The following is a 60,948-nucleotide window of genomic DNA, read 5'->3' on the forward strand; positions in this document are numbered from 1 at the left end:
GGTTTCTCAGTCTCTGGCTCTGCTGAGAATCAGGGGTTTCTTGACATAGCACCGTTCCCCCATACAGCTGCCAATCACACTGAGCACATTTTCTGGTACATATTAATATCCCTGAAGTGACTATGTGTCTTACAATCAGTAGCTTGTCCTTGTCCTTGAGCCCTTAGATTCGCTGGAATTTATTAGCGCTGGTCTTTGCCAGGCTCTTTCAATGCAAATATAGTTATCTGTTCTTTTATCCTACGATGTTCAAATGCGTATGAGCTGCTGTCTTAGCTCTATACCCACAGGCTTTGCATGCAAGCTTCTTTCTGTTGAACTAGGGCAAGAACTAAAATTCTAGTTATTCAGCCACTTGAAAGAAAGATAAGCAGGAAGAAGACACCGCCCATATGCAGTGGAAGCCTTCTAGCAAAGCGACTGTCATTTCCCTGAGCTGTTCGGGCTCATTGGTCACTAAATGAAACCCTTCTGAAGCCCCGCGCCAGATAAGTCCTGCAGCATCACCCACAGACATCACTCCAGCTTAGAATCTCTTACTTCTTAATTAGCCATTAGCCAAGGACCCGGAGCCAGCCTCAATCGCTCTTGAATTTCCTCTTCACTGAGGAGAAGAAACTGGAGTCCAGAGAGAGATTGCAAATGGTACAGATCATTCACCAAGACACAGATTCCAGCCCCAGGAATTTCTGATATGCACCCACCTGGGGTCCTCCCAGGCTGCGTCTGTGAGCAGTGGGATACGCTGCCTGAGGAGTGAAGGGAGAGTCTATAAGATGGAGGAAAGCACCCGGAAAACAAAATGACAGTCTCCCTCTCTCCTTAACTGCTTTAATGATATTCCTGAGCCCCTGTGGCACATACACTCCAAGGTTATTCCTAGTAAGTCCCAGGTGTGTATTTCCTCTCCCCTCAAATATAAACCTATGACAGGCTTCCAACATGGTGGTACACAAAGTCCCTGGTTAAGTTATAGAATATGGGGCTGGGGAGAGGGCTTAGTTGGCAAAGTGTTTGTCATGCAAACATGAAGACCTGAATTCAGTTCCCCGGCACCCACATAAAAGGCTAAACATTGTCACACACACCTGTAGCCCCAGCACGGGGGAGAAGGAGACAGGAGGCTCGCTGGAACTTTCTTGCCAGGCAGTCTAGCCAAATCAGTTCATCGACAGACCCTGTTTTAAAAATAGGACCCCAATGGAAGAGTTGGAGGAAGGACTAAAGCGGCTGAAGGGGATCGCAACCCCCTAGGAAAAACAACAGTATCAATTAATTGGACCCCACAGAGCTCCCAGGGACTAAACCACCCAACAAAGATGTAGCAAAGGATGGCCTTATCTGGCATCAGTGGGAGGGGAGGCCCTTCTTCCTGTAGAGGCTTGATGCCGGAGAGAAGGGGGATGCTAGAGGGGTGAGGTGGTAGTGGGTGGGTGAGTAGGTGAGCACCCTCTTAGAGGCAAAGGAGAGAGGGAGGGGGGTTTATGAAGAGACCAGGAAGGGGGATAACATTGGAAATGTAAACAAATAAAATGATTCACACACACACATTACAGAATGATTTAGGAAGACTTAGCATCAGCCTCAGGCCTCCACACACACATACACACGCACATGCACACAAGCACACATGTACATATACAAAAGTTACATTACATCGGGCTCTATCTAATTTAACAGGCTAGAGAGAGAAGCCCTCTGCACCCTGAAGAAGCAAACTGCCATGTGTGAATTGTTGATGGAAGGAGAATCATGTGGCTTGGGGTTGCCTAGAGACACTGAAAGCTGCCTCCTGCCAGCAGCAGACTAACAAATTGTGAGTCTCGGGTCGGAAATAAAGTCTGCCAAAGGCTCACGTGAGCTGGGGTTGGATACAAACCCAGAGGAGCCTCCAGGTTCGACCCAGCACAGACTCCTGCAGGAAGCGGCTAGAAAACAAAACTTGTAAGATGAAGGCATGTTGTTTTCGGTGCCTGAGGTGTCAGGTGTGCAGCAAGAGAAAACAAGTGTCTCCCTTCTTCTCCTTCACCTCCTCTTCCTGTCACTATCTGCAAACCCTCATTCACAAATATTAAATAGATATATGGAAGGGTGGGTACAGAGACAAAGACAGAAATAAGAGTCTACTCTGTTCAATGCTCTGGACTAAATTTCAAAGATACAGCAAGGATTAAAATAAATAGTGTCTTGGGGATAGAGAGACACTTCCACAGTTAAGAGAATTGATTGCTTTTCTGGAAAATCCAGATAACATCTCTAGAACCCACATGGAGGCTCACAGTTCTCCCCAGTTCCAGCAGATCTGGAACCTTCTCTGGGACTCTGTGTTCACTGTATACGTGTGGTGGTACACATACACATATACAGGCACACATGCGTACACATAAAATAAAACCAAATCTTTTTTGAAAGAGAACACTACTGGGTGGTGATAGTGTATGCCTTTACTCCTAGCTCCCAGGAGTCAGAGGCAGGGGGATCACTGAAGGTCTACAAAGTGAGTTCCAGGACTGCCAGGGCTACACAGAGAAACCTTGTGTAGAAAAAAGCAAAAGGGGGTGGGCTGGAGAGATGGCTCAGAGGTTAGGAGCACTGGCTGCTCTTGCAGAGGACCCAAGATTGGTTCATGGCACCCATGCAGTGGCCCACAGCTGTCTATAACTACTGTTCCAGGTGATCTGATGCCCTCTTCTGACCTCCCATGGGGTGCACACAAATACAAGTTAAATAGACAGACTGCTGGCAGAACATTCATACAGCAAAAATGAATAAAGAAAAAAATTTTAATCATAAAAGATAATACTTCCTTCTTGGAATTTTCTCTTTAACAGAGAAATGCACACAGTGAGAATACAAACAACTATTTGATAATAGGTAATATGGGAAGTGAAAACAAAAATGTGATTTAATAAATATTCATGTAATGAATATTCATTAATAAATAATTCATTAATAAATATTCAAAGTAATCTAATTCATGCTGAAAAGTGCATGACCCAAAGATTATTCGTTTACCCAGGGGTAAATGAACTAATGAATGAATGATAAACTGTTGTGCAAATAGGAAGATTTCAGTGGGCTGGAAAAATAAGCACCTGCTAGTGGTCGGACTCTCATTCAACGGGGACATTTTTACCACAAATCTCACTGTAGTGGTCTGAATGAGAAGTATATCCAGGGGCTCATGGACTTGAGAAATGTACCCAATGAGCCCTTACACAAGAGCACTTGGACCCCAGTTGGTGGCGCTGTTTGAGGAGGTTTAAAAGGGATGGTTTCACTGGAGGAAATAGTCACTGGAAGTGGGTTTTTTTGGGTTTTTGTCTCTTTGTTTGTTTATTATCATCATCTTTAATCTTTTTTTTTTTTTTTTTACAATCCAGTCCTTATCCCCCTCCTAATCCGCCCTCTGACTGTTCCTCATCCCATTCCTCCTCTCCCCTATCTCCAAAAGGATGCCCCACCCCACCCCACCCCACCAGGCCTCCCCACTCCCTGGGGCCTCAAGTCTCTCAAGGGTTTAGTGCATATTCTCTCTCTGAGACCAGACCAGGTAGTCCTCTGCTGTGTATGTGTCAGGGACCTCATATCAGCTAGTGTATGCTGCCTGGTTGGTGGCTCAGTGTCTGAGATCTCAGGGAGGTGGGGAGCAGGGCAAGTTAGTTGAGGTTGCTGGTCTTCTTATGGGGTTGCCCCAATTCTCCCAACCCTCCCAAGTCACTGTGCTTATATTTGAGGATGTGAGCAGCCATCCTAGCCTCCAGGCCTGCCCGCCTCCATGATGTACACTATCCCTCAGGAACCCAATACCCAAATAAACTCTTTCTTCCTTAAGACACCTCGGTCTGGTGCTTTATTAACTCAGACACCTTCTACAATTCCCACAAAGACCAGTGCTTCCCCACCTCCCACTTCCTCTCTCTCAGCTCTACACAGTATTAAAGAATCCGGGAGATAAATTACAGAAGAAATGTCTAGAAGAATTTTAGGTTAGTGCTAACGGGAAACTAAACCAATGTGCTAACAGGAAACTCTATCAGTGGACATGAATTATAGATTACAGTTGACTATGGAAAAAAATAGCTTTACTTGGAGTTTGCTCAAAATGGAATGAGTTGTCTAAGAAACTTGTTTCAGGAGGAATTCAATCAGAGACTATCTGCCTTCCTCTTAAAGTTGTTAAGGGTCATTTCTACTGAGGCTATAAATGGGTCCTTTAAGGCCATTAAAAAGAGTTTAATAATGTGATTGGAGCTAGAATGTAAAAAGCAAACAAATAATTTATAAACCCTCTGTCTCTGGGCTCAGTTCAAAGGACAGAACTCACCCCATCTATTCAAGTAAGCTACTTTACAACATTAGGGGACTGACAGAAACTTTCCAAACTTGACAGCAGGTATCAGCTGAGGGAGCCTCTGACAGATGGAGAGGAAGCTGAGGAGTTAGGAAGCTGTCAGTATACCTGCTGGCTCCAGGATTAGACTCTGACATGCATAATGCAGCCTGTGCCTCCTCTTGTCTAACCTGCCTCACCAGTCTCATGGAGGGTGGGGTGGGGAGGGGGGCAGGGTTTGCCATGATGGTAGACACCCATAATCCCAGAACTTGTGAAATTAAATGAAGCAGGAAGGTCAGGGGTTCCAGGAAAGTACCCCACTACATAATGACTTTAAGGCTAGCCTGGGCTAGAGGAGACTCTTTCTCAAGAAGACAGAAAGAGAAAAGAGGAGATACAGGAGATATTTGCTTCCAGTTGTGTCTCTGTGTATGTGCACACACGGAGACAGTGATGTTGGGGTTACAGGACCTCCAGCTCATCTAAACCATCTCAGTGTGTCACCCTAAGTTCAACTTCTTCTGCAGCCCACAAACGCTTGACCTTCACATGTTATCTCTTGTCTATGAGCTCCATCTATGTTGTAATGACCACTCCTACATACACCAGAATCTGAGGCTGATTTTGATTGCATCACCTCCATAGCAACAGAGATATCAGATTATTCTAGGACAGAAGAAACATTAATTCTCTGACTGGGCCTCCAAATGAAAATTCCAAAATCCAAGTCGTTTGTCAACTCTTCATATGTCATGGTAGGCAGCCAGCACATCTCTGTGGCTTTGTATGACATTCCACCGCACTCTCTGTGATAGGTGTGGTTTTATAGGCACGTTACTCCAGATGACCTTGGGATTTAAGTATCTTTCTCTCTCCCTTCCATGATCTGCCAGGAGCCCACCTATTACTTACCACTGACTGGCACATCCTACTTAAGTTATCAGATCCTGGAGGCTTCAGACTAAGCCAAGTCATCAAGCTGCCCAGGAGTCCCTCCCCTGAATGACTATCTAGGACCAGTTTCTACCTTTTTCTAGGTTTAGAGAATGCCACAGAACTCAGGTTAGTAGCTTTTAGTCTAAAATTTATCTAGAGGCATTATCAAATGACTTAAAAGGCAGTACAGTCGTTGAACTGTCCCGCAGGAATGCCTGAGAGGACAGTGTAGAACTTGCCCATCTAGCCCACTAGGATCAGGACATCCTCAGGGAGGCTGAAGCCTACACAATACAACATGTTATGATTTAGGTGCTTATGTAATTTAAACTTTTTATGTTAAAAATTAATCCCAGGACCAGGTGGTAGTGGCCCACACCTTTAATTCAATTCAAGCACTTGGGAGGCAGAGGCAGTGGAGTCTTTGTGAGTTTAAAGCCTTCCTGATCTACAGAGCAAGTCCCAGGACAGCCAGGGCTACATAGAGAAACTCTGTCTTGAAAAGAAAAATTAATCCCAGGGCTGGTGCTGTGCTCAGCAGTGAAGACCACACACTGTTCTTCAAAGAGCCTGAGTTCCTCTCCCAAAATCCGTGTCCCTCAACAGCTCACTACTACCTGTCACTCCAGGTCCAGGACTCTGATGCCATCTTCTGGCTGAAAGTTTACATCCAAATGTTAGAAGAGAAAAGAGAGAGAGAGAGAGAGAGAGAGAGAGAGAGAGAGAGAGAGAGAGAGAGAGAGAGAAAGAAGAAGAAGAAGAAGAAGAAGAAGAAGAAGAAGAAGAAGAAGAAGAAGAAGAAGAAGAAGAAGAAGAAGAAGAAGAGAGAGAGAGAGAGGGAGGGAGGGAGGGAGGGAGGGAGGGAGGGAGGGAGGGAGGAAGGAAGGAAGGAAGGAAGGAAGGAAGGAAGGAAGGAAGGAAGGAAGGAAGGAAGAAACTGGTCTGGCATAAGCTTTTGAAACCTCAAAGTCCATAACCAGTGATACAGGCCACACCTTCTAATCCTGCTCAAGCAATTCTACCAACTGGGGACTGAGGATTCAAGCATGAGCCTAGAGGGACCACTGTAGTAGTATATTATTTAATAAATCCTTCCGTGGGTTCCACACTACCTGCCCCAGTGTTCTGCACTCCTGAATGAAAGACATACATTGTCTTTATGTTTTGATATGTCTTAATCAACTCAATGGCTGGGCCACTTCCTAATCATCATGAGGCTAATCCACCTCCCACCAATAATCTCGAGTTATCACTTACTATAGCTTATATTCCATCTTGGCTACCTTGAACCTCGTCAGGCAGCCCTCTTGGGCAGCTTTCTCCCGGCTCCTACATGGCATCTATGCTCTCTGCTGTGCACCCTCTCAGGCAGGCATCTCCTTTCCTCCACCTCTCTCAGCATGGCAGATCTCCTTCCCTCCTTCCTCTCTGTCCCTAGCTGGGCAATTGTAAAAGTCCCACCTCTGTCTGTCTTGTCCAGCCATTGGGCATTCTCAATGAAACTCCCATACCATGTAATTTACTGTAAGAATTCCTTCCCTCACTCAGCAGAACCCCACTCAGCCCCAGATAAAGGCATCATACATGCACCTGTAAGGTCCAGGAAAGCATGGGACGTTTATTCAGTGAAGATCCCCTAATTTGAACAAAGTTGGTGGTGCATGGCATCATCCCAGTACTGGCTGAGTCAGGAGAATAGCAAGTGTAAGACCAGCCTGACCTATATAATAAAACCCTGTCTTAAGACAAAAGGAGTCCAGGAGATGGCTCAGTGGTTAAGAGCACTTGCTGCTCTTGCAGTAGACCTGAGTTTAGTTCCCAGAATTTATATGAAGTGGCTTATAATAACCATAACTCCAGCTCCAGGGGATCCATTTGATGATACAGGGTTTAGGTAAGGTAATGAGCAGAGAGTAACCCAAGGAGTTCTAATCCTGGGTAGGCAAATAGATATTCCTTGTCTTGATCATTGGACCTGAGCAACAAATCTGTAGTCAATTACAGGTACATTCCTGAAGTGGAGAGCATTGTAGGACAAGAAGCAGAGTTAATAGCGTGATAAATCAACGTCAAATCATGCTCAAGTTCTGGGGCAACAACAACAAAGAAAAAGTTTATGAATAAATAGAAGAAGAAGTAAATTGGAGTTGGAGACATAAAAAGACACAGCCCAGAAGGCACAGGAGAGGCTGAAGAAGTCATTTTCTCTGTACCTTCTGGCTTCAGTCTCCCTGTTTCCAAGCCATTTTTCTGAAGTAATTGCCTGAGAATTGAAACATCCTCGCCTGGCAGAAGGGTGACTCATGAGACTGAAGGAAGTGATCAAACTTGGAAGATCCAACGCTCAGAGTTATGCAATTCTCAAGGTCCCTCCCCAAGGTTATATGAGCAGTCAGCAATTGCTGTACAAGAGGTGACTAGCCAGTAGATCTTCCAGCTTGCTGGGCAGAGAACTCCACCACACTGAAGACACTGAAGACAGCCTTTTGCTGGTGCAATTCTCCCACGTTCCTGTAAGTAGGCCCTCATCCATGCCCCAGGAAACTCAGTTTCACTAAGCTAGACTTTGATGGACTCCTTCCTGTGGTCCACCATCAGTGTGCTATCTGAGGTGAACAGAAGACATTTGTCCCTGTCTCCCCAGGAAAAGACACACAAATGCCATACATCCTTCAAAACTGAAAATCAAAGGACAGTCTTCCTAATATTTAACACTATCAGAACTCTTAGCTTAAGAAGTTATCTGCTCCTAAAAGAAAGAGACTCTGGGAAGGGTGAAACTAGAAAATGTTGATTATGTAAAATCAGAAGTAATGAACTCAAATCCCATATCACACTGCTTCCTTGCATACTTAAGCAACTGCTTTCCCCTCTACTGACTCTACTTTCTTGTCTCTGAAATGGGAAGAGTATCTGTTCCATTCATTTCCTAAAGGAGCTCATGAGATCTCAAATTTAAAAGATGTTTTTAAGTTAACATTTTTACTGAGATAAAGTATGAGACACACATACAGCAAACACTCAGCAAGTACCCTGAGCTTGGTGGTAATAACCGGAGAAGACTGGTCCACAGATGGAGACCCTGAGTCAGTGCCTGCAGTTGGTAGGAAGGATGCAGAAAGCAGAGTGAACATGCATCTGAGAAATCCATTTGAGTGACACCTACTTAGCCCCAAGCTGCTCTCTCATGAGTGCTCCAGACCAGCAGTACCCACATCATCTGGGAACTTGATTAAAAAAAAAAAAAGTAGATGATTTGCCTCAAAACTACAATATTAGTCATCTACTGCTAGGTAAAAATTTACTCCCTAAACTGGGTACCCTAAAGTGTTTTAATCTCATAGCTGCCACGAGATGGTATATTCGTTATTGCTCTGTTGCTGTGAAGAGACACCATGACCAAGACAACTCTTATTTTTTAAAAAAAGGAATTAAGTTGGGACTAGTTTACAGTTTCAGGGAATTAGTATGCTAAACACTATCTGCAGAGATCTGTGGAGCTCTGGCCCAGCAGGAGTGGTCAAAAAGTTGCACTTTCTGAAGGGGAGATAAGAGTCAGATCAAGGCAGCCACTGTTGCTCTGGAATGGGGAAAAGCTACTCACAAGCTGATGGGCAGGACACTAAGCAGAGCTGGCAGGGGCGCTCGGCTAGCCACTGAGAGTTGAGCTAGGAGCCAGGGTCTGGAAGTGACCTCAGTAGACTTGAGCAGCTCCCAGCAGTGAAAGCTTCAATAGAGCACTCTCTTCCCCAAAATATGTTATAGTTCTTATATGACAGATGCTCTCAGATAATCTCTGATGAAGAGACTCTCACAACTTTATTCCTTGTGGACAGGGTCTTTTATACATTTTGGGGTGGGTTGGGGTCTGTCTTAGTCAGGATTTCTATTCCTGCACAAACATCATGACCAAGAAGCAAGTTGGGGAGGAAAGGGTTTATTCGGCTTACACTTCCATATTGCTGTTCGTCACCAAAGGAAGTCAGGACTGGAACTCAGACAGGTCAGGGAGCAGGAGCTGATACAGAAGGCCATGGAGGGATGTTCTTTACTGGCTTGCTCCCCTGGCTTGCTCAGCCTGCTCTCTTATAGAACCCAAGACTACCAGTCCAGAGATGGCACCACCCACAAGGGGCCTTTCCCCCTTGATCACTAATTGAGAAAATGCCTTACAGTTGGATCTCATGGAGGCATCTCCTCAACTGAAACTCCTTTCTCTGTGATAACTCCAGCTGTGTCAAGTTGACACAAAATTAGCCAGTACAGGGTCTAAAAGCAGACGCTTTTTATTGGCTTTGGGGGCACTGCCCCTATGTAACTGATTGTCACTGTCCTCTCCATGGGGTGACATGGTCACGTGACAGGGACCTGGTCAGGAGTAGGTGAAATGCCCACCGTCCTCAGGTCTGAGGGTACCAGGTTTCTGAACTCACTTACAAAGTTTCCTGGCACAGTTCACTGCCCACATCAGTTCATTGACACCATGGCGGGAAGCAGACTGGCATAGTGCTGGAGCAGTAGCTAAGAGCTTTACATCCTGACCCACAGGCAGAAGGTAGAGAGAGACTAGACCTGATGTGAGCTTTGGAAACCTCAAAGCTCCTTCCAGTGACACACCTCCTCCAAGTCCACACTTCCTAATCCTGTCCAAACAGTTCATCAAATGGGGACTAAGCATGCACATATATAAGCCCATGGAGGCAATTTTCATTCAAACCACCACAGGTGGGAAACTAGGCTTGACTTTACAGGATGCCCACAGTTCAGCTTCTACAATGCAGCAGCCACGGGATTTACTAGGACAAAGTTCATTAGCATGGCTGATGGCAGGCCACCTTTCTTTGCCAGCTTTAGAGGAGGGGCCTCTCTATAGAGTAACTCACAACAGACAGATGGCTTTCTTCAAAGAAACAGCATCAGAATCATGATCTTTGTCACTTGCCTTGAAAGTGGCATTCAACCACTTTTACCATGTTCTATCCATTAACAGTAAGCCACTAGGTTCCACCCACACTCAAGGGCATGAGCACCAGAAGGAATGATCAGAGAGGCCATTACAGGAGCTGCCTGCCAGACCTACTGAATCAAAAACTCATCAGTGGGGCTCAGACATCTGTTATAACAAGGTCTCCGAGTGACTGGTGCATAGTAAATTTAAAATCCACTAGACTATAAAGTAAGTACAAGGTTCTCTGTAGATTTCCCCATAGAATCCTTCCTCAGTGGGTAAAATGTTTTATTCCCGCAATCATACATTGGGGAACAAATGCATCCTAATGTCGAGACCCCCAGTGCAGACATAGAGAGTACTTAGAGAACTTACATTTGAGTTTATCAGCATCGGGTAGCACTGCTGAGTGGTTGGCATTCAGCTGCTACTGTGCTTGAGTATTTTTTAAAATATCACTCGTTTAGCCTTCCCAAGAACCCAGTGAGGAACATTCCATTCTTCTCATTAGATGAATATGAATTTTATTGGTTAATTTTAGTGGTCAACTTGTCACAATCCAGAATCACTTTGAAAGAGAGTCTCAGTGAGGGGATCTGTATATCAAATTGTCCAGGGACATGTTGATAGAGAGGACATGTTGATCATATGAATCGAGGTGAGAAGACCTGCCCACTGTGGGTGGCACCAATCCCTATGAAGAGGATCTTATTCAGTTCTTATCTGAACTGTATAAGAGTGGAGAGATTGAGCTAAGCACAAGCATGCATGCATTATTTTCTTGCTCTCTATTACTAATTGTGGATATGATATATGTGCCAGCTAGTTTTATGTCAACTTGATACAAGCTAGAGCCATCAGAGAGGAGAGAGCTTCAGTTGAGAAAATTCCTCCACAAAATTGGGCTGTAGTCAAGTCTACATTTTTTTAATTGATGGGGGAGGGCTCAGCTCACTATGGGTGGTGCCAGGCCTGGGCTGGTTCTATAAGACAGCAGGCTGAACAAGGTAGTAAACGATACTCCTCCATGGCCTCTACATCAGCTCCTGCCTACAGGTTCCTGCCCTGTTTGATTTCCTGTCCTGACTTCCTTCAGTGATGAACAATTATGTGGAAGCATGGGTCTTTCCTCCTGGGCTGGAGAGATGGCTCAGTGATTTAAGAGCACTTGATGCTGTTCTAGAGGACCTGAGTTTGGTCCCTAGAACCCCTATCAGGTGGCTCACAACCACTTGTAACTCCAACACCAGCAATTCTGACACCCTTCTGAGTACCTTAATACATGCATTCACAGAGAGAGACACATATGCAAATACTAGAGTGCATCTTTAAAAAACAAAATAATCTCAAATAAAACTGCAGGAAAAAATTCTTTATAAATAAATAAATAAATAAATAAATAAATCTGTATCCTTTTCTTCCCAAGCTGACCACGGTGTTTCATCACATACAGAAAATGGTTCCAGGAGTTGGATTTTGATGTTACTTTTAGGAGGATTGTAGAAGGATTTTAGAAATTTGGGCTTAAAAAGGCTGTTGTGTATTCAAAGCTGTTCTGTGGGAGCTTGGAAGATAGTGGCAGGATCGGTGTAGATGATGCAGGCCTGGCTTAGAAAGTTCAGGGGAAGTTTAAAGCCTCTATGGGGACCCTTCTCAATTTTGAGTTAAAACTCTCTGGTTGTGGTCATCTGGGACTAAACAGTCAGCTTTAATTAACAAGAGACCTAGCACCACAGAAGTGAAACCTTTGGAACAATCAATACTGGTCAGCTGGAGCTGAGAAGTTATAGTGGCTGAGAACATCATCACTAAAATGAAATCTTCTGGGAGGGATTTCTGCAAAGTCAATACACAGAAGCCATGTTACAGAGTCAGCCAAGGATGTACCTCATGCTGGCAGCTGAACTGGGCCACACGTAAGAACCCCCCAGGGAGTCCCAGTTTTGGAAGCATGCAGGGGTCACAATGAGCAGCTGAGGCCTGGCACTGTGAGGCATCAGGAGTGGCCATTGGTGAAGGTGCAGCATCACCAGCAGTTGAAGCCCGTCATGGAGAATATTGGAGGCTTAACCACAGTGAAAAGAGCTATTCATGAGAGTAGAGCCCAGTTGCAGCAGAAGACCCCAGAATGTTGGAGATGTGAGTAACATAGGATGAGCACCAAGGATAATAGCAGCTCTGTGGTGGAGCAGGCCTGAGCCTAGAAGAGAAGTTGTGTGTCTTGCAGAGGGCAGAGCCTGAGAAGTGACCTGGGCCCTTTGAAGGAGTCCAGAAGATTGTGAGTGAATCACAGATATTACATCTGAGTGATTTATACTGTTGAAATTTGGTTTTGCTTTGATGATTGGGACTGTGCCCTGGCTCCTCCATCTAGAAATAAGAAACAGAAAGATTTTAACTTAACTTTTGTTGTATAGGAGTCCACAGCTGAGAGCCTTTTGATTTTAAGAGTTTGATTTTTTTTTTTCTTTTAGAGACTGAACTTTAAAATGCAGAAGACTGTGGGACTCCCTAAGTCTGTAAAATGTTTTCTATTATGATGTTTATATCACTGTGTGACCTTGGGGATGGACAAGCAAGGAAAGGCTGCAGCTGAGCAGAGATACGTTTGTGTGTCCAGTTGACAAGGGGTTGTTGGTTGTGCTGGCTAGTTTTATGATCATCTCCCTCAAGCTCCTGCCCTAGTGACGGAACGGCTATGGTGGACTGCAACCTGGAACTGTGAGAAAAAGAAACGCTTTCTCCTTTAAGTCTCTTTGTCAGGGTATTTATAATAGCAATAGAAATGGATCTAAGACAAGGTGTTGTGGCTTGGGGGCTGAGTGACTTATCCAGGGTCGTACATGTGTAATGTGGTCAGGAATCATGCTGAGCATCCAGGTCTGACGAAAAATTAATGTGTGCTAGAATCCTATACCCAAAGGAGCAAGGCAAGATAAAATGACACTTTACTATGATGGTATTTCTTTCCTGAACACAGCAAATAGCCAAGTCCTAAATCATACCAGCCAGAGCAGCTGGGGACCTTGAAAGTCCTACCTGATCTTCAGACAACAGCAAGAATCCAGAGGATCAAAGACAAAAACTCCAGGCCCCCAAAATCCCATTTCGTCTTTGGTAGTTTCCAAACCACAGGGTCGTTTTAAAATTATTGTTTCTATTTCTGTGAAGGGCAAAAAAACGGACCCTACCTTGGAAGTAAAATGTGTCTGCTCGGATTTGACACAGAAAACTCCAACAAGTCCCAGTATAAAGAGATTCCAATTTCTTCTCCAACGTGTAAAACTGAGTTCTCCAGCCTGATTTATTTCACCAGAGCAATGAAAACCTAATTCATGCAGTTGTGTAAAACTTGAGAGTGAATAGGTGGCAAGTCATGGTGTGTACCGTGTGCTCCAGGTGCTCCACACACTAGAAGTGTGTAATCGGCTGGGCATGGTGGTGCACACCTTTAATCCCAGCACTTGGGAGGCAGAGGCAGGCAGATTTCTGAGTTCGAGGCCAGCCTGGTCTACAGAGTGAGTTCCAGGACAGCCAGGGCTACACAGAGAAACCCTGTCTTGAAAAACCAAAAAGAAGAAGAAGAAGAAGAAGAAAAAGAAGAAGAAGAAGAAGAAGAAGAAGAAGAAGAAGAAGAAGAAGAAGAAGAAGAAGAAGAAGAAGAAGAAGAAGAAGAAGAAGTGTGTAAGCACAGGCAGTAGCATTCACAGTCAGCAACAAGCAATTCCACCAACCCACTGGCAATTAATATCTCAACAGAATTAGAGAGTGCTTTTGAAAGACATTTATCATGTTCCTGACACAAATAATAAAGATTCATAGTCCCCGACAAGAGCAAGACTGTGTAATAAAAGAAACAATAATGATTAAGATAAATAAAGAAGCAAAAAAAATACCATAATTCAATATGGTTTTTCATTAAGTGTTCTAGAAGCATCTATTCACTAATCACTGAAGACTTGATGTGCCAGGTACTGAGTCTGCAATGCCAACACATGCAAAGTGAACTCTTTTCTGTGTCTTTCACGTCCTAAATAGCCTGCAAACAGATTATTAAACAAATATGCAAAAAAAAACCTCTACACCAAATAACTGATAATTTCTAGCATAGGAATGAGCTGATAACTATGCTAAAAGAGATTTGATAAGGTCATGGAAGGACTTTGAATGAGAAGATAAACCAAAAGAATAGCTTAAAGGGGGGTGGAGGTTAAGTGAAAGACTCGGCAGTTAAGAGCACAGGCTGTTCTTTCAGATAACATGGCTAGATTTTTTTTCCAAGTACCCACATGATGGCTCACAACCATCTGTAACTTCAGGTCCATGGAATCTGATGCCCTCTTCTGACCTCTCCAGGCACTGCACACATGTGTTGTATGTATCTACATGTAAGCAAAACACCCATACACATTAAAAAAAAAAAAAAAACAAACAAAAAAACCACTTGTCTAAAAGAACTGCAGGGACAAAAATGGAGAAGAGACGGAGGGAAGGGAGGTTCAGTGACTGGCCCCAATTGGGATCCAGCTCAAGGGAAGGCTCCAAGGTCTGACACTATTACTGATGCTATGGTGTGCTTACGGATAGGGGCATAGCATGGCTGCCCTCTGAGAACCCCAACAAGCATCTGAAAGAGTAAGATGCAGATACTTATACCCAACCAAAGGACAGAAGCTGGGGGGCCCCTGTGGTTGAATTAGGGGAAACCTGGAAGAAGCTGAGGAGGAGGGTGACCCCATAGTTAGACCAGCAGTCTCAACCTGGACCCCTGAGATCTCTCAGACACTGAGCCACCAACCAGGCAGCACACACCAGCTGATATGAAGCCCCTGACACATATATAGCAGAGGACTGCCTGGTCTGGCCTCAGTGAGAGAAGATGCACCTAACCCTTGAGAGACTTGAGGACCCAGGGAGTGGGGAGGTCTGGTGGCGTGGGATGGGGTGGGTTTGAGGACATCCTCTTGGAGACAGGTTTTGGGGTGGGGAGGAATGGGATGAGGAACAGTCGGAGGGCAGAGTGGGAGGGGGATAATGACTGGACTGTAAAAAAAGATTAAAGAGTAATAATTAAAAACTAGCTAAGGAGTTCCTCAGACTCCATGGCCCACGGTGAACAGAGGGCGGACATGCCATGTGTTTTAGCGGTAGGAAAAGGCTGGTGTTCTACCAAAGCCCAAAGGAAGATGAGTGAGCTATATGAGTGATGTGGAGTGAAAGGGGAGGGGGGAGTGTGGGAAATACACAGGTAAGGGTTTCTAGACCCGAAGCTTGAAACACATCGATCAAAACAGGACTCTTGGAAATAAAAGAAAGATTTTGATGGTACCCTCCCACAGCAGGGCCAAGCTTCATGAGACCGGAAGCTTATGATGTTGTAGAGAAAAGAGCACAGGATAGAAGATATTAAGTTACTGGGAGTGCCTGAGAGCCTTGAAGGAGCAAATAGGAGACCTTACAGCTTAAGCTCGGTCGGCTTCTTGTTAAGTGTGGTGGTTTGAATAAGCTTGGCCCAGGGAGTGGCACTATTAGGAGGTGTGGCTGTGATGGAGTAGGTGTGGCCTTGCTGGAGAAAGTGTGGCACTGTGGGGTTGGACAATGAGACCCTCATCCTAACCACCTGGGAACCAGTCTTCTCCTAGTGGCCTTCAGATGAAGGTGCAGAACTCTCAGCTCCTCCTGCACCATGCCTGCCTGGAAGCTGCCATGCTCCCACCTGGATGATAATGGACTGAACCTCTGAACCTGTAAGCCAGCCCCAATTAAATGTTGTCCTTATAGAGTTGTTTTGGTTATGGTGTCTCTTCATAGCAATGAAACCCTAACAAAGACAATAAGCTGCCGCAGACCCTCTGGGTCCCTGTGTCTGCATGGAACGGGTCTCTCGATGCGGGTGGGCAAAGCGTGGATGAATGACAAACAGACACACACAGGAGAGATTGTGTGGAATCTGAGTGTAATTTTTGAATCAAGCATCAGACTTTTTATGCAGAGGACAATAAGGAAGTTGGGTGACATATTCGAAAGGTACAATTGAGGTAACCGGAATCTTACATAAAACAGAGGAATGCAAACACAAAAGGTCTAACAGGAACCACCTGGGATAGAATTCATTGATAACAGCTGGGATCAACAAGGGCTCCACCTAAGATTCACTAATCTTAGAAGCCAGGGTCAAGGGCTTCGCGCCCTTGCCATAGTTCCTTTTTTAGTCTCTTGTATAGTCCACCTTCCCCTTAGGCCATTGTAAATACATGTGTATGGGTGTAACTCTGCTATAGTTCTAAGTATCTATTCTGGTTTCTCCTTTGGTCTGAAACTTCCTTCTTCCTTAGTGATGGTAAATTCCTGTGTAAGGGAGTGACTTAGCTTTTACAATCTTACTGAATTCCAAGCCCATGATCTTGCTCAAGGACTGTTGGAACACTGGCGGAAGGCTTTAGCCATATCAGAATTCAATTTTAAAAAGCACTTATAATAGGAAAATACTGAAAGAGAGCACGTGGATCCATACACTAGACTAACGCGGGAATGGAGAATTGGGAGAACGCCAGACTCCAGGAGGAGAGCTTCCATGAAACTCTTTTTGCCTCATGAGCAGCTTTTAGGCCTCCCTGCCTGACAAACTGACTCAACCGGAGCGCCGTGGCAATAAGCTAACATAGCTACTTCTGTCCCAATCTTTTTATTTCCTCTGACTTGAGTTTTAGAACTTTTCACAGAGCTGTCTAATTAAGATTCCTCTGTCTCTTCTACACACCCCCATGCAGACCACAAGGCACAGAACACTGTAATGTGGGTAATCATGATAAGGTGATCACTTAGCAAATGTATGGACTTATTTTCTAGACTAATTCTCAAATTGCTAAAAATTTCATTAAATTTCCAGTGCCCTTGGTAAGCTATGGAATGATCTAAAAGGTGCATAGACCAAGTATATAGTTGCCTATTAGGCAGATACAATATTGGTTTCATGAAATGACTATCTCTTATTTACTTGCCTTGCTGTGTTTAAGTAGGAGGAGGCTTTAAGGCCCCTCTAATAGTCAAGGCTAATGATCTGGTCACCATAACAACCTCCCAGAGAGTATGATCTATAAAACACAAGTATTTCAGAGAATTCCCAAGACAGCTGTGTAAAGGAAATGGTTGAGTCTGTGAGCATTATCTTAAATATCCTCCTGCTGATGCATCATTTAAGAATGTATATGTGTCTATATGTATATAATCTCCAAAGATATGCACATACCATATGCTAGACACCATAGCCACACATTGTATCTGTTTCTCTATGTAATAGGGTCTACAGTTAGCAAGTAGCCTATTCCTGCAAATGGAGAGAGAGAGACTGTGAGGGAGGGGAGAAGGGAGCATGGCCTCTGCAAGAGGGTTTCTCCCAGTGTGCAGTGGGTCTTTACAAACATAGGAAACTGAGGGTGGGTTTGGCTATGGTAATAAAGGCTGGGGTCCTAGGAGCTAAGTGTGAGTGACAGCTGCCACGAAGTACCTGGAGTAACTAATAACTCTGAGAGAAGAAAACAAATGTAGGGTCAGCCCCCATTTCTTTTTAAGACTTCTATGTGCATGTGTGTGTGCATGCCCTGTGTGTGTGTAGGTGCCTGCATTGGCCAAAAGAGGGCATCAGATCTGCTGGCATTGAAACCAGCAGTGATTAGAAGCAGCCCAACATGAGCACTGGAAATCAAACACGGGTCTTCTGCAAGATCAGTAAGTGCTCTTAAGGGAGTAAGGCAATCTCCCCAGCCCTTCATTTCTTTCCAAAGAAAACACTCTTTGAGAGGGAGATGCATCCTCACAAAAAATCACTATCTTCTGTGAAGAAGAAGAAGAGAGTAGGCTAACATGATCTGAGGATAGATGTTCAGCAGATTAACCTTGGTTGTCCCTCCACGGGAGTGAGCTGAAGAGGTCACAGGTATATATAAATTAGGCTGAACTTGGAGTACTCATGTCTGCTTTCCCCTTTTCTCCTTCCCTAGGGTCTGAACGTTTTGGGGAGGGGGGACAGCAGCAGGGTCTGCTTGGTGACCTCCAAGAAGTGTCTGCATCAGAATGATGCATTGTGGCTTTACCCAGGACAGCCCTAACCAGCCTTGTCCCCGTTGCCTGAGTTACAGTCAAGGTTTCCAGAACCTCTGGTGATTCCTTCCACTGTGAATTAACTTTATGGGATATAATTTCCTAGTGTGAGGTGTTTTTTTTTTTTAAGTCTTTAATAAAATGTTCTAGTGTGACCTGTTTTTGTGACTACTCCAACAGTTTTTGGTTTATGACTGGAGGTGACCAGAGACCCTATACCCTTATGTGTCACCTCCTCCCTATAAGATAAAACAGAAATATAAGGTAATTTGGACTGTATTAGGGACATAAAGAATAGAGGAACCCATACCTTAGAGACATCATCAAAATGAAGAATGCAAAAGGAAATGATTTTTCTGGGGTTTGGCTTCTTATTTTTGAACTTTGTACATAAAACAATTCCTTTGAGTCTGCCAAGTGGAGTCTAAAAAGGGCCATATTCCTTTAATATTTATCAAACTTGATGGGAGTGTACGGCGTGACTCTAGGAGCCACACAGACATAAAATGCATGCTGTGCCCTTCAGTAATGAACAGTCTGCTTGTGGAGCACAAGGCAGTTATAGGAAAGATAAATGGTAAGGCCAGGCAAACTCCAGAGCTACAGATATTTCGAGCACAGGAGGTCAAATGCAGAGCACTCTCCCTAAAAGCTTTGGGGCAGGCAGGTGACATGCAGAGTACAATTGAAAAGTAGATGTGACTTAGGCCTGTGAGAAGATGAGTTTTTCAGCAGGGGTGTACTCAAGGGGAGGAGGGCGCATGTGTGGTTTATCTCAGGGCTTCATCTCAAGCAAGTAACTTGTGATGGGGGGGGACACGGTCAGCCAAACCACCGGTTCACCTTCACTACCTGCCTAGAATTTCACACAGCACCAACCCACCTACATGGCAGAGAGACCCTCAACTCCCCATGACAAAAGTAATATTCTCAAATATTGAAACATGAATTCCAGTGCGGACCTCCCTTCCCACATCAGAATGCTAATGAGCTAAAAAGTTATGAAAGCTTAGACTCGTTGATTTGAAATATAAAAGTCACAACCCTTCAAACTGCCCAAAGTTTCATTAGGTTATAGCAGCAGCCTAACCAGGCTTTGGTTCACTAGCAATTTCAAATCTCCATCCAAATCGAACAGAGCTAATGTCAGAGATGCCAAAACTATAGAGCTTTGATGAAATCCCCCCCTTTCTGCATGTGTGCATGTGTATGTGTATGTGTACGTGTGGTGTGTATGTGCATGTGGTGTGTGTGTATGTGCAGGTGCGCATGTGTATAAAACCACAAGTCAACCTTGGATGTTGCTTTTCAAGAGCTGTTCCCCTTGTTTTCTTCAGACAGCTCTCTAACTTGGCCAGGAACTCATCCATCAGGCTAAGCTGGCTGGCTAGGGAGCCCTGGGGACCCACATGTTCCCCCTTCCCCAGTGTACACACCATGCCCACCCAGCTTTTTGGCTTGGATTCTGGCTATCAGACTCAGGTCCTCACGTTTGCACAGCAAACGCTTTCCCAGCCGAGCTGTGGTCTCCTTAGCAGGGTTCCTTGTAAGGTGAGAATGAGTGTGGGGGTCTTTCCTAAATCTGCCATGACCCCCAGTGCTGAATTGACCATGTAAGTCATCTGTGCTCGCCTCATTAGAGAGAAGAGCTGTTTTCTGAGTCATGTGTTCCCATGCTGCCCCAAGCTGGACTCTATCTCATGACCAGTGAGCTCGCTCTGGCTGCGCTCTGCTCTCAGGACCAACTTACCCAACTTGTAGAATATGGGAAATTTCAAGAGGGTGGGTTCTCTGTATGCTTCACATATTTGAATAACTTGTCTGTGGCCCATGACATTGCCAAGAATGCTGGCTATTTAAGCCCCTCCCTTCACATTTGCTCCCCTTCTTCGTGACATGCTCATGTGACTTCCTTGTCCCCTATGCCAAGTGAGGCATGGGAGAAGTGAGCTCAGGTCAAACTTCAGTCTTTCTGCCAACCCAACTATGAGTTTAGACTTCAGCTCCTTGGATCTTAGCTGAGACGTGAGGCTAGGACAATCTTCAGATCGCTCTTCTACCAACAGGGACAAAAACATCTCAGAACGACAACAGGAGACTTGTTTCCATGGCCAGTGTTACCCAGGTGTGAGCTTCAGGGAACAGTCCCACTCTGCCTCTGAGTCCAAGAAAAAAAGAGGTCCCTTTCTGGAGAAACCAGCCTGGAAGTGGCCTGGAACTCCGGTCACCACCAGAACTCAGAGAATCAATAAAGGATGAACTCTGAAGCCATTGAATTGGCCCAACATCCTGTCCCGCCCCTCTGTCAACCCCCTACTCCTCTAAAAAGCAAATGTCTACCACGGACTTCCCGGGAGCCACTAGGTATTGCTCCAAACATAGCCTGTAGCCTGTCTCTGCTGATGTGTAAGACATAATTTCCCCCCCAAAGTGACCAGCTGCTACCCTAGACAAATATGACTCAGAGAGTGAAATTCTAAGTTTCTCGTTGGTCATCTGGACCCATTCTCTATCTTTGCTGTGATTCTGTGTCCCTGAGAGACGGTCCTATGCATGGCATCAAATGGGCCTGTACATTCTCTGCTTTCTGTCCGGTTCAGCCATCAGGACATGAGAGGAGGGTGGGTTAGTCAGGGGATGCATCCCCCTCCCTCCATGTCAGGGTTTGGCCTGGGCAGTGATTGTGTTCCTCCGTGTAGGCCACCAATCCTTCCTGTAATCTCACACATAGCACTGGCCTCACCAGCTTCACAAACAGCTTGTATCCGTTGTCAATTAAGATCTGAAGGTGGTAAAAGCTTCTCACGGTGGCTGACTTGAGGGTCTTATTTAAGTATTAAGACACCATTGGTATTAAGACACCACTGTCCACCTACCATGACAACTCAGGATGCTTACAAACTAAAAGGAGGGGCTCCCAAAGCAAAGGTCAAAGGACAACCAACATTCAAATATGTGAGAGATAAAGTCCTAATTAATGGCCTACGCAGGAGAGAGAGTTCTAATAGGAGATTCACAACCAAGTGAGAACACAGGATTCCAAGTAAACAAACACAACCATAAAGTCAAAGGCCCTCCAAGGGACCATCCACAGGGAACCGTTCTCGTCTTTCTAAGTGGCCAGGATGAAATGACAGGGAAGGGTATAGGGACACATTAAACTCTCTGGTTCCCAGGTACAGCTCATCCTCTTCAAGAGCTCAGTGTTAAATAAAAATTCCTCAGAGAAGACTTGTAGCCAAGCACTGTAACCTGGGAGCCCAGAATCACCAGACCCAAAGCAGGAGACCAGAAGTTCAAGATGGGCATTGCTGGTTAAACTTTTACTCCACATGTACTCATTTCCATCCCTCCCAAACCTCTCAGAGCACTGAAACAGTCTCATGTAGCCCAGAATACATAGCTGAGAATCATCTCAAACTCTCTCCTCCAATTCCCAAGGGGCTAGCCTGGCAGGAAGTCTATTTGTTCCCCAGCCTTCTCGTTTCCTGAGAGAAAAGTCAAGTTCTCTCTGGCATCTCAGGACTAATGCTGAAGCAGCAGGAGTGTGGCACACTCCATCTCCACGGGGACTGAGGCTCTTTGTCCTATCTACCCTTGTGTCCTTGAGGTAGTCCTCTCTACTAGTTGGCTGATCCTAAGCTGTTTTATAACAAAACTATGCTCCTACGTACTGTGGTTTCCGAGTTGGGTCACCCCAGCAAATTAGTCTGAAGGGAGTTACAGAACTCTCCAACCTAAAACCATGCCAAGTGTGGGCAGTATGGCGATGCCAGGATTTGTGGCTGGCTTGTGAACTGGGAGCACTTTGTGAGATGACACCCCTTACCTGTGGGGTCTCTAGTTAACACAGGCAGGTGAGATGAGAACTGGACCAAAGTCTGGGACACAGCAGTCAGTGCTGGGGAGCTTATGTGAAGATGTGACTCTAGAGGGAGAGGTCAGGGAAGCAGGACAAGAGTCCCACCTATGAGTAACACCAGAATGCATGAGACTCCTGGGACAGTGACTACTTAAGACATTTCCAAAGGCTATTGATGTGTTTCATCTTCACGACCAGGATCCCCTGAGGAGCTGGGACTAAGATACAGTAAGTACTGCGGCAGACTGTTCAGAAAAAATAAAAAGGGAGGGGGGTGGGATTTTCCGAGCTGGCAGCAGCTGGAGTAGTGAGACTGCAGCGAGCTACTCACACTGGGAGTTTGGGCTGAGGAGGAGAGGCCTGAATGCCAGTCTGCTATGAGAGATGCACTGTGGTAAACCTGGAGGGCAAAGTTCCCTGGCCAGAACTTCTCTGTGACTGTGGTGTGACCCGAGCTGTCACCCTGAGCACATCTGTTGTTTCTCTTGGCAAATCTACTGCACAGCAGTGTCAAGAATGAGTTGTGGCAGAGGCCTGCCCACTGCCTTCAGATGTGGGCAGGCAGGTACCACAACCATGAGCAAGTATGTGGTGGGGAGACAGGAGAGGAAGAGAAACAGAATGGTTTTGTGCACTGTGAAGAGAGGCAGAACTGGAGATGCAATGGCAGTGATGTGAGAGGCCCCTGCTGTCCTGGCCCATGCTGATGCTGAGGACCATGTCTGGGGTCATGTCCCTACTGCAGTAGGGGTCTGTATTGATGTCCATAGCTGTCTCTACTTCAGTGGGGGGTCTGTATTGATGTCCATAGCCCATGCTATCATCAAAGGTCATGTAGATGTCTGTGACCTGAGCTGCCACCTGAAGCCATGTTGATGTCAAAAGGGCCATGCTGAGCTTGAGCTGGGCCCATCGCTTGCCTGGGCAGTACAGGAGAGCTGGTCCAGGCAGCATGGTCGAGGGAGAGCTGGCCCCCATGGCATGGGCATGGGAGAGCTGGCTGGCTGAATAGCTCAGCTACTGCCCAGGCTCAGATCCACCCCTAACACTGACTCCATCTATGAGCTGGAGGGGCCAGGCCTACAGAAGAAAACCACAGGATCTCTATGACTTAGGGCAACAGCAGGATATCCCAGAGGAGTCTTGGTGAGGGGCCAGTATTGATGGTGTAGCGGAAGCCAGAGGCCTTGACCAAGACCAACAACTCACTACCACGAACATTTGCAGGTAAAGTTATTTGGGCAAAAGGCAATAGTTTCCAGTGCCATGACAATGAACGATTATGTGATGGAGAGGCAGGAAAAGCACAGGTGCAGGTTACACACAGCAGAACTGGAGAACTGACTGCTGTGACGGGTGCCAGAAGGCCTTGATAGATAGAGGAGCAGGTTGCTGCCCAGAGATCAGCAAGATGGTTTGTTATTTTATTTTATTGGGGGGGGGGGGGGAGCAGACATTAGAAGAGTGGAGGGCAGATATGGAAGGACTGGGATATCAGTGGGACTAGGGTGCATGGTGTGAAATTCCCAAAGGATTAATAATAATAATAAAAAAAATAGTGTTAAAAAAATGAGTTGTAGGAGCCGTAGGCAGCTCCCTCCCGACTGCCTATAACTCCAGCTCCAGGTGATCCGATGCCCTTTTCTGCCCTCTGGGGGCATCTGCACTCTCATGCACAAACCCACACACAAACAACACACATACACATAAAAATATATCTTTAACAATGAAAAAAAAAGGTGAGTTGTACAAAATTCAAGAAGGGACTGTGTTCTATTTAGGGATAGAGACAGCCCCTGGGAGATGAGATATATAGCCGGATGTGCCAATAGTAAGAGCAGAACTGTAACACCAGGCCAGGCATGGAAACCATGAGGAACCAAAATCAGTCCAGGGGGATGGAGAGATGGCTCAATGGTTAAGAGCACTGACTGCTCTTCCAGAGGACTTGAGTTCAATTCCCAGCAACCACATGGTGGCTCACAACCATCTGTAATGGGCGCTAATGCCTTCTTCTGGGATGTCAGCGTCAGCATACTCATACATTAAATAATCAAACAATTTTTTTAAGGTCAATCTTGGCTGCTATCTCATGCTATTTACAATCATCAATTTAAGGGTGATGTGAGCTAAATGTGTAGGCTCTTAAATGATAAGGTTTGTGAGAAAACAAGACTAGTACTGTCTTACATAAACGGGAGGCAGAAGACAGTACTCAGGATGAAATGCAGTACAAAACAAAAAAAGAAGAGAAAAAGAAAAAGATTCTTGCTCTTTATTTAAAAACCTCAGCCCATTAAAAACATACCGTTAAGATTGTGTGTCCTAGCTACTGCTTGTAATCCCAGAACTCATAGCATTGAGGCAGGAGGTCTGCCACTAGTTCAATACCAGCCTAGGCTATATGGTAAGTTTCAGGCCCTGCCTGGGCTACAGAGCAAACCTGTTTCGGCCTAGACTGTGTCATCTCTGATAGCCAGTGTCCTGTGGGATGAGTTGCTGTCCCTGTTCAAGGTGATGAAATGCGTGCATAAAGGAATGGTCCTGAACTCCCAAGCTGTTCACAGCCCATCCACGAGGTCTGGGCAGACTCCCACAGTCTCCCTAGGCTCTCCGTGCCCTCAGCAGCAGCCCAGGCAGTCACGAGACCTCAGATCATTGTTCCCTTGTCTCCTAGACACAGCAAACTCAGCATTCCTTCTCACCCTTGTACAACCAGCTCTACCCCCAGGGGCTCGGCTTCCCTTTCCACACCTGAGGTGTGCTGTCCAGGAAGACTCCACCAGCATTCCCTCACAGGCTTCTCCCGACTTTTTAAAGCTTTTGCTTATTTTCAGGGTGGTTACACAACTTGAAAGTATGCTGTCTTCCCTACTCCAGAATGTAAGTTAGGGTTGGGCGTGTCACATTTAGCGACAGATTCCCACTGGAATTTCCAGTCAATAAGCTCCTTTTAAACATGAGGCTGCACAGCCAATGGTTTTCTTGCTTCTTGCACTGAATGTCCAAATTTCAAGCTAAGATGAATGGGGAGGAGGTGGCCCTATGACCAGCCACGATGAAGCACTTTAGTAAGTACTTTCCATTTCCCAAGAGCAGCAGCTTCCGATCTGTGACAATGGTGGCAATGGTGAGGGGAGAGGTTCTGAAGGAGGTCAGCGTTGCTTTCCTACATGCTAAAGACTAAATACATTTATCTCCTACTTCTGGTGAGCCAGACAGTGAAGGCTTACATATGACTTAACTATGACTCAAAGGTCCACTAAGGTCTTTGAAATAAAGAGTTGTCACACTCTCATTCAGCTAAAAGTCTGGCATGCCTTCCACAGAGCCATTAGCCTGCACAAGCACACACGGCCTTCCATCCCCCCACAACCCCACTCCACCGCCACCACCACTACAACCACCACCACCACCGTAGCCACTGGACCAATAACAAGTCTTCACAACCATGTTCAAATCAAATGATAGATTTATTATCTGTCTCTGTTACACAGTAAGTGAAAATAGCTCAATTTAGGACATTCTAAAACTTGCCTGGATTTCCCACATACTGAGAGACCAACCAGTGTCAGCTGCGTGGGCTGACAGTCTGGACTGGCCCTCACGTCTAGGAGATTTCTTCCACAGCTTTAAAGAATTTCTTGTTGTGTCCTTCAAAGCATCTTCCTCTTTTCAAACTCCTTCACAAACAGGAAAGAAGAAAAAATGCAAATGACATTCATGGAAAAGTGATTTTCAAATTCTAGGTCACCATTAGGACCTCAGCTCTGCAGAGGTAAAATGTGTGGGAACAGGGACCTTGCTGGAAAACCAGCTGCTTTCAAATCAGCCTTTGCTGGTATCAGGCTAAGCTACAGACAGAGCTTGACTTTTTCCTTTAGACCCCGAAGCAAACAGGGCTGCTTTAACAATCCTTCCGTCTTCACTGCAGAACTACTGTTTGTGGCTGATGGGCACCACTGTTCATCCAAACCTATATAATGTCTACCCATATGCAAAAGGCCCTTTAATAAGGCAATGAGGACTTTCTCAGAGACTAAAACGCAACACTGATTCATTTAGTATTTGAACAAAATGTTGAAAGCTTAGAAATGCTTGAAACAAACAAATGCCCTAGACAGAAGGAACAGGTTAGCAGTCAGACTGCAGCAACAGCCACCAACTAAACACACTTCCTCATACTTTACTAATCACCCCCTTCTTCCAACGTCTCAGGAATATGATAGTCAAGCACATGTGCAAAGACTTGATCAAACAAGGAGTCTGGCTTAGAACCCTAAGATGAGGGCAAAGTTCACAACAAAGCAGAAATTTTGAATTCTCTGGAAACTGTTTCTATCTAGGGAAATAAATTGTGCCTATTTTCAGCTTAAGAGACAGGGTTTTGTTGTTAAGAGACAAATGTCATCATGAGCTGCTGTCTTATCTACCGTTTGTTTTGTTTTGTCAAGGTTAAAACTCTCGTAAAGAGAGCAGGAGAGACATGATACTCAAGAAGACATCTGAGAGCACTGCAGACTACAGACTATCAACTGAGCGTGAACCACAGTGTTCTATCAGAAAGGAAAAGCCAAACAGTGGAATGCAGCTCCTCTAACTGTGGGCACGGAATAGGACCACACAGCCACCCATGGCTCTGCCCTGCCCTCCTCAGGCACCCACCCCCACACCTCTTTACTGTTGCTTCTTTGCTGAACTGCAGCCCCTCTCTGGAAACAGATGCCTTTGGAGTCGGGATGGCTCTATCCCAAGGGTTCCCCTGGAACCCCAAACACGAACCACAAGGCTACAACTCCTTCCACAGCCCAGGCTGCAACTCAGGATGCCGTTACCTCTGAAATGCTTTGCACACCTTGTCAGTGACAAAGGGCAAATGTCTCTCTTCACATCAGGAAGGTTTTACATTAGGGCCTCAGAACAGTAAGCTATGGAGAGAGAAGGACACAGCTACCGTGTGCTCACCTTATAAATGGTGGTTCCCAGCTGTGCGGGGGACATGCTGACAACCACCCCGGCACTCTGAAGAGCAGAGATCTTCTCTTTAGCGCCACCTTTTCCTCCAGCAATAATCGCCCCTGCATGGCCCATCCTTCTGCCAGGAGGAGCAGTTATACCAGCAATGAAGGACACTACAGGCTTGGCCTTTGGACCCTGGAGAGAGAGAGAGAGAGAGGTTGTGAAAGCTTGAAGACTAAGTCAGTCACACTGGACCTCAAAGCTGTGACGTTGGCAAGCAGTGAGTGGCTTAGGATGGGAAAGCCCATCACTCAACCCACACACTGAAGTACTCTCCTTCAGGAGACTCAGAGCTCCACACCAACACAGAAGTCACTGAGCAAGCACTTCCACCAGCCGGGTAGCAGCGCCATCGGCACTTCATAAGCTGTTCCACACACACCCACCTGAGCCTTTCTTTTGATAAGTAAAAAGTACATACACCTGAAAATTGTGTTTTGTGACTTATGACAATAACTTAAGACTCAAGATCAGGAGGTAGCCGGCTGTTCCTTCAGCTGTGAGTCCCAAGACTAGAGCGCAGTCTTTGGTGTCAGGCAGCACAGGGGCCAAGTGCTGCATCTGTCACTCGGGAGCTTGGAGTTTTGAGCAGAGCATTCAGCTTCTGGAGACTCTCATTCTCACAGCTATAAGATGGAGACCGTGTTGCACACCTTGGAAAGTTGTGGGAAATTTAAGGAGAGAGTGGATCTGATAATGTAGCCAGTTCATGAATAACTACTGATGCTGTTAAAGAATTATTCAGAATGAGCTTCATGGAGACTTTTTTTTTTTAAATAAAAGATTGTATTTTCTACTTAAAAAAAAAAAAAAAGACTCAAGGTCAATCAGCTTATCTTACTTCACATCACATCCTGAGTTGTTGTTGTTATAATTCTCATTCTTAATGTCCTCAAAGGAAAAGATGACGGGTGTTGGGACACAGGGAAAGACCCAAGACTTGCACTCAATTTCCTACTAAGGCTGTAAGTCCATGGACCATGCACATCACTAACATAGACCTGGACTTTCTTAAATATGAAACAACATGCATGACAGTCAATCATTCTTTTTACTTTAAAATTATACACTCTAAAAAAAATGAGCAAGGTTGACTTTATTCAACAAAAGTGCATTCTAGTATACAAAATTATTTACATAACTATCACTGCATGAGATTCTGACATTAAAAAATGCTAAAAGCCCTTAGAGATGGAGAGATGGCTCAACAGCTAAGAGCACTGACTACTCTTCCAAAGGACCTGAGTTCAATTCTCAGCACCCACTGCCAGCTCACAACTGCTCATGACTCCAGTTCCAGTGGATCCAACACCCTCTTTGGCAGGCACTGCTGACTCTTATGTGACACTTTGTCTTAAGCTGCTTAAAATAAATACACCAGCTCTGTAAAACCCAACCAGAAATAATAAATGAAACAAACACATATTGCCACTAAACTTGTAAATAATTCAAAGAATTCAGAGTTGGGCCCTAATACACTTTAGTATTCAATTTGACAGTGTAATACGGTATCTGATTTTTTTTTTTTTTCTGGATAGAAAGCACTTTTTACTTAAGCTTACAAACTTTTCTGAACTTAAGACAGCAGGCTGGAGAGATGGCTCAGAGGTTATGAGCACTCACTGCTCTTCCAGAGGACCTAGGGCTCAATTTCCAGCACACACATGGCAGCTCTCAAATGTCTGCAACTCCAGTCCCAGGGTATTTGACAACCTCACAAAGACGTGAATGCAGGCAAAACACCAATGCATGTAAAATAAACTAAATCATTTGTAAAAAAGAAAAAAGACAGCCACTAAACTAACAACCCGCCCTCCTCATGTAGCAATACTCGTCAGTGCTTTCTACAGGCTGTGCAGAGTACCAGCACCCTGACATCCATACCCTGGAACATCAGACGGGGCACAGATCTGAGGAGGTGGCAGAAGAGTCTGCAAGAACTCACATGTGCCAAGTGGGGCCTTCAGCCACCCTGCCACAGTGTGACACATGTGAATGGACAACTTAAAAGAAGAGATGAATCTTCACTCATTGTTTCAGAGGGGTCCTTCAGTACACACTAACATGCTCCTCCACTGTGGTATGAACAAGCAAAGTGCACCCTGCTGACATCAGTGTAGCAGTAAGCAGAGAGAGCGAGGAGAAGGAGCAGGGCAAGATAATGCTTCAAGAACTTGCCTCTAGTAACCTGCTTCCTCCAACCGGGCTCCTCTCCTAAAGTTTCAGAATCCCCACAGTGCTAGCAGCCAGAGGCCACACCCTTTACATATGAGCTTATAGGGACACTTTACATCCAAAGTGGAAAATCCTGATTGGTTTTACTCAGAGACAAAAGGCATCTGGGCCTGGGAGAAACCAGTGGCTGGAGAGTAGAGTAGGGCATGACCGAGACAGTCCAAGTGAGCAAGATGAGGCTCAGTGTGGAGGGACGCAGGGCACTCGAGCTGAGGCCTCTGATCTGGATCCATGACTGCAGACACAGAGCGGGGTGAGAACGGTGAAAGACACCCCTGAGTTGTCTGCCATGGATGGGAGAATGCAAGACAACCCCACAGCTTAGGCAGAGATGCAGGAAACAGCCCGGGACCAGGAGTAGGAGCAGGGAGGGAGCCTATGGGAGCCCCAGAGGGTGTCAAAGGAAGTCTGAGGTCTAACTGGAGGCCCTTGGGAACCTTCCCAGAAACAGCACAACACTGCAGCTCAGTTCACCAAGGCTGCTCCCTAGGTTCCTGCCTCACACACCCAGCGGTGCCAAAGCAGCAAGGCCAAGGAATGTCCTCAGCAGAAACGACAATGCTGGGGAATGTCCCCAGCAGAATCGAGAACGCTGGGGGCTTAGGGAGTGAAGGGAAAGGAGAGAGAGCTGACGTTAGGGAGAGCTGGGCCACATCTTACAACTCTGTGGAGCTTCCAATCACCCAGAAGACATGGACACTCAAAGCAGTCCTTGAAAGTTCCTGAAAGCACCAACAAGAGGACGCACTACGTACCAGGCCTGCAGTGCCATGACTGGCTCCTTCCACACTGCCAGAGTCCCTATTTCTCTTCTGGCATTTAATTTATTTACTCCTCTGGTTTTGGTTTTGCTTTTTCCCATAAGTGCCAATGGGAAGTTATTCCGACTTTTAATTTTTTATCTTACTGTGTATGAATGTTTAGCCTGCATGGACACAGGCTCACTAAGTGTGTGCCTGGTACCTGTGGAGACCAGAAGAGGGCACAAGGTCCCCTAGAACTAGACTTGCAGATGATTGTAAGCTGCCATGTGGGTGTGGGAAACTGAACCTAGGTCTTCTGCAAGAGCAGCAAGTGCTCTTAAGCTCTGAGCCGCCCCTCCAGTGCCATGTCTCCTCTTGCCTGGCTTCTTCTGCAGTCCCACCCTCCGCTGGCCTGGCCTCCTGAAGACCACTTGTCACCGTCATCAGCAGAGAAGGACACTTAACTCAGGCACTGCACACTTCTCTCCTCAGCTCTCAGGCTCATTCACCAGGGCTGGACAGCAGCCTGCTCCCGGCATGTGGCCCCTCCTCCCTCACCCTTACCTGCCAAATCCAGCAAAGCAGCTTAGTTCCCTGAGCTAACTGACAGCAATACAGCAGCACACTACTCCTTCACATATTTAACTGGAAGGCAGAGGCAACAGCGAAGACTTCCCTAGGTGTACATAGGAAGCTTTTCTACTTGATCTTCGGTGCTGAGGGCTTTCTACAAGCAAAGACTAAAGTTAACAGGAGACAAAAACAACAGAGAAAGATAGAAAAGAAAGGTTCTTTGGAGGGTCAACCTTGCAAAAGCCAAGGACATTTATTTCCCTTGGAATCTAGAGGAAGAACACCAGGGACAGCGGATCTAAGCCTCAAATGAAATCTGGGCTTCAGGCCTAAACTCTCTCCTCTCAGCAAGCCAACATTTCAACTACACAATGATGGGTGACGCCTGTAGGGGAGGGTTCAAAGTGGAGAAGCAGGGAACAAATGAACTCAGAATCTAGAACATCCTGAGTGTTAGAGAATAAAAAGCCTGGGTTTAAAGTGAGCTTTCATGTTTTCTTGAGAACTGAAATCTGTGAAAAATAAAGATAACCTCTGAAGCAAGCCCAGTGTCTGTCAGGAACAGACAGCTGAGGTCTTCCACACATACTTACTGAGTTATGCTCCTTCAGAAACTCGGCAGCATTTTCTTCAGCGTGACCACCAATTTCACCAATCAGTATGATGCCTTCTGTGGCTGGATCATTCAGGAAGACTTCAAGGCAATCAATAAAATCAGTCCCATTAAAAGGGTCACCTCCAATGCCTGAGAAGGTCAAAGGATGTCAATGAGTCAAAAATGTAAGGAGAAAGCGTACAACTTACATTAAGAAATGTTTTACTCCATTTTTATCCCCTGTCCCCCTGCTCTTTAGTATTTCAGATGACGCGTGGCTCTCACCACTCAAGCCGACTCTCACTTATGAGACTGGATGCAGGTAAAAGGTGACGGGCTGCCCATGTTCACAAGCCCAGTCCTGTCCACATAACCCATAAAACTACTCCACACTGACAACTGTGCCTGAAAGAAATGGGTGTTTGGGGCAGTGAGGGTCTCTTGCCACTTGTCCTTGATTCTATTGCTTTGAGCAAATACTTAATAAACCTGAAAACTCTGCTCAGAGACAGCTTTTTGCATTATGTGCACCATAGGAAGAGCTAAAACAATGAACAGATGTCTTCCCACAGAGAAGTTCCTGACAGGAGAGGTACAGAGGAATGGCTGAGTTTGAAGACACTGTCAGTGAGCGGCAGGGCGGAAGGCTCCATAGCCCTCTTCTGTAGTTGGGAAATGGCAGCGCCTGCACACAGGCCTCTCCTCCGAGCACATGACATTTAACAATGAGAACTTGGACAGCTACGAGGCAAATGTCCCCTACTCTCTGCCTGCCCATGTTTTTGTTCCAACACATCTTTGAGAAATGCAGCTGAGAACAGGCAATAGCAATGAGGAGGAGGCAGCCAGGGGTCAAGTCCTGGGCTCTGCTTCACAGGGGCAGACGGGCCACTGCTGAGTCCCCAACCCTGCTGCAGCATCACGATCCTCCATTACAAGGGGAGAACAGAGCCTTGAGAAGATGGAATTGGCAAGTCTGTTTCAAAGCCAGCTCTGAGTCCACATCACACCGAATGATCTCATGCCTAACACTGTGTCCTGAAAGTAGAGAGGCTCACCGCGTGTTTTCAATTTGAGTTTAATCGCTTATTGAATATTCCAGGGGCCTATTTTATTTGTATTACAAAGAGATATTTTTAAAAGGCTTTTAAGATGTATTCTGAAGATTTTTAAAAAAAAATAAGAATCTTGTCTAGTTTTTGGCAAAAAGAACAAAAAGACAGGTAATTTCAAACTGTAAAACCTGCTCTGGCTTTTTAAAGTGTCACACGGTCTTGTATGGTACATAGAGAAGCCGTAGGGCATGTAGCTGTCCTCAACCTTGACTCTGCCCAATAAGGTACACACTAAAGCTTCAGCTCAGAGGAGCACCCAGGTGGCCCAGGGAGAGACAATGAAGCAAAGACTTGGATAACTATGAAACACAGAACATATCGTGATAACACAATGCTAAATTTGAGGAGCCATTTCTTCACAGTAAGCAATATCAGAAGCTTTGGGCACAGTGCCCACCCTTCTGGTCACCTGTGGTATAATGCACTCTCTTAACCCAGAATCAAATATTGAGAAACAGAAAATCCCACATCAGCAAATTAGCTGTGAGACCATAGCATCTTCCTACTGAAAGCCATCTGGTGTCCCTGTCACTGTACCATTCCATGAGGATGCTATGCTCCAATAAAAGACTCCGGCCAAGCACTCACCAATACACAAGGACTGCCCCAATCCGACTTGGGTTGTTTGGTGAACTGCTTCGTAAGTCAGAGTACCGGACCTGGACACGATACCTTAAAAGGAAGAGAGTGAAAACATCAGTCTGCATGGATAGCATACAGCCAACTGGTGATGAAACTAACACAGACTGTATACAATTCACAGCATGGTTTGCCACTTAGATCAAGAGCAGCTTCAGATGAAGACGCAAAAGGAAGTATGTCGTTAGTTAGGGCTGTTTTATGACTTTGAAACCAATGCCAAAACAAAGAAACAACAACAAAAAAACCTTAAAACCCCTCTTCTGGGAATTTTTACAGAGAGGATAATATTAATATGACCTTGGTAAGCATTATCCTGTTTAAGGCAGTGGAACAGACTGGCTTTACGTACCCCATCACTAAACCATGAAAAATCAGAATTAATTGTATTTAGCAATACTACCTACTATCCTCCCTGCAACTGTTTTTCTAAGAATGTTCACACTATTTAGGTAAGCTCCCTCCCTAATTCAGCCAGTCTCACATTTAACTTCCTTACTGCACCAAGCCTATGCTGAGAACACCTAACTTCACAACCAGGGTCTATGGTAGAAGAGCAGTTCATGGGGCTTGCCTGCCCTGCCCTGTCCCACCCTGTCCCACCCCACCCTGCCCAAAGGCCACTAGTTCCAGGCAGCAATCCAGGCAGTATTTACAACAGAGACATGATGCAGAGTGGGGATTCCCAACTCTATACAAGCATAATTCATTTTAGTTGTTACAAAATATTGAAAATTTTAGATGTCACCGGGTGTGGTGGCACACACCTTTAATCTCAGCACTCGGGAGGCAGAAGCAGGCAGATTTCTGAGTTCGAGGCCAGCCTGGTCTACAAAGTGAGTCTACAAACCCTGTCTTGAAAAACCAAAAAAAAAAAAAAAAAACAAAAAAAAAACCCAAAATGTAGATGTCAATTAACACACATCAGCGCATGACTCTGAAGCCCTGGCATGTGCACGGGTTACTGAATCTCCTCCTTTGGGTAAGACCTCATCCTAACAGTATGGGGTGAGGAGAACTCTTGTCTGACTGAAACAAAAACCATGAGCATCAGCTAACCATGACCTCGGCTTCAGCACAGCCGTGTTCAATCTTAGGCCAAATGCAGTGTGTTTCAGCTGTCACTATATACTCATGGTCAGGATGTATACAACCTATACATCCTCTTTGCCTATGTACCTCTTTGCCTGCCCTTTATACTCAAGCACAAAAGACTGTAGATTCTCCACATCAAACAGTAAAACTGGAAGCAAGCATGCCTGGACCTCCCACACATCACCCAGTTGTTCTTTTAGGTGAGTTCCACTCCGCTCCCTGACAGAGCTTCACCTCGTGGGGAACTCTGCACTGCCTCCCTAGCCCAGCACAGACCTGGCCTACTCCCTAGATGTGTCTACCATTCCCTTCTCCTAAGGGCCTCATGCTCCTTCACGCTTCCCTACCTTTTCACATTTATTCTGCTTAAAATGGAGGGCCCACCTCCATCATCTGACAAGAACCACCACCTATCTATCCAAGCCACACAGAAAGCTTGTGTGCTGCTTTCCCACACAGGTCCTTCCTGGACTGTCCCAAAGGAATGAGATGGGATCTGCTTCTCTCAGTCCCCCGTTTCTGCTTTCTACTGACCCTACTAACAGTGGGATGTCCAGAAGTTATACCTCACATAGCACACACAGTGCAACCCTAAGAATTTTCAGGTAAGAACAAGTATCCGTGTCGTCCACTGTGATGACGGCTCTTAGTTATGGTGGTAGGTAAAGAACACTGTCCCTAGCTATTATAATGGAGAAACAATCTAGTTGGGTCAAAGTTAGCTGCAGAGAATCCAACTTCAAGCCTAGAACAGCTAGCTTTAAATTGTGGATTGGCTATTTCCTTAAGGAATCAACCAAGTAACAGTACAGTTTTCCCATAGCATTTTGAGAAAGTTTGTGAAATCCATGAAGCAAAATAAGTCTCGGATAGACACAGACATAGTACTGATAAAAATGTTCCTGGCTCATTCTTCCCAAGGGAACCTCTTGACTAAGAATAGCATTTGCCTTCAGATAGAATGGCAGTCTCTTTCTTTGTGACCCCAGACTTATTTCTAATAATTTGGGTGCTCAGTCCAGGAATCTAGCTCACCTGAAAGAGTGCCTCAGACCCCTCCTCTGGGAAACATATCCTAACAATTCTTTTTTTTTTTTAAGGCTTTTGGGTCCTGGGCCTTTGGCATTCTTCAAATCAGAAAAAGAATCCAGGTTTGGAAGTCTCTGGACAATACTGGGAGAGCCAGCCCAAAGAAAGTCCCAAGGGACCAAAGGGAAGAGATGCTGTGGGGACACCAAACAGTCCTGTGGTTGTCAGGGTGTCCTAGAGCTGAGATGTGCCTTGGACATGAAACTCAGTACAAGAAACATCCCTGAAGAGGGTTAAGCACAAGGTAAGTCAGGATGGGAAGATAAACCTAGGTTATCTCCAGTCCCCTCAGAGACCTGGGGAAACCTTGGGACAGATGTGGAGGAAGGACCACAGCCAGCCTGTGACATGGTTAGGTCTGACTGCCTTATATGATGCCATCCAGCTGCTACTTTTCTAATTGGGTAAAAGTACCACAAGGCTCCTAACGTAGTAAATTACGATTAACTACTTTAACTAGTTGGTTCCCAAAGGTATTAAGTTCCTGCCTACATAGGCAGTCAGAGACCCACCTGCTCTCAGCCCATATAGCACTCAAGTGGAGTAAAGAAGGCAGGCCAAGCAACAACTTGTGCCTGGGGGCAGAGGAAAAGCCAAGACACATGCGGATGAAGCTCACCGTGTCCACAGTTATAATACGGGCAGAGCCACACAGGACAGATATCATGCTGACTTTTAGGGGACTGCAACAGTTATCAAAGATTCTGTAAAGCAGACTGCAAACTCATCACACTGGAGACCAACAAGGAGTCCCACTGACAGAGGCTCTTATGAGCCCAACAAGAGATGCTAAAGGGCTTTGCTTTGGAGATTTTAGAATCCTTTCAGACTGCAGTCAAGGACTTCCTTTTCTCCCTAGATCTGACAGTTGGAGTCTTTTAAATAGGCCCTCTGAAGGGGTACCTCAATACTGCCGCACCTGACACCCAAAATTCAGCTGCAAGACCAGATCATCTTAATCCCATAATGGAGGTTAGGATTACTTCTTCAGAGGAACAAGTATGATAAGAACATGAGGTAAAATGGTCAAGTTTGGGGTAAAAAGATCCCAAGGAAAAGTAAGCTGTTTCTTTATTGGCCAAAAGCCAGAGATGTCCTCTTCGTAGCTTCATGCCTGCTAGAGGCCAAAGATAGCACAAGTGCTTTGGGAGCTCTGAGCTCTGATCGGTCCTACACGATTCTCATTGCCTCTGTAGAAAAGCAGATGTTAAAGCAGCAATAAGGGCAGTGAGGGAAAACCACTCCAGCTAAAGAGAATGGGTGTGTCTGGCCTGGAGGCAGACCTAACAGCAATGGGGCCAGGGAAATCTCCAGGCCAACAAACCACACCTAGGAAGGTGGGCTCACCTTAAGCCATGCTAATGGAAAACCTACCTCAGGATTAGCTTCTTAGCTGGCTTCGTAATGAGTTTTAAAGAAAAACAGAAGATAAACTCAAAAAGCAAACAGAAAAGAAAGAAAGAAAGAAAGAAAGAGAGAGAGAGAGAGAGAGAGAGAGAGAGAGAGAGAGAGAGAGAGAGAGGAAGGAAGGAAGGAAGGAAGGAAGGAAGGAAGGAAGGAAGGAAGGAAGGAAGGAAGGAAGGAAGAAGAAAGAAAGAAAGAAAGAAAGAAAGAAAGAAAGAAAGAAAGAAAGAAAGAAAGAAAGAAAGAAAGAAAGAAAGAAAGAAAGAAAGAGAGAAAAGCAAGCAACCAAGCAAGCAAGCTGGGCAGTGGTGGTGCATGCCTTTAATCTCAGTGGGAAGCAGATCTGAGCTCAAGGCCAGGCTGGTCAACAGTAAGTTCCAAGACAGTCAGGGCTACAAGGAGGAACTTTGTCTTGGGAAAAACAAAAACAAAACAAAACAAAACAAAACAAAAAACAAACAAACAAGTAAACAAAAAGAAAAAGGAAAACAAAAACAAAGGATTGATAAGAAATGCCAAATATGTATCGTTTCAATCTAATCTTATGAAATTTGTGTTTTAGGGCAAGGAATTAAAATTCACCCAATAAAAGCTTTGTTCATACAAAGGCCCAGAGCTCTATTCTAGGAATTGGATGCCCTGGAGCAGTGACCTTTTCTCCCTGGAGCAGTGACCTTTTCTCCCTGGAGCAGTGACCCTTCCCTCCTCTTCCAACTCCCTCAGCCAGTTCTTTTCAGAGGAGCCAACTGAGTAGAAAATGAGGACAGGCCAGGCAGCACCTGAGTTAGACTAAAAGCCAAACTCACTTCCTGCCTCTGTGTGTTGGTCCAAGTGCACCCTCTGATCAAGGGTAAAGACTAAGAAGGCGCTCTTTGACCTCATCCATCAGGGGCATCACAACAAAAGCTGTCTCATCCCCCAAAGAGCAAACACAAATCTGCTGGAGACAGAAGCCTGGAGGAGGAAGGGTAACTGGGACTCTGCTGACAGAACACGAAGTAGCACGGACATCTCCTAGCACTACCTACCTGGCAACTTCTTTAAAAGGCAAGCATACTTAATGTGTGTTCTGACAAATGTTGCCCTTCAGAAATCAAAGTGTATCCATAGCAAGGCCTGTATTTTAGTCTTGTTCCTAAGGCTCAAACCTGAAAACAGCCCAGATGACCACTAAGAAAATGGATAAACAGTGGTAAAGCCACAGAGCAGGCAGGACGCTGTGAGCAGGAAGCTGGTGTTCACCACGAACACAAAATACAGCAGAACCCAGAGTCTGAGCAGAAAAGGAATCACTACCCACAACCATCACTGGTTCCACAGAGCTACAACTGATTCTCAAAGAGGCCCATCATATTTGAGATATATTTCTGACTCACTGTAAGAAAAAAATAACTTATTTAGAGACACACTGACTTACAGTCACCGTCACTGTGAGCTGAGTTAGGAAAGTGGAATTTCTATTTTTTAATCTATCATAAAGTAACAGAGTCACTCACCTATTCTTCCCTTCTTGTGAATGTGGCCAGGCATGATGCCGATTTTGCATTCTCCAGGCTGGAAGAAAGTAAACTGCAGTTTCAGAAAAGTTCCAAAGAAAATTCTAACTCCTAAGTCACATGTGCACACCCACACCCACACACCCACACCCACACACCCACACCCACACACACACACACACACACACACACACACACACACACACACACGTACTTTAATTCAAAGCCATAGCCTCCTGACTGCCCTCCTACCCTGCACTCACGTTGATGACGCCGGGGCAGTTTGGCCCGATTAGCCTCGTCGTTCCCTGGCGTGTCAGTTTGTGCTTGACCCGCACCATATCCTGCTGCGGAATACCTTCCGTAATGCACACAACCAAGGGAATCTCCGCGTCGATTGCTTCATTAATGGCAGCAGCAGCAAAAGGAGGAGGGACATAGATGACAGAAGCCGTCGCTCCTGTTTTCTCTTTGGCCTGAAACATTAATCACAACCGATTGAATCATAAATAAAATATATTCAACAGCATAATTTGATTAATGTTTAGGAAGGGGTCACAGGCAAGCTATACTCATTCCCCCATTCTGTAGTCTGTGATGTAGTCAAAAAAGAGCAGAATCCAAGCAAAGCCTCTCTGAATGCCATTGTGAATTTAAAGGTTCCATACATCTTACCCTACAAAAGGACAGTAAATCTGAGAGCTCTGCCCAATTGCACCCATGCTCCCTCCTCCCTGGAGGACTGCACCTGTGCTCCCTCCTCTCTGGAGCTATGCACAGCTTCACTGTACCTCCCCAGATTCACAAGACCTGATGCCACCTATCCAGCTTCAAATTCTGCTTCTCCTTAGAGGAACCAGGGCCAGGGACTCCAGGTCTTCAGAATCTAGCCTTCAAACATCTACTTTAAATCTATGGTAAATATGACCAATGAACAGTAAGTGTTCCCTTTTATACAGATTTATTTTTACGGTGTGTGTGTGTGTGTGTGTGTGTGTGTGTGTGTGTGTGTGTGCGTGCACCTGTGAGAGCTACATTCGTACAGCTGCTCTCTCTCAGAGGTCAGAAGATGTTGGATTTCTGGAACTTGAGTTACAGGCACTTGTCAGGAGTCCAGTGTGGGTGCTGGGAAATGCCCAACTTAGATCTTCCAGATGGCCAGCAAGTGCTCTCAACCTCACTGCTGGGCCATTTCCCCAGTGCCTAAGTGGAGTGTTCTTACTTGACATTTCTTACTTAATACATACTTACTAGAATATAGCAAGTCAAACCAAGTGCATATACATACATGGCTACAGAGTAAGAATGTGAGTTAACAAAACAAACATTAGGTTTTAATGTTGTCACCCGCCACGATGCAAAGCCTTTATACAAAGCCTTACGGAATGTAAATCCGACTACTAGTCTCCATTTGGTAGTAACTGATCCACAAGTGGCCTTGTACATCCATCTTCTGCTTCGTTTGGGCTTTAGGTTTTTTTTTTTTTTTTTTGCTGTTGTAGTTTTTCTAAGACATGGTCTTTCTATGTCACCCGGGGTTGTTCTATAACTCGGGATGTAGACCATGCTGTCCTGAACTCAAGAGATCCATCTATATGAGACTGCCAAAAAAAATTTTTAAAGGAAAAAAAAAAAAGATGCTGTGATCAAGAAACAGTAAATAAATACCACAGGTGTGGTAGTGCATGCCTTTAATGTCAGCAGACCAGAGGCAGGCAGATCTCTGAGTAAAGGCCAGACAAGGCTACCTAGAGATCCTGTCTCAAAACAAACCACCAAACAAAATATAGTAAATTACCACACTAAATCACATAGCTAGGAAATAGCAGAGCCAATATTTAATCCTGAGTATATCTGACTCCAAGGCGTCTGCTCAGTGCAGCAAAGCCGGGGATTCTCCATAATCAAAATGTGTTCGGAAGGTTGTACCGAAGGATGTTACCCAAAGTATAAATACAGAACGACAGACTGTATAGGCACACGTAGAGGAAAGACCACAGACAGTCTCTTCAGGAATCACCCCGGAATGAGTCCATGCTCCCAGAGACTGAGATTTTGACCACTATGTCCCCATAAACAGCATCACCTCAGCAGTGTCCAAAGAGCAGGCACTGACAGTACCTATAAATGACACGAAGGACTAGAAGTCATTTCTTTTTTAACTCTTTCACGATGGAATGACAGGCCTGTTGTGGTGACATATGCCTATAATTCCAGCTCTCAGGACTCAGATATGAATCAGAACAATGGTTCTCCACCTGGGGGTTACTACCACTTTGGGGATCGAACGACCCCTTTCACAGGGGTTGTCTTAAGACTATCAGAAAGCACAGATATTTGCATCACAATTCATAAAAGTAGTCAAATTATAGTTCTGAAGAAGCAAGGAAAACGATCTTATGGCTGGGGGTCACCACAACATGAGGGCTGTATTAAAGGGGCACAGCATTGGGAAGGCTGAGGACTACTGGACTAGAGGACCATGGGTTCAAGACTATATTGGGCTAATGAGAAGACCTCGTGGGGCAGGGAAAGCAACAATAAAGGGAATTAAGCAAAGGATGGAAATCAAGGCCAGAGCCAACCAGATCACAGGCATACAACGTTTCACTGAAAACACAAGTCCCCACATTCTCCTAGCTCATGGCTACAAATACTTCCAGACACTGGCAACAAGTACTGTACACGGGAGAGTCATACTACACAATCAATATGATTATTCATCCCTTAACTTCTTTGTAAAAGATGAATAGGAAAATAAGAAACAATATTTGTCAAGGAACTTAGGATATCCAAATTTCACATCTGCCTGGGTCACAATGAATAACATATGAACTGATTGAACAAAACTATTGGTTTACAAAGCCTAAAAAACTGAAAGGAAAAAAAGACTGATTCACCTAAAAACCTGTATTTGTAATTTCTATATTTTAAACTTCCTGAAAAAAAAAAAATCACTTTAAAGAAATCAGCAACTGGTGAAGAAAGCAGACCCCACCATGTCATCTGAATAGTGTCTGATGACACAGGACAGTCCGAGCCTGCCACGTCTCAGCTGGGAGACCTCAGACAGACAGAACCCTCAGTCTCTGCAACAGCAGCATCCTGGGCCGCCATAAGGGCACCTGCTGTGGGTATGCAAGGCCTGGCTGGGGCACAGTGCATGAAGCACCCACACCACTCCTGCCTGACAGTCCCCTCTGAAACAGGGGCTTCTGCAACTGCTGCAGACACCTGTAGCACCGCTCTGGAAGAAAGGCAGTGAAGAGATCAGGAGCCAGGCAGAAGCCAGACCATGGAGCTTCCTTTAACAGATGACGAACATCTTTTGCAAAACTCACTACTGGATTTTACCACAATTCCAATTTCTCTTGGTCACTGATATCCAGATAGAAAGGCAAAAAGCACGCAGTTAAGACCTCCACCCAGCTCTTCCGGTCAGAAAAGCACCGGGGTAACAAGGGCGCAGAGTCAGCTGACACTCGCCAGCTACCCACAACACCCGCCACAGGATCTTAAGACTTCTGGTGAGTGGAACACAGTTTCTGCTCCAATCCAATTGCGCGCGGGACCTGAGACTACATTAGATAGGGAAGCAGAAACCGGCCTGAGTAGGGCCACAGGCCTCATCCGGCCGGAACAGCACCGGTGTAGCTAGAGCGCAGGGTCGCCTGACACCCGCCAGCTACCCACGACCCCCGCCACAGGATTTTGAGACTGCTGGTGAGTGGAACACAGCTTCTGCTCCAGTCCAATCACGCGGGACCTGAGACTGCTCTGGTTGGGCAGGCAGAAATCCGGCCTACATAGGGCCACAAGCCTCTTCCGGTCAGAAAAGCACCAGGGTAGCTAGGGCGCAGAGTCAGCTGACACTCACCAGCTACCCACAACACCCGCCACAGGATCTTAAGACTTCTGGTGAGTGGAACACAGCTTCTGCTCCAATCCAATTGCGCGCGGGACCTGAGACTGCATTAGTTAGGGAAGCAGAAACCGCCCTGAGTAGGGCCACAGGACTCATCCGGCCGGAACAGCACCTGTGTAGCTAGAGCGCAGGGTAGGCTGACACCCGCCAGCTACCCACGACCCCTGCCACAGGATTTTGATACTGCTGGTGAGTGGAACACAGCTTCTGCTCCAATCTTTAAACAGTGACAACGACAACAACTAACCTCAGAGATTACCAGATGGCGAAAGGTAAACGTAATAATCTTACTAACAAAAACCAAGACCACTCACCATCATCAGAACCCAGCACTCCCACTTCGCCCAGTCCAGGGCACCCCAACACACCGGAAAAGCTAGACACGGATCTAAAAGCATATCTCCTGATGATGGTAGAGGACTTCAAGAAGGACTTTAATAACACACTTAAAGAAATACAAAGGAACACTGGTAAACAGGTAGAAGACAATAAAGAGGAAGCACAAAAATCCCTTAAAGAATTGCAGGAGAACACTGCTAAAGAGTTACAAATCCTTAAAGAAAAACAGGATAACCTAATCAAACAGGTAGAAGTCCTTAATGAAAAACAGGAAAACACATCCAAACAGATGATGGAAATGAACAAAACCATACTAGACCTAAAAAGGGAAGTAGACACAATAAAGAAAACCCAAAATGAGGCAACACTGAAGATAGAAACCCTAGGAAAGAAATCTGGAACCATAGATACCAGCATCAGCAACAGAATACAAGAGATGGAAGAGAGAATCTCAGGTGCAGAAGATTCCATAGAGAACATCGGCACAACAATCAAGGAAAATGTAAAATGCAAAAAGATCCTAACTCAAAACATCCAAGAAATACAGGACACAATGAGAAGACCAAACCTACGGATAATAGGAGTGGATGAGAATGAAGATTTTCAACTCAAAGGACCAGCAAACATCTTCAACAAAATTATAGAAGAAAACTTCCCAAATCTAAAGAAAGAGATGCCCATGAACATACAAGAAGCCTACAGAACTCCAAATAGACTGGACCAGAAAAGAAATACCTCCCGACACATAATAATCAGAACAACAAATGCTCTAAATAAACATAGAATACTAAAAGCAGTAAGAGAAAAAGGCCAAGTAACATATAAAGGCAAGCCTATCAGAATTACACCAGATTTTTCACCAGAGACTATGAGAGCCAGAAGATCCTGGACGGATGTTATACAGACACTAAAAGAACACAAATTCCAGCCCAGGCTACTATACCCAGCCAAACTCTCAATTAACATAGATGGAGAAACCAAAGTTTTCCACGACAAAACCAAATTCACACATTATCTCTCCACGAATCCAGCCCTTCAAAGGATAATAACGGAAAAAAACCAATACAAGGACAGGAACCACGCCCTAGAAACAACAAGAAGGTAATCCCTCAACAAACCTAAAAGAAGACAGCCACAAGAACAGAATGCCAACTTTAACAACAAAAATAACAGGTAACAACAATTACTTTTCCTTAATATCTCTTAATATCAATGGACTCAACTCCCCGATAAAAAGACATAGACTAACAAACTGGCTACACAAACAAGACCCAACATTTTGCTGCTTACAGGAAACTCATCTCAGAGAAAAAGATAGACACTACCTCAGAATGAAAGGCTGGAAAACAATTTTCCAAGCAAATGGTATGAAGAAACAAGTTGGAGTAGCCTTTCTAATATCTGATAAGATTGACTTCCAACCCAAAGTCATTAAAAAAGACAGGGAGGGACACTTCATACTCATCAAAGGTAAAATCCTCCAAGAGGAACTATCAATCCTGAATATCTATGCTCCAAATACAAAGGCAGCCACATTCATTAAAGAAACTTTAGTAAATCTCAAAGCACACATTGCACCTCATACAATAATAGTGGGAGACTTCAACACACCACTTTCACCAATGGACAGATCATGGAAACAGAAACTAAACAGGGACACAGAGAAACTAAGAGAAATTATGAATCAAATGGATCTGGCAGATATCTACAGAACATTCTATCCTAAAACAAAAGGATATACCTTCTTCTCAGCACCTCATGGCACCTTCTCCAAAATTGACCACATAATTGGTCACAAAACAGACCTCAACAGATACAAAAATATTGAAATTGTCCCATGCATCCTATCAGATCACCATGGACTAAGGCTGATCTTCAGTAACAAAATAAATAATAGAAAGCCAACCTTCACGTGGAAACTGAACAACACTCTTCTCAATGATACCTTGGTCAAGGAAGGAATAAAGAAAGAAATTAAGGACTTTTTAAGAGTTCAATGAAAATGAAGCCACAACATACCCAAACTTATGGGACGCAATGAAAGCATTTCTAAGAGGAAAACTCATAGCTCTGAGTGCCTCCAAAAGGAAATTAGAGAGAGCACACATTAGCAGCTTGACAACACACCTAAAAGCACTAGAACAAAAGGAAGCAAATTCACCCAAGAGGAGTAGACGGCAGGAAATAATCAAACTCAGGGGCGAAATCAACCAAGTGGAAACAAGAAGAACTATTCAAAGAATCAACCAATCAAGGAGCTGGTTCTTTGAGAAAATCAACAAGATAGGTAAACCCTTAGCCAGACTCACTAGAGGGCACAGGGAAAGCATCCTAATTAACAAAATCAGAAATGAAAAAGGAGACATAACAACAGATCCTGAAGACATCCAAAACACCATCAGATCCTTCTACCAAAGGCTATACTCAACAAAACTGGAGAACCTGGATGAAATGGAGAAGTTCCTAGACAGATACCAGGTACCAAAGTTGAATCAAGATCAGGTTAATGATCTAAACAGCCCTATATCCCCCAAAGAAATAGAAGCAGTCATTAATAGTCTCCCAACTAAAAAAAGCCCAGGACCAGATGGGTTTAGTGCAGAGTTCTATCTGACCTTCAAAGAAGATCTAATCCCAGTTCTTCACAAACTATTCCACAAAATAGAAACAGAAGGTACTCTACCCAACTCATTCTATGAAGCCACAATTACTCTGATACCTAAACCACAAAAAGACCCAACAAAGATAGAAAACTTCAGACCAATATCCCTTATGAATATTGATGCAAAAATCCTCAATAAAGTTCTTGCTAACCGAATCCAAGAACACATCAAAACAATCATCCATCCTGACCAAGTAGGTTTCATCCCAGGGATGCAGGGATGGTTCAATATACGGAAATCCATCAATGTAATCCAGTATATAAACAAACTCAAAGACAAAAACCACATGGTCATCTCGTTATGTGCGGAAAAAGCATTTGACAAGATCCAACACCCATTCATGATAAAAGTCTTGGAAAGATCAGGAATTCAAGGCCCATACCTAAACATGATAAAAGCAATCTACAGCAAACCAGTAGCCAACATCAAAGTAAATGGTGAGAAGCTTGAAGCAATCCCTCTAAAATCAGGGACTAGACAAGGCTGTCCACTTTCTCCATACCTATTCAACATTGTACTTGAAGTCCTAGCCAGAGCAATTCGACAACAAAAGGAGATCAAAGGGATACAAATTGGAAAAGATGAAGTCAAAATATCACTTTTTGCAGATGATATGATAGTATATATAAGTGACCCTAAAAATTCCACCAGAGAACTCCTAAGCCTGATAAACAGCTTCGGTGAAGTAGCTGCATATAAAATTAACTCAAACAAATCAATGGCCTTTCTCTACACAAAGAATAAACAGGCTGAGAAAGAAATTAGGGAAACAACACCCTTCTCAATAGTCACAAATAATATTAAATATCTTGGCGTGACTCTAACTAAGGAAGTGAAAGATCTGTATAATAAAAACTTCAAGTCTCTGAAGAAAGAAATTATAGAAGATCTCAGAAGATGGAAAGATCTCCCATGCTCATGGATTGGCAGGATCAACATTGTAAAAATGGCTATCTTGCCAAAAGCAATCTACAGATTCAATGCAATCCCCATCAAAATTCCAACTCAATTCTTCAAGGAATTAGAAAGTGCAATCTGCAAATTCATCTGGAATAACAAAAAACCTAGGATAGCAAAAACTCTTCTCAAGGATAAAAGAACCTCTGGTGGAATCACCATGCCGGACCTAAAGCTTTACTACAGAGCAATTGTGATAAAAACTGCATGGTACTGGTATAGTGACAGACAAATAGACCAATGGAATAGAATTGAAGACCCAGAAATGAACCCACACACCTACGGTCACTTGATCTTCGACAAGGGAGCTAAAAACATCCAGTGGAAGAAAGACAGCATTTTCAACAAATGGTGCTGGCACAACTGGTTGTTAACATGTAGAAGAATGCGAATCGATCCATTCCTATCTCCTTGTACCAAGGTCAAGTCTAAGTGGATCAAGGAACTTCACATAAAACCAGAGACACTGAAACTTATAGAGGAGAAAGTGGGGAAAAGCCTTGAAGATATGGGCACAGGGGAAAAATTCCTGAATAGAACAGTAATGGCTTGTGCTGTAAGATCGAGAATTGACAAGTGGGACCTCATGAAACTGCAAAGCTTCTGCAAGGCTAAAGACACCATCAATAAGACAAAAAAACCACCAACAGATTGGGAAAGGATCTTCACCTATCCTAAATCAGATAAGGGACTAATATCCAATATATATAAAGAACTCAAGAAGGTGGACTCCAGAAAGTCAAATAACCCCATTAAAAAATGGGGCTCAGAACTGAACAAAGAATTCTCACCTGAGGAATACCAAATGGCAGAGAAGCACCTGAAAAAATGTTCAACATCCTTAATCATCAGGGAAATGCAAATCAAAACAACCCTGAGATTCCACCTCACACCAGTCAGAATGGCTAAGATCAAAAATTCAGGTGACAGCAGATGCTGGCGAGGATGTGGAGAAAGAGGAACACTCCTCCATTGTTGGTGGGATTGCAAGCTTGTACAACCACTCTGGAAATCAGTTTGGCGGTTCCTCAGAAAATTGGACTTAGTACTACCGGAGGATCCAGCAATACCTCTCCTGGGCATATATCCAGAAGATGTCCCAACCGGTAAAAAGGACACATGCTCCACTATGTTCATAGCAGCCCTATTTATAATAGCCAGAAGCTGGAAAGAACCCAGATGTCCCTCAACAGAGGAATGGATACAGAAATTATGGTACATTTACACAATGGAGTACTACTCAGCTATTAAAAAGAATGAATTTATGAAATTCCTAGCCAAATGGATGGACCTGGAGGGCATCATCTTGAGTGAAGTAACACAATCACAAAAGAACTCACACAATATGTATTCACTGATAAGTGGATATTAGCCCAAAACTTAGGATACCCAAGATATGAGATACAATTTGCTAAACGCATGAAACTCAAGAAGAATGAAGACCAAAGTGTGGACACTGTGCCCCTTCTTAGAATTGGGAACAAAACACCCAGGGAAGGAGTTACAGAGACAAAGTTCGTAGCTGTGATGAAAGGATGGACCATTTAGAGACTGCCGTATCCAGGGATCCATCCCATAAGCAGCTTCTAAACGCTGACACCATTGCATACACTAGCAAGATTTTGCTGAAAGGACCCAAATATAGCTGTCTCTTGTGATACGATGCCGGGGCCTAGCAAACAGGAGTGGATGTTCACAGTCAGCTATTGGATGTATCACAGGGCTCCCAATGGAGAAGCTAGAGAAAGTACCCAAGGAGCTAAAGGGATCTGCAACCCTATTGTTGGAACAACATGATATACTAACCAGAACCCCGGAGCTCTTGTCTCTAGCTGCATATGTATCGAAAGATGGTCTAGTCGGCCATCAATGGAAAGAGAGGCCCATTGGACTTGCAAACTTTATATGCCCCAATATAGGGGAATGCCAGGGCCAAAAGAATGGGAATGGGTGGGTAGGGAAGTGGGGGGCGCTATGGGGGACTTTTGGGATAACATTGGAAATGTAATTGAGGAAAATATGTAATAAAAATATTAAAAATTAAAAAAAAAAAAAAAAAGACCTCCACCCAGAGGATGCCTGTCTCTGCCCTGCTGCTTCTTCTCGGAAGCCGTTACTTACTTCCTTCACAGTATTAAAGACGGGTAAGCCCAGGTGCTTCTGGCCACCCTTCCCTGGAGTGGTTCCTCCCACCAGTTTGGTGCCGTACTCCAAAGCCTGCTGGCTGTGAAAGGTACCCTGTGAGGAAAAAGCACAAGAACCATGAAAGAGGCAGACGAAGACAGCTGAGAAGCAAAGGCACGCTAGGCAACATGGGGACAGAAATCCAAGCACGTTAGGTGCTCCCAGGCAGGAGCCCCAGCCAAAGCCTTTCTCCCACTCAGTAAACTGCTGCCAACCCTCCAGTAAAACCAGGTTCTGCAAAGCCAGAACAGCCATTGCAAAGTCCTTTGCCATTCCCTGCTGTAACTGGCTGCAGATCTGGAACAGTCTGTTACTTGTTTAAAAGGCCACCCCATTTTTCCTTTCCTCATTTTTTTTTGCACCCTATTTTGTCCAACTGCACACCCATGATGGATGATTATATTTATCCAACCCTGGCTCTTTCCCATACATACACATATACATGTATATATACATGTATATATATATATATATATATATATATATATATATATACACACTATATATATATATATATACACACTATATATATATATTATAACTTGGTTTACTCTAACTCACCACCGCCCCCCATGACATACATACACACATAAGCACACACGCACAGTCAAACAGTAACTAGAGAAAACCCAAGGCTGTGCTAACTGGTCTGTCTTTAAGGACTGGTTGACCCTCAGTGGATCTTTTAGACTTCCCTGCCAGTTCCTGCATTCCCTGTGACTCACTTTCTCTGACAGCCTACCTGGTCTTTGGGACATGGGGCTTCCTTGTTATGGGAGACCGTCCTGCAAGGTATTTAACAGTATTCCCCAAACTCTTCCCTTGACATGCATTATAGCACCCTCCCCTAAACCCACCAAACAGTAGCAAGGACAGTGGCTCTGGAGATCGCAAGATCATTCCCACGAACATTTAGACCTCTGCTTCCTCCTGTTCTCTCTGAATCTCTTCTCCATCTCAGCCAATGCCTTCTGGGATGCCACCCTTACCACGGCAACAAGTGGAATCTCTACGGTGACCCTTGCTACTCATAGCTCTCACACAACTAGCCAAGACCTCTGCCTTCAATCATACACTCATGTGCCTACCTACCTCTCCCTGGACAGCGAGCAGGCATCCGACTGAACACCTCAAACTGGGCCCTGATTGCTCTCCTCTCAACCTGCTCCATCTGTTGACAACTCCACTCCCAGAGACGCTCAGACTCAAAGTCACACTAGATTCTTCTCACTGTTGAGCCACTCTATCCAGCCATCTCTGTCCTACCTTTTGCTGGTTACTGTGTTGGCTGATGTCACCTCAACTCCTAGAAGTGTCTTGTCCTTGCTCCCTTTGAATTGATTCCCCATAGCAGCAAGAGTTACCCTATAACATCTGAGGAGAATACCCCCCATCTCTTCCCAGTTCATTAACTGTGAAGCTAACACACGCCTCGTTTCCTCATGGCAGGCCCCATCCAACCCTGTGAGTCCTCATTACTAGTGAGGCTATCTGACTGCAGCCACGTGGCTTGGAGCTCCCATGGCACACGCCTGCCTGCCTGCAGGCCTTGCAGAGCACTCTGCAGACAATGCACCTCCCTAGATAGGTGCATGAGTCACTCACACATCTCCTTTGGACCCTGACTCTGCGAGCAGACCTTCCCCACCATCTGATATAAAATCTTCTCCCCCACGCCAACCACACGACCCCTGGCTTGCTCTTCCATAGAGATCGTACTTTCTAGGGTACCACATGATTTAGTCATGGATTTTGTGGATATATGTATCCTCTCAGCTGAGAGGCACAGTCCATGAAGACAGTAATGTCTGTCTACTGGTCTTGTTGCAATATGACAGCTAATTCAATACATTACACATAGCAGATACCCAACAATGACCAATCAACAGTGAGAAGGTCTGTGTAGTCATTCTACAGGGGCCTGACAATGATGAGCCAACTACTCAAGTTCTTAATTATTTAAAGCATAAAAATTATGGCTTTAAGAACTTTAGAAATTTTTCAATTAAAATTCCCTTTATACTAGCAAACTCAACCTAAGCAAATTAAGCAACCAGTTTGAAGCTAGTGATGGAGTTTTAGAAAGAGCCACAAGTCAGTCAGTGCTTTGCACTGTTTTTAGCCAGTGCTATTCCATATACAGTCTACAGACCAGCTGACCTAAAGTGACAAATGAACAAGACAGAAGGAAAAAAATACCAAAGGAGAGAGAATGACAAAAATCTAATTAAAAAAGTGATAATGTTTGCAAGCAGTGTGGAAGTATTTTAAGGTTTTCTGTATTTCACAAAAGTACTGATCACATTACATCAAAAGATCTTTTTACTCCAGAGAGTCTGAGAAGCAATGGTCTAGACTTCTAGGTAAGGACTATACTTCCAAGTAAATGCCAATGAATCCATCTTTCTAGTCCTACCGTGTTATTAAATAAAAGTAATACTTTCATTCAAAATAAGCTGTTTCCCATAGTTTTCATGTTACCACCAGCCAGTTCACAATTTAGAATAGGAATAATAATTTCTGCAGCTCCTAAGAGCCAGGAAAGAAATCCTGCAGCACCCAGTGGCAATGTGTGTGGCTTGAGTCCATCCTCACATAGAGCATCCCTCACCTATGTGAACATGGAGCATGCGCACTGACAAAGGAGCTGGTTAGTGTGACAATCCTCACGCTTCTGTGGCCCTCGGCTCAGTAGCCAGCCAAACCCTGAGACCACTAAAACGCACAATGCGAAGAAATGCAAGCACAAGGAAGGTGACTGCGTTTCTAAGGTGGAGCTAAGGTGGAGGGAACTAAGACGTCAAAACTAGCATTAAGGAAGCAGAGGTAGGCAGAGCGTTATGAGTTCAAAGCCTGGAACTACAGTGAGTTCCAGGTTACCTGGACTACATACCAAGACTGTGTTTAAAAAAAGAAAAAAAAAAAAGACGAAGAAAGGAAGGAAAGAAGAAAAAGAATAGTAAGACCAACCCTAGACTCAAAGACTTAAATAAATCATTAACTAATTTAGGAAACAGACTCAGTTCCAAATAGTGCTCATACATGGATATCTTACATCTTACAAAGATATCAGAGGCTAAAGTGTCACAAGAATGCCATAAAGTTCAACAAACAGAAAAACAAGTCAGCGTAATGAACGTCCCCAAGAGCTTGATTACAGGTTGATTCTATGCTATTATAACATACACAAACTAGACAGCCTGCCTGGGAAGGAGAAGGTGGATGGACGCACGGCACACATCCTTCCCTTGGGATGTGCATCTCCCTTGGGGGCATGTCTGTGTGTGAACATGGTATCTGTAACAAGTGGCTGGCATTCTGCTGGCAGCCTGCAGATTAAGACTTGGCTAGCTGGTCTGTAAGACTGCCTGCATCTCCTTTGGTGAATTACATTGTATTAGAACAGTTCTACAGTACAGATGTGGCAAAAGACACAACCTGCCTGCCTACTTGCATTCTGTATAAATACAAAATGTTTGTACAAGAGATTATAATGAGACACAGAGACCCCAGAAATAAATCTAAAAAGCAAACACAAGCCCTGCCCTCTCTGGGGCTTCCTCTTCAATGACAACTATCTAACTTTTTCTAAGCTGAGAAATACTGAAGTTTGCCATCTCATTCCTCAGAAAGAAAACTGGGGTGCGTGTATTCCTCATCCGGAGGACATATGCCGACTTAACAGAGGGTTGCTGGTGAGCAGAATGGGTGGACAGAAGGAAAGGAGACTCATGATGGTTTTACTGCAGAATCAAACCATAGGTATATTTCAACTCTGCAAATTCTAGGGCAGAAGTGGGAAGAGGAGAGGTGTGAGCAGAAGAGAAGGAGAAGCAATTCAAATGCCCAAGGGCAAGTTTGCCCTCCGGCTCCTTCAGAGACCAGGACATAGTGGGAAGTCCCATGCTGATTCACCTGCCCACACTTTCCAGGAGCTTCTCTGTATTTGTGCATTTCTCTCAGAGGTATGGATTCCACACTTAACACAAGCTTTTCTTTAGAGTCTATTTGCCTAGTGTTCGAAGGAATAGTAGAGGAAACCCAGGAGTCTTGTGCTTGCTGAAAGACAGTGTCTCTGATACTATCACCCCTATGTATTCAAGGTAAGTTTAAGCACAATGTCCATTTTACAGGGTTACCACTCCACCTGCACTTCTTCCAGATACACAGCCCCTTTCTGTACGGTGTAGTTCTGTGTTATCATGTATTACTATTTTTGTGTTACTAAAAATAGAAGTCACTTTTTTACATCTATAGTCTTCACTTTAAATAAAAATGTAGATGCACATACCTGCTTGCCTGTGAAACCCTGGCAAATAATCTTCGTATTTTTATCAATATAGATATGTTTCCGAGAGGCTGTGTAAGACCCGTGTCGTATCCCATTCTGTTGCACTGAGAAGTAAAGAAAATATGACAACATTATAATCTCCCCACATTTCTGAAACATGAATTAAATTTAATGACCCAATTTTTAAAAACAAGTCTTCTAATCTAAGAGCAATGGTATGATCACAGCCAACTTAAAATCACATCTTAAATGAGACAGGTAAATTTGGGTACAAACTAGGAAAACAAACACGAGGAGCCTGCTCTTGCCCAGGACTCTTTGTTACCTTGAACACAATCTTCTAGCACTATCTGAACTGGGGGAAAAATCTGAATTCTGTAATTTTCATTCCCCACAAAGGAACCTGGGATTCAAATTCAACAGTCTCAAACAAACTCTGAAATCATTCCTGCTAATGTTTGCTATGTGCACACCCGACTCAGGCATGAGCGCCTATGAACATCAGCTGAAGCTAGGAGATAAACTTCAGCAATGTAAGAGCTAATCTCTAGCTTATTCCTCACTGAAAGCAACACAGGGAATGCTAAGTCCTAGTATAAATCTGGCTACAACACAACCCAAGATCACTCTGTTTGATCCCTTCTGATGTAGGACTCAGAACCTCGCATATTAAGCAGAAAAAATGAAATGAGTTCCAAAGTAGATGAGAAGACAAATAGGAAGTAAACAAAGAAAAACCACACACCTAAGTCATTTTCAGCAACCCACCTCAAGGGAGACTGAGAACATCCAAGTAGCTACTACAGCCAACTCCTATTTCACTCCACAGGGCCACTTAGCCTGTCTACTCTATGGCCCATCCCTGTCTCTTCAAAGCAGCCAGGCCTTCTACCTCCCTGTGAAGAGCCCATAAAAGCTAGCTCCAGAACAATCTACCTCCTCATGTATTTCTCAGAGCCTACCCACACACTTTCACGCTTTCCAGTCTTCAGACCTCCTGTGTCACAAGTGAAGAAGAACCTTCTAGAAGTGGGAACTGGACATCTCATGCCCTAGGAAGAGACAGACGTCAGCCTGCCCCCCTCTCAGGAAGTGCCCTGCACTCCTGGACCAGACTACGCTGAACAGGGGCTGGGGGGGGCACTCTGCAGCCCAGCCCTAGCACAGGGAACAGCCAAAGCACCTGACCTGAGCAGAGGTACCACCATGGGGATTCAAAGCCCGTAAGGCTGAGCCCCCTGCACTGTGCAGCAGAGCATGGGATCTTACTCAGACCATCCTTGCCCTTAGCTCACAGACATACTGATAAAGGAAGGCCAAGAAACAGTAGACGATAACAGTAGAGCAATGAAGATAGAAAATGAACACACTAAATCAAACAGCAGGCAAGCAGAAAAGTCTGAAGCCGGCCACCAAGAATATGCTGATGGTGACAGCTATTAGGGTCACAGCTTGGGCCACCTCCTGAGGCTCAAACAACTGGCTAGTGTAACCTTGGAACTGCTCCCAGAAGCAGCTGAGATCACTCTCAGAAACCAGACAGGTCTGTGCTGGTGTTTACGTCCTGCTGGTCTCCAGCACCGCAATCAAGGCCTCATATTTGATCTCCTGAGCCTTAGTCTTCCCATCTGTAAACAGGTTAACAGCTGCTCACAGGAAGGGTGTGGCACTGGCATCAAAGTGCCTGCTATATTCCTGAAATCCTTCACTAGCACAAAGGAAAATCTTCCCCTAAAACAGTGGTTCTCAACCTGTGAGTCACAACCTCTTTTGGGGAGAGGAGGGGGCAAGTGACCCCTTTACAAGGGCAGCCTAAGACCACTGGTAATCACAAATATTTATACTACAATTCATAAAAGTAGCAAAATACAGTTATGAAGTAGTAATGAAAATAATTTTATGGTTGGGGGTCACCACGACATGAGGAACTATGTTAAAGGGTCACAGCAATAGGAAGGTTGAGAACCATTGCCCTCAAAGAGAGAGTATAAAGTTCACAGGTTAAAATCAAGTAAGTCCAGCCAGATATGCTTTGCATGTGCAGAAAGAAAGAAAGAGAAAGAGAGAAAGAGAGACAGGAAGGAAAGGATGAAGGGAGGGAGAGAGGGAGGAAAGAAGGCAAGTAGGTTGGTTCATCGCCAGCACGGGAGGTCAGAGATCAGTTTGTAGAGTCAGTTCTCTCCTTACACCTTTATGTGTGTTTTGTGGCTGGGATTCAGGCCATCTGACTTGCGTGGGAAGTGTTTTTCCCCACTGAGCCATCTCACTGGTCTGTCCTCACACACCTTCTATACACAAATAGTCTAACCTCTGCATACACAAACTGTGCAGCATTCCCAAATAAATTGGGAATCTTTTCACACAGGAATATTTGTCTGAGATAATCTCACTGTGAGAATACAGATAATATTATACACCTCGCTGGCTGATGTGAGAGGATACGGTATGTGGGATATCACCAATTACTTCCTTACTATCGTTATCACTGCTGCACACTGAGCAGAGCAAACAACTGTGGGAAACCAGTGGCCGCTATGACAGGTTCATGAGTGAGTACCTGACAAGAGTCATGTCCTACCCACGGAAGCCTCCTGGTCTGTAACACAACCGTGTTACCAAGGAATCACAGAACCACAGAAGGACAAACTGACATAAGATGCTCAAGGAAAGGGCCCAGGTACTGAGAAAGATGTTTTCCACAGAGCAGACAGGTTTGTCAGGCAGTCCTACCTCCTCTAGGTAACAACTGTACCACTTCTAAGATGGCTGTGCTGTTAATGCTGAAATACAGAGCCAAAGAGCACCTGCCAGGTGAGACTGGAACCATGGTCTTTTATGATTAATTTACCCCTAACCATTAGCCTGACTCTAGTCATGAAAACACTTCACCTCAACCCTGAGAACTGTGTTCCTGTCCCTCCTTTACCGGTGTGCATGTGTTCATGAATTCACAAATGTAAACTCACCACCCTACTGGCCCACCTGCAGCCAACTTCACAAAGTAACTGACTTTTAACAAAGTAACTAATTTAAAAGAAAACCAGTTTGTTCAACTCACACTTTAGGGCAGCCTTATCTGTCCAGCCTGTGGTGAGGACCCCTCTGCCTGTCTATAACATGGCAGAAAACCAACAAGGGAAATAACAGGTTGCCAAGGCGCTGGTCAAGTTCATGGGGCAGCCATGCTTGGTAACTCACCCCAGGAGGGGTAACCTAGGCAGGCTACCAGTAACCTCTTCTAGGCACGGGCATCTCAGAGTTCACCACCTCACTGGGGGCTCCTAGCATGGGAACTCTTGGGGGAACACTCAAACCTGCTCTAACATAGCATTAACCATGAATTATACATATGCAAAACAAAGGCTAATGTGGTCCCCAAATGAAGAGACTTGTGTGACAAAACTTTTCCTGGGGAGATGCAACACACATCTACTTACCCCAGACAGGGAGTCCAGGACAGACCAAAGTACAAACACTAACAAAGTCCAACTTGGTGAACCTCTGAGTTTTACTGGGGTTACTTACAGGAATATGGGTGAGGGGTTACTGACTGGAGACAGCTGCAGAACCAAAGGCCACCCAGCATGGATGACATCTCACAAAGCTGGGAACCTGGAGCACTTTGCACAACCTGCAGCAGCTCACCAGGCTGGAGAATGGCCTCTGCTGGTACCTCAGTTGGTCTAAATTTCTTCCAAGCAGCTTGGCTTGCTTCTGCTTCTGCCAGGTATGAGAGTCTTCTTTGCAACTTGGCTCCCTTCCGTCTGAGGGGAAGGCTCAGCTTTTATGGCCTACTCTAAGAGTAAATCTGATCAGTTTTAGGGACTTCCTGAAACTACTCAGAGATGTTTACTTTCCTGCTTAAGGAGCTTCGTCCTACAAGGTGGAATATTTTAATTGTAAAAGGAACTGTTACATAGTAGACCTACAATACATGGGAGTATCTCAGCAACTACTTACCCTAAATACCAATCAGCTATTCAAACATAAAACTATATATTCACTTATATTAATGATACATTCAATACTATTGGCTCAGTTGATCACAAGCACCATGTTTTGTAAAATGTAAAGCACTCTTGTTTTTTAAGCGCTAAGTGTGAAAATTATATGTAGAATGTTTTATAATGTATCACCGAGGAGAAGATATTCAGATTTTAGAAATATTATAAAGTAAAAACTTGATAAATTGGTCAAACACAACAAAATACCTGTCCTGTGGCAAACTCTAAATTATTCTTACACTAATCATTTTAAACTTCAGTGTCTCTATGAAGCAACTTTGAGGCCAGAAAAACCAAGGCACTTTCTCAGGGCTCCAGCAAGGCATTTGGATACAGGCTTCCATTTCTGAGATAAAGGTTGAGTTCCCAGGTGCGAACAGCAAAAGAGAATAGGAAGGGAAAGATCACTGTGGAGTGTCCTTTCCCACACACTTCCAAGAGCTTCCCTGAGTCTGCCAATAAGCCTGTGGAACTTGGCAAGGACGGGAGAGAGGCAAGTAGCAGCTCCGAGCAGGGGAGATGCCTCCTCCACAGATCCCTGAGAGTCCAAAGGTCCTGCTCCTCAGATGGAAGGCCAAGCTTCCCAAGGCACGCACATGAAAAGACACTGCACGCACCAGCAGACCTGGTTTCCGGGACTCCGTGGACACCACCTGGGAAATTTTCTGGGTTTGTTTCCTCATTTGCCAAACCAAACAGCAGAACTAACTGGACTGTAAGATCCACTTTCTAACATCAAAATATCCTAATTCTAAGATCAAAATAATACCTGCTCTTATTAATTATTCAGGAAGATGTAATTTATAGTACCTCCTGGTTGATAGTTTTAAAGACTCTAGCAAACTTTAGGTTTCTTTTCAAACTTCATTTTAACTTCAGTGATGCTTATAAGTTCTTACATATTCTCGTCAGAAATTATCCTCATTTCCATATCCTCCCCACATCAACAAGATTGTCCCTTTCTTTCATAAGCCATTAAATGTGTGTGAGGGGTCGAGGGCAGCTTAGCAGCCTCTTCGTTGCCCTTCAGTAGAGCCCTGTAGCACCTAGGGCTGTTTGTCTTTTTATCTCTTTTAACTGAAATCAACACTGCAAAACTTGGGACCTCAACACATTATGTGCCATTAGCTAAAGTTTAAGAACAGGGTGGAGGTAGAATTCCCTACCATCTTATTTTAATCTAAGAGCCTAAATAATGTGTAACAAGAAAAAGGAGAAGAGGAAGAGGAGGAGGAAGAATAAGAGGAAGAGGAAGAGAAGGAGGAAGAGGAGGAAGAATAAGAGGAAGAAGAGGAGGAAGAAGAAGGAGGAGGAGGAAGAGGAAAAGGAGGAAGAAGAAGAATAAGAGGAAGAGGAGGAGGAAGAAAAAGAAGAGGAGGAGGAAGAGGAGGAAGAAGAGGAGAAAACAGTAGCAGCAGTAACTTGTGAGACAACATGGCCACTGCAGTGGCTTGGAAATATTGCAGGTGTGAGAGAATTCCAAGGTCTGCCAACTAAGAGGTTTTTAAACATGAATCACTTGTAACCTTAATACTAATACGACTAATAGAAAAATACCCTAGTTTAGATCAGATCCTCAGAGTTTTAACAGCATGCCTCAGGTCTAAGATGACTCCAGCAACAGAAAGCTGAATCTCTTCTAGTCTTGCAGTCTAGGATGAAAGACCTTCAGTTCTGTGAGGTGTGGGTTGCTAAGGATGAATTTAAGGAACCAAATCACCTAGGCATTCCTCTTCTGGAAACACTTCTATTAACACAGCAGACCTTCTGGATGGAGGCTAGGGTCTTGAACCAGAAAGACCTCAGCAGAAAAAGACATAGGTGCATAGGTGAGCCGTTCTTCACTGAGTGTTCCAGAAAACTAGCTAATGTGCACATCTGGTGTTCCACATCTTAACCCACAAACGATTCCAAATAAGCTGGCTTAGGCCATACCCAACACACAAGTGTTCAAACTCTACCAGTCACAGCACTTAGTGGCACAGCTAATCTCTTCCTTCCCTTCTATCTGGAACACATTAAAGTATCCTTTTAATCAGTCAAGAAGGCGCTCCAGAAAACGTTCCCAAATACACTCAACTCTTTCACATTTGGCAAAGTTATCAAGTCGGACCTTTGTCCTCAAATGACTTGGCAATGAGGCACAGCTACTGGGTGCACACTTATCCTTGAACACTTTTAGGATACCCAAGAAAGAAACTAAGTCTCACCTACTATCTGATGCGAGAAGAAACAAGATGTCACAAGGAAAAGAGTGTTTACATGAGTGTCTATTTCTGAGCAGTAAACTGACTCACTTATTCTACACAATGAAACCAAACCACTCATTACTTCTTAACATCTCCTAGATCTGGATAAATCTGACAACCAATCACTCAGCACAGTTTTAATTGGCAATCATTTCTCCTGTTAGTGATAGGCAGGACAATGCTCTGCTTTACAAACCAAGCTATTACTTGAGAGATGTTTGTTTGTTTGTTTAGTAGGCTTTTGTTTGTTTCATTTCGTTTTGTTTTCAAGACAGGGTTTGTCTGTGTAATGGCTGTGGCTCTCTTGGGACTCATTTTGTAGACCAGGCTGGCCTCGAACTCACAAAGACCCGCATACCTGCCTCTGCCTCCCAAATGCAGAAATTAAATGCGTGGGCCACCACATCCATCGAGAAATCATTTTTTAAAAAAAAGACTATTATACACATACGAATGGTTGGCCAGACTTCAAAAACGACATGACCGGTTCCCAAGTTGCCTCCTATTGTACCTAACACAGAGACTTTGAACGCAGCACTACTTTTCAAGAGTCAGCATTGCTGAGAGGATAGCAACCCTGGGAGATTGGTTCTCAGAAACTGAGGTGTTCAATGGAGCCTCGTAAAGAGCGACACATCATTGGTGAAAGCTCGCTAACCCCTCAGCTTACAAGCTCCTACGGGGCCACGCTGACTCTGGGTGCAGAAACCACCTTTCCGTTGGCCCTACCACTCCAACAGAACGGTCAACTCCAAGTGCAGAATCTTTCGGGACAAATTACAACCTCTTCAACCCGGAGGCTCACACTCCCAGCAGAGTTCATCCTGGACCTCTTTAGCCTTGGCTCCAAGTAAGGGCCAGCCCAAAGGCCACCTCCACCTCACCCCCCCCCCCCACACACACACACCGTCACCGTGGGAACTAGGATATTGTTGCCGGGCTGCAGGGCGCCCTGCGAACAGTGCATCGCTGGATCCAGGATCCCATCGGACAAAGCCCCCTCCACCCCCGAGGTCTGCCACTGGCGTTTGGACCGGTGGCTCCCTCGCCCCTTCCGAGGGCCCGCCCGGAAGCGCCCGGACACCGCCGGGGCCAGAATCAGGAACCCGAGGTCTACGCAAGCATGGAGGACAGAGCCCCGCCGGCACGACTCACGGAGGAAGGTGCGCGACAGCAGGCGGGCGGCGGCGAGGCCGCTGCTGCCGGAGACCATGGTTGCAGTGGCAGCCGCAGCAACTACTGTTGCGGTCACCCCCCAATGACACTCTCAGGACCCCGGGACCTTGGCATGGGCTCAGGCTCGCGCAGAAAGGTGTCTAGAAGAGTAGCCTGAATATCTTACGCTCCTCGGAGTCTCTTCTCAAACAGCGAACGTCACAGGTGGAAAAAAACAAGAAGGATGACGTTTGAAAAGCAGACAATAGCTCTGTTCTTTAGTAGATGTGGGCTTGGGTAACCATAAACATAACGGCAATGTGTGGGACAGCCCATGAGAGGCCCGGCCGGCGCGTGGTGTTGTGGGAAATGTATTTTTTTTCCGAGTAAGCAGCGTGCAGAAAGGGAAGGGGTTGGAAGCGATTTAAACTCCGGCGTGGGCGCCCAGGAAAAGCCGTGACAAACGCTGAGGGGAGGCGCCGGCAGCAATGCTATGTGCCAGACCGTGATCCTGCAGCTTGTTTTTTTCTGACCTGTTACAGGAAAGATTGTACTCCTCTTGCCTTCCCTGTAAGGTTCCGGAAATTATCCGCACTAGTGGCCGGCAAAAGAAAAAAGGAAAAGTGACCAGAGACTTAAAGCCCCTTAGCTGACAGTTTCCTGAAGCAGGAATCTCTTTATTAAACTGACGCACTGCCTTCGATAATGCTAATTATTTGGATGCCTCTTTCTAAAATCCTAAGGACTACAACTGGAGATCAAATAGGATTTGTGCCCTATTGGAACAAACTATTCACTCCACTTTTTAAAAACCTCAGCAAGGCCTGGTGCCAAAGCACCAAGTTTCTTGTCTAAAACTGCGTTCCTAAGATTCCTTATCATTATAATCAATAAAGTTATTTTAGCTCAGTAAGGTCGTCGTTATAATTCTCAGGCTGGGCATGTGTCTTGTAGATCCTGCCCTTGTGGTAAAGTTAAATATCAGTGCTTTCCAAA

At 44.9% G+C, this 60,948-nt stretch overlaps 1 protein-coding gene across 1 annotated transcript; it reads right to left on the minus strand.

The window, feature by feature from the left end:
* Positions 1 to 25,636: 25,636 nt before the first annotated feature.
* On the minus strand, positions 25,637 to 60,096 carry Suclg1 (succinate-CoA ligase GDP/ADP-forming subunit alpha). Its single transcript, XM_085840524.1, has 9 exons — positions 59,953 to 60,096; positions 52,545 to 52,648; positions 48,191 to 48,307; positions 38,449 to 38,661; positions 38,186 to 38,243; positions 33,051 to 33,134; positions 31,346 to 31,497; positions 27,148 to 27,336; positions 25,637 to 25,865 (listed from the first exon to the last, which is right to left on the minus strand). Exons 1-9 carry the CDS (start codon positions 60,008 to 60,010, stop codon positions 25,839 to 25,841), a joined length of 1,002 nt encoding a protein of 333 aa, XP_085696650.1. The 5' UTR covers positions 60,011 to 60,096; the 3' UTR covers positions 25,637 to 25,838.
* Between the last annotated feature and the right edge of the window lie 852 nt (positions 60,097 to 60,948).

This window comes from Mus caroli, unplaced genomic scaffold (genome assembly GCF_978045245.1).
Source record: "Mus caroli unplaced genomic scaffold, Mus_caroli_1 scaffold_7, whole genome shotgun sequence".
Classification (NCBI taxonomy): domain Eukaryota; kingdom Metazoa; phylum Chordata; class Mammalia; order Rodentia; family Muridae; genus Mus; species Mus caroli.

Coding starts and splice junctions, on each gene's coding strand:
- Suclg1 (XM_085840524.1), bottom strand. CDS start 60,010: ATGGTCTCCGGCAGCAGCGGCCTCGCCGCCGCCCGCCTGCTGTCGCGC. Junction 38,662..48,190: donor TCTTTAATACTGTGAAGGAA/GTAAGTAACGGC, acceptor TTAATGTTTCAG/GCCAAAGAGAAAACAGGAGC. Junction 27,337..31,345: donor TTCTGAAGGAGCATAACTCA/GTAAGTATGTGT, acceptor CTCTCTCTCCAG/GGTCCAAAGGCCAAGCCTGT.